Source organism: Pseudophryne corroboree, chromosome 2 (assembly GCF_028390025.1).
Source record: "Pseudophryne corroboree isolate aPseCor3 chromosome 2, aPseCor3.hap2, whole genome shotgun sequence".
NCBI classification, from domain to species: Eukaryota; Metazoa; Chordata; class Amphibia; order Anura; family Myobatrachidae; genus Pseudophryne; species Pseudophryne corroboree.
Window position 1 is genome coordinate 690,829,749 of NC_086445.1, and position 72,089 is coordinate 690,901,837.

The following is a 72,089-nucleotide window of genomic DNA, read 5'->3' on the forward strand; positions in this document are numbered from 1 at the left end:
TCATATTGTCCTGTGAAAAAACCTTTTCGCCTCTGTGTGCGGAATCTCCTCTCCTCTAACCTAAGTGGGTTTCCACATGTCTTCTGTGTTGATCATACCAAAAACAGATCCCCCGCAAGCTCTGAGTATTGTCCCCTTATATATTTATAAATGATGATCATGTCCCCTCTTAGTCTCCTCTTTTCCAATGTAAACATGTCAAGCCTTGCAAGTCTTTCCTGGTATTCCAGCGTCTCCATCCCCTTCATGAGTATGGTCGCCCACCTCTGAACCTTTTCTAGTTCCAGGATATCCTTTTTGTAGTATGGTGCCCAAAATTGTGCGCAGTATTCCAGATGGGGCCTCACTAGGAGCTACTATTCAAGCACAAAAGCATCGCTGCCATGCAATTTGTACTTGTACGGCGGAGTAGGGCCTGACATGCAGGGCGGACTAGCCCTGTGCTGGGCGTCCCCCCGCATGTCAGGGAAGCCGATTGTAGATGTGCTAAATTTAGCACATCTACGATCAGGTCTGAATTAGGCCCATAGTTTGGTGTCGTCTGCAAAAATTGACACCATGCTCTCTAGACCTTCTGCTGGCAAACCATCCATGTGACCCCAGCGTGTCTCTATATTCAAAGTATGCTACATGTTTGATTTACACTACAGCCACTCCTGTAACAATAGGTTCAGTACATTGTGTTGGCCTATTTATTATGCCATTGTCCATAAGGTATATATATATATATATATATATATATATATATGTTGGCAGCAAATTCTCTACAGTTATATCTATGCTTTCCTGATTATCAGATCCATTGTCTGATAGCCATTTGCATGTGAGCATTACCGACAGATTATTGCGTCCTTTAGTTTCCACAGCAATTGGAGTTGGGTAGTCAATTAATGTACTGGTAAGTTGTCACAATCTATGTAGATCATTGATATCCCCACTTAGTGATCGCCATACCTACACACCATGGAGGTGATGCTGCTATGGCTGATTAATAGTGACAGCCACACAGCAGGTTAGACCATCTCTCCATTTATGCATGTAACTAATAAATTATTTTTTTTATGGAAACATTTGTCTAACTTATAAAGGAAAGTACAACATACATTTTACAAATAGATAACAACTGAGTTGAATATCTGTGAAGTAGAAGTAGTATATATTATTGTACTAAACAATATTTATACCTCAAGCCAGGAGTGTTTTAAGAGAGGAGGAGGCCCGTGTGCAGCCTTCTGCATTAGGGGCCCCATCCTCTCTGACAATGCACAAGGATTTAATACTTACCTCCTCGGAGTTGCCCGGCGGTGCCATCCTTCTTCGCAGTGGCAATGGAGTCTGAGCACAGACTCTATTGTGCATGCGCAAACCTCCAGGAAATGGCGAGGTGGCCATTTTCCTGAAGATTTTCCTAATGTGCATGCACACAACTCCGGAAAAATGGCCGCTGCACCACGTTTCCGGAATTTTCAGCAAGCGCAATAGAGTTTGTACCACCTAGTGGTCAGACTCTGATGCGCTGCCAAGAAGGGATGGCTCCGACGGGGGACTCTAGAGAGGTAAGTATTAAACAAATGGGTGCAGTGTGTGCGGGGTGTGCCCCCCCCTGGACCTCGGGGCCCGTGTGCACTGCACACACTGTACCCATTATAGATACGCCAATGCCTCAAGCATAATATACGTGAACACATATGAAATGATATTACCTATTTCATGTAAAGTAATGTAAAGTAAAATAAGAATTTACTTACCGATAATTCTATTTCTCATAGTCCGTAGTGGATGCTGGGGACTCCGTAAGGACCATGGGGAATAGCGGCTCCGCAGGAGACTGGGCACATCTAAAGAAAGCTTTAGGACTATCTGGTGTGCACTGGCTCCTCCCCCTATGACCCTCCTCCAAGCCTCAGTTAGGATACTGTGCCCGGACGAGCTGACACAATAAGGAAGGATTTTGAATCCCGGGTAAGACTCATACCAGCCACACCAATCACACCGTATAACTTGTGATCTGAACCCAGTTAACAGCATGATAACAGAGGAGCCTCTGAAAGATGGCTCACAACAATAATAACCCGATTTTTGTAACAATAACTATGTACAAGTATTGCAGACAATCCGCACTTGGGATGGGCGCCCAGCATCCACTACGGACTATGAGAAATAGAATTATCGGTAAGTAAATTCTTATTTTCTCTAACGTCCTAAGTGGATGCTGGGGACTCCGTAAGGACCATGGGGATTATACCAAAGCTCCCAAACGGGCGGGTGAGTGCGGATGACTCTGCAGCACCGAATGAGAGAACTCCAGGTCCTCCTCAGCCAGGATATCAATTTTGTAGAATTTTACAAACGTATTTGCTCCTGACCAAGTAGCTGCTCGGCAAAGTTGTAAAGCCGAGACCCCTCGGGCAGCCGCCCAAGATGAGCCCACCTTCCTTGTGGAGTGGGCATTTACAGATTTTTGGCTGTGGCAGGCCTGCCACAGAATGTGCAAGCTGAATTGTACTACAAATCCAACGAGCAATAGTCTGCTTAGAAGCAGGAGCACCCAGCTTGTTGGGTGCATACAGGATAAACAGCGAGTCAGATTTTCTGACTCCAGCCGTCCTGGAAACATATATTTTCAGGGCACTGACAACGTCTAGCAACTTGGAGGCCTCCAAGTCCCTAGTAGCCGCAGGCACCACCAATAGGTTGGTTCAGGTGAAACGCTGAAACCACCTTGGGGAGAAACTGAGGACGAGTCCTCAATTCCGCCCTGTCCGAATGGAAAATCAGATAAGGGCTTTTTCAGGATAAAGCCGCCAATTCTGACACGCGCCTGGCCCAGGCCAGGGCCAACAGCATGACCACTTTCCATGTGAGATATTTTAACTCCACAGATTTAAGTGGTTCAAACCAATGTGACTTTTGGAACCCAAAACTACATTGAGATCCCAAAGTGCCACTGGAGGCACAAAAGGAGGCTGTATATGCAGTACCCCTTTTACAAACGTCTGAACTTCAGGGACTGAAGCTAGTTCTTTTTGGAAGAAATTTGACAGGGCCGAAATTTGAACCTTAATGGACCCCAATTTCAGGCCCATAGACACTCCTGTTTGCAGGAAATGTAGGAATCGACCCAGTTGAATTTCCTCCGTCGGGCCTTACTGGCCTCGCACCACGCAACATATTTTCGCCAATTGCGGTGATAATGTTTTTGCGGTTACATCCTTCCTGGCTTTGATCAGGATAGGGATGACTTCATCCGGAATGCCTTTTTTCCTTCAGGATTCGGCGTTCAACCGCCATGCCGTCAAACGCAGCCGCGGTAAGTCTTGGAACAGACAGGGTCCTTGCTGGAGCAGGTCCCTTCTTAGAGGTAGAGGCCACGGATCCTCCGTGAGCATCTCTTGAAGTTCCGGTTACCAAGTCCTTCTTGGCCAATCCGGAACCACGAATATAGTGCTTACTCCTCTCCATCTTATCAATCTCAGTACCTTGGGTATGAGAGGCAGAGGAGGGAACACATACCCTGACTGGTACACCCACAGTGTTACCAGAGCGTCTACAGCTTATTGCCTGAGGGTCCCTGGACCTGGCGCAATACCTGTCGAGTTTTTAATCATGTGGAAGACTTCTGGGTGAAGTCCCCACTCTCCCGGGTGGAGGTCGTGCTGAGGAAGTCTGCTTCCCAGTTGTCCACTCCCGGAATGAATACTGCTGACAGTGCTATCACATGATTTTCCGCCCAGCAAAGAATCCTTGCAGCTTCTGCCATTGCCCTCCTGCTTCTTGTGCCACCCTGTCTGTTTACGTGGGTGACTGCCGTGATATTGTCCGACTGGATCAACACCGGCTGACCTTGAAGCAGAGGTCTTGCTAAGCTTAGGGCATTGTAAATGTCCCTTAGCTTCAGGATATTTATGTGAAGTGATGTCTCCAGGCTTGACCATAAGCCCTGGATATTCCTTCCCTGTGTGACTGCTCCCCAGCCTCGCAGGCTGGCATCCGTGGTCACCCGGACCCAGTCCTGAATGCCTAATCTGCGGCCCTCTAGAAGATGAGCACTCTGCAACCACCACAGGAGGGACACCCTTGTCCTTGGTGACAGGGTTATCCGCTGATGCATCTGAAGATGCGACCCGGACCATTTGTCCAGCAGGTCCCACTGGAAAGTTCTTGCGTGGAATCTGCCAAATGGGATTGCTTCGTAGGAAGCCACCATTTTACCCAGAACCCTTGTGCATTGATGCACTGAGACTTGGCTCGGTTTTAGGAGGTTCCTGACTAGCTCGGATAACTCCCTGGCTTTCTCCTCCGGGAGAAACACCTTTTTCTGGACTGTGTCCAGGATCATCCCTAGGAACAGAAGACACGTCGTCGGAACCAGGGGCGATTTTGGAATATTGAGAATCCAATCGTGCTGCCGCCACACTACCTGAGATAGTGCTACACCGACCTCCAACTGTTCCCTGGATCTTACCCTTATCAGGGAATTGTCCAAGTAAGGGATAACTAAAATTCACTTCCTTCGAAGGAATATCATCATTTCGGCCATACCTTGGTAAAGACCCGGGGTGCCGTGTACCATCCATACGGCAGCGTCTGAACTGATAGTGACAGTTCTGTACCATAAACCTGAGGTACCCTTGGTGAGAAGGGTAAATTTTGACATGAAGGTAAGCATCCTTGATGTCCCGAGACATCATGTAGTCCCCTTCTTCCAGGTTCGCAATCACTGCTCTGAGTGACTCAATCTTGAATTTGAACCTCTGTACGTAAGTGTTCAAAGATTTTAGATTTAGAATCGGTCTCACCGAGCCGTCCGGCTTCGGTACCACAACAGTGTGGAATAATACCCCGTTCCTTGCAGGAGGGGTATCTTGATTATCACCTGCTGGGAATACAGCTTGTGAATGGCTTCCAAAACTGTCTCCCTGTCAGAAGGAGACATCGGTAAAGCCGACTTTAGGAAACGGCGAGGGGGAGACGTCTCTAATTCTAATTTGTACCCCTGAGATATCACCTGAAGGATCCAGGGGTCTACTTGCGAGTGAGCCCACTGCGCGCTGAAATTCATTGAGACGGGCCCCCCACCGTGCCTGATTCTGCTTGTAAAGCCCCAGCGTATACTGAGGGCTTGGCAGAGGCGGGAGAGGGTTTCTGTTCCTGGGAACTGGCTGATTTCTGCAGCCTTTTTCCTCTCCCTCTGTCACGGGGCAGAAATGAGGAACCTTTTGCCCGCTTGTCCACGAAAAGACTGCACCTGATAATACGGCGTCTTCTCATGTTGAGAGGCGACCTGGGGTACAAACGTGGAATTCCCAGCTGTTGCCGTGGCCACCAGGTCTGAAAGACCGACCCCAAATAACTCCTCCCTTAATAAAGCAATACTTCCAAATGCCGTTTGGAATACGCATCACCTGACCACTGACGTGTCCATAACCCTCTACTGGTAGAAATGGACAACGCGCTTAGACTTGATGCCAGTCGGCAAATATTCCGCTGTGCATCACGCATATATAGAAATGCATCTTTTAAATGCTCTATAGGCAAAAATATACTGTCCCTATCTAGGGTATCAATATTTTCAGTCAGGGAATCCGACCACGCCAACCCAGCACTGCACATCCAGGCTGAGGCGATTGCTGGTCGCAGTATAACACCAGTATGTGTGTAAATACCTTTAAGGATACCCTCCTGCTTTCTATCAGCAGGATCCTTAAGGGCGGCCATCTCAGGCGAAGGTAGAGCCCTTACAAGCGTGTGAGCACTTTATCCACCCTAGGGGGTGTTTCCCAACGCACCCTAACCTCTGGCGGGAAAGGATATAATGCCAATAACATTTTAGAAATTATCAGTTATCATCGGGGGAAACCCACGCATCATCACACACCTCATTTAATTTCTCAGATTCAGGAAAACTACTGGTAGTTTTTCCTCACCGAACATAATACCCCTTTTTTGGTGGTACTCGTATTATCAGAAATGTGTAAAACATTTTTCATTGCCTCAATCATGTAACGTGTGGCCCTACTGGAAGTCACATTCGTCTCTTCACCGTCGACACTGGAGTCAGTATCCGTGTCGGCGTCTATATCTGCCATCTGAGGTAACGGGCGCTTTAGAGCCCCTGACGGCCTATGAGACGTCTGGACAGGCACAAGCTGAGTAGCCGGCTGTCTCATGTCAACCACTGTCTTTTATACAGAGCTGACACTGTCACGTAATTCCTTCCAACAGTTCATCCACTCAGGTGTCGACCCCCTAGGGGGTGACATCACTATTACAGGCAATCTGCTCCGTCTCCACATCATTTTTCTCCTCATACATGTCGACACAAAAGTACCGACATACAGCACACACACTGGGAATGCTCTGATAGAGGACAGGACCCCACTAGCCCTTTGGGGAGACAGAGGGAGAGTTTGCCAGCACACACCAGAGCGCTATATAAATACAGGGATAACCTTATATAAGTGTTTTTCCCCTTATAGCTGCTGTATAGTTAATAATACTGCGCCTAATTAGTGCCCCCCTCTCTTTTTTAACCCTTTCTGTAGTGTAGTGACTGCAGGGGAGAGCCAGGGAGCTTCCCTCCAACGGAGCTGTGAGGGGAAATGGCGCCAGTGTGCTGAGGAGATAGGCTCCGCCCCTTTTTCGCTGACTTTTCTCCTGCTTTTTTATGGATTCTGGCAGGGGTTAAATGCATCCATATAGCCCAGGAGCTATATGTGATGCATTTTTTGCCATCCAAGGTGTTTTTATTGCGTCTCAGGGCGCCCCCCCCAGCGCCCTGCACCCTCAGTGACCGAAGTGTGAAGTGTGCTGAGAGCAATGGCGCACAGCTGCAGTGCTGTGCGCTACCTTGTTGAAGACAGGACGTCTTCTGCCGCCGATTTTCCGGACCTCTTCTGCCTTCTGGCTCTGTAAGGGGGCCGGCGGCGCGGCTCTGGGACCCATCCAAGCTGGGCCTGTGATCGTCCCTCTGGAGCTAATGTCCAGTAGCCTAAGAAGCCCAATCCACTCTGCACGCAGGTGAGTTCGCTTCTTCTCCCCTTAGTCCCTCGATGCAGTGAGCCTGTTGCCAGCAGGTCTCACTGAAAATAAAAAACCTAAACTAAAACTTTCACTAAGAAGCTCAGGAGAGCCCCTAGTGTGCACCCTTCTCGTTCGGGCACAGAGATCTAACTGAGGCTTGGAGGAGGGTCATAGGGGGAGGAGCCAGTGCACACCAGATAGTCCTAAAGCTTTCTTTAGATGTGCCCAGTCTCCTGCGGAGCCGCTATTCCCCATGGTCCTTACGGAGTCCCCAGCATCCACTTAGGACGTTAGAGAAAATTGTTTATTGCTTCATCACTTTTGAGCATGTATTGGACAGTGATGAGTGAATACGTCTCAGTAACCTTGACATAGCCACTCAGGGGGAGATGTATCAAACCTTGGAGAGTGATAAACTACCAACCAACCAGCTCCTAACTGTCAGTTTCCAAACACAGCCTGTAACATGGCACATAGGAGCTGATTGGTTCACACTTTATCTCTCTCTCTCTCCACGGTTTAATTCATAAGGCCCATACACACTAGGTGATTTTGAGCTCAAAGTAGCTCATTTTGAGCTCAAAACCTCCTAGTGTGTATGGCCAGGTGATGAGCGGTGATGCGCGTTCCCACATTATCGCTGGCCGCCGCCGTCCGTCGGCCTGTTTTACCGGCTGAGTGAACCACTTCCCAAAGTCTCCTACTGTGGAAAGTGGTTTACCCCCGTGAAAATCGCTGGGCCGGGTGAAAATCGCTCAGTGTGTATGCACTGTGCGATTTTCCTGATATCGATTTTCACATCACCACTCTGCAAACACACTGGGCAAAAACGCCTAGTGCACATGCACCTATAGACCCCAAAGTGGTTGGCACTTTATCTCTCTCCACAGTTTGATACATCTCCCATTGAGTCAAAACACGCTGGTTATTCCAGCCAGGTGTGTGTGAAATCTATGACAGTCCTATGGTGGCTTTATCAGAATTTAGGGTTGAACGTCTATATTTACAATGTGATTATACCACCTCTTGGTCGGTGAGAGATCCACATAACCCCAGGATGAAGAATATTTGTTAATATTTTAATAGATTACATGCATTGTATTTGAATACTGTATGGTTCTTCTAATAACTAAGAATATCAGTATGCATACACCTTTATCGGGTTCGGTATGTATTACCGGTGGATAGGATGCCGGCTGTCCATATTCCAACAGCGGCATCCCGCCCGCCAGAATGGCGGAAGCTGGGCGAGTGCTAAGAGTCCCCTTGAGGGCTCGCTGCGCTTGCCATGCTACGGGCTCAGTGGCTCGCTGCACTCACCACAGGTTCTATTCACATTCTATGGGTGAGAATAGTCCTGGTGCACCAGGATTCCGGCTGGTGGCATTGTCGGATGGCAGGATTTCGGTGTCAGTATCCTGAACCTCAGAATCCTGACTGCATCCCCTTTTAACATATCTTACTAACACCTATACAAGTTTCAGTGCTTGCAGCATCTGCATAATAATATGATACTATACCTGCAGAAATTCCTCTATCTTTAGTCTCCATTTTTGGTGGTATACAGAATGGCCTGTCATATAGAAAGGATTTCCAACAGTGGCTAGCTTTATATTATGTTTGGAGAACAACCCACTTGGAGATTGTATTGAAGGCATTTGACTTTATATATATCTATATTACCATATCAGTTATGGATCTTTCTTTCCTGTATGGTGAAATGGAAAGTGACAGAACATTGGGTGTTGAGGAACTGCATTATTTTGTGAAGGCTCTCTTACTATCTATTGTAAAAGGGAATAAAAGCTACATAGGGGCAAATGTACTAAGCCCTGGAGAGTGATAAAGCGGAGAGAGATAAACTACCAACCAATCAGCAGCTGTCTTTTTTCAAATACAACCTGTAACATGGCAGTTAGGAGCTGATTGGCTAGTACTTTATGTCTCTCCAAGGCTTAGTACATCTTCCCCCTTAGTGAGAAAAGGGAGAGATGGAAGGAGGGGAAAAACACAATCAAGAAAAACAAGACAATTGTGAGATATGCATGAACCTGACCAAATGCTACTTAACTACGAATAAGAGCAGAAATGTACAATGACAGTACAAATATATTGGTTTAAATCTGTGAGAAGGGAAGAGAAATTAAGGGAGAACATGGTGTGCCACCCACCCCTGGGACAAATAAAAGACCATAAGTGAAATGTAGTCCAGCCAAGATGACCAGGTCAGATAGCAGAGTCAAATTTAAGATAATACATGGGATGTGTTCCATCTTTTATGCACCATCCAGATGGCTTCTATGATGGAAGCCCTGCAGGGAGAGACCGGTTACTTCCAATGACAAGTTATATCACCCAGATTGCATTCGCTATGTGCCATATTAGCTTTTGTTTATGGTATATCAGATATAGGGCCTAATTCAGACCTGATCGCTGGTACAACAGCGATCGCAGCTTGAAGCCCTTTCTGGAGTGTGAAAGCATCTCACTGGTGCGATCGCCTGTGCCTGATTGACAGGCAGAGGCGGTTGAGGGGCGGGAGGGGGCGTGCCAACGGTGTTAGAACGCCATTGGTGGGGCGCAGTCCGGACAACGCAGGAGTGTCTGGATCGTTGCAGGGGCAGGCCACAGCGGCTGCGTGACATCACACACAGCTGCTGCGACCCAGAATGCTGCAGTTAGCCACCTGCCAGTGCAGCTAGGCTGCAAAGGTAGGTAGCTACTTGGCAGATGAAAAAGCATCGCTGCCGTGCAATGCTTTCACACGCGGGGGGACTAGCCTTGTGCCAGTGTCAGTAAATCTGATCGTAGATTTGCAAAATTTAGCACATCTACGATCAGCTCTGAGTCACCCCCATAGATCTGGGGATCAACTGTATGAAAGGAGTGATTAATGCTGTGCAATTTTACACTGTTTAAGTCTCAATTCTCATAGATACTTGGATATCATTTGAAGACTGTTCTACTGCAGGATTTTAGACTTGAGAGAAATGGGAAAACTGCCGATATTTCAGGGTATTTGAAAAGCTGTAGAGCAGGCATTCCCAACCACGGTCCTCAAGGCACACCAACAGTGCAGGTTTCTCTGACGTCCTAAGTGGATGCTGGGACTTCGTAAGGACCATGGGGAATAGCGGCTCCGCAGGAGACTGGGCACAACTAAAAGAAAGCTTTAGACTAACTGGTGTGCACTGGCTCCTCCCACTATGACCCTCCTCCAGACTTCAGTTAGAATCTTGTGCCCGGCTGAGCTGGATGCACACTAGGGACTCTCCTGAGCTCCTAGAAAGAAAGTATATTTTAGGTTTTTTATTTTACAGTGAGATCTGCTGGTAACAGACTCACTGCAGCGAGGGACTAAGGGGAGAAGAAGCGAACCTACCTGACTGGAGATAGTTTGGGCTTCTTAGGCTACTGGACACCATTAGCTCCAGAGGGATCGAACACAGGACCCGACCTCGATCGTTCGGTCCCGGAGCCGCGCCGCCGTCCCCCTTACAGAGCCAGAAGCAAGAAGTGGTCCGGAAAATCGGCGGCAGAAGACCTCGGTCTTCAACAAGGTAGCGCACAGCACTGCAGCTGTGCGCCATTGCTCCTCATGCACACCTCACACTCCGGTCACTGATGGGTGCAGGGCGCTGGGGCGGGGGGCGCCCTGAGCAGCAATATAAACACCTTGGCTGGCAAATCATCACAATATATAGTCCCAGGGCTATATATGTGATAAATTACCCCTGCCAGAATTCCTGAAAAAAGCTGGAGAAAAGTCAGCGAAAAAGGGGCGGGGCTAACTCCCTCAGCACACTGGCGCCATTTTTCCCTCACAGCTCCGCTGGAAGGATCGCTCCCTGGCTCTCCCCTGCAGTATCAAGCTACAAAGGGTAAAAAAGAGAGGGGGGGCACTAAATTTAGGCGCAGTATAACTATATAGCAGCTATAAGGAGAAATAATTCAGTTAATCCCTGTATTATTATAGCGCTCTGGTGTGTGCTGGCATACTCTCTCTCTGTCTCCCCAAAGGGCTTTGTGGGGTCCTGTCCTCTGTCAGAGCATTCCCGGTGTGTGTGCGGTGTGTCGGTACGGCTGTGTCGACATGTTTGATGAGGAGGCTTATGTGGAGGCGGAGCAGATGCCTATAAATGTGATGTCACCCCCTGCGGGGCCGACACCTGAGTGGATGGTTATGTGGAAGGAATTACGTGACAGTGTCGACTCCTTACATAAAAGGTTTGACGACATACCGAATATGGGACAGCCGGCTTCTCAGCCTGTGCCTGCCCAGGCGTCTCAAAAGCCATCAGGGGCTCTAAAACGCCCGCTACCTCAGATGGCAGACACAGATGTCGACACGGATACTGACTCCAGTGTCGACAACGATGAGACTAATGTAACTTCCAATAGGGCCACACGTTACATGATTGAGGCTATGAAAAATGTGTTGCACATTTCTGATGTTACCCCAGGTACCACAAAAAAGGGTATTATGTTTGGAGAGAAAAAACTACCAGTAGTTTTTCCTCCATCTGAGGAGTTAAATGAAGTGTGTGAAGAAGCGTGGGCTTCCCCCGATAAGAAACTAGTAATTTCTAAAAGGTTACTAATGACGTACCCTTTCCCGCCAGAGGATAGGTCACGTTGGGAAACATCCCCTAGGGTGGATAAAGCGCTCACACGCTTGTCAAAGAAGGTGGCACTACCGTCTCCGGATACGGCCGCCCTAAAGGAACCTGCTGATAGAAAGCAGGAGGCTATCCTGAAGTCTGTATATACACACACAGGTATTATACTGAGACCAGCTATTGCTTCAGCATGGATGTGCAGTGCTGCAGCTGCGTGGTCAGATTCCCTGTCGGAAAATATTGATACCCTAGACAGGGACACTATATTGCTAACCGTAGAGCATATTAAAGATGCAATCTTATACATGACAGATGCACAGAGGGATATTTGCCGGCTGGCATCTAAAATAAGTGCAATGTCCATTTCTGCCAGGAGAGGGTTATGGACTCGGCAGTGGACAGGTGATGCAGACTCTAAAAGGCACATGGAAGTTTTGCCTTATAAAGGTGAGGAGTTGTTCGGGGATGGTCTCTCGGACCTAGTTTCCACAGCAACAGCTGGGAAGTCTGCATTTTTACCCCATGTTCCCTCACAGCCAAAGAAAGCACCGTATTATCAGGTACAGTCCTTTCGGCCCCATAAGGGCAAGCGGGTTAGAGGCGCGTCCTTTCTGCCCAGAGGCGGAGGTAGAGGGAAAAAGCTGCAGCATACAGCCAGTTCCCAGGAGCAAAAGTCCTCCCCCGCTTCCTCTAAGTCCACCGCATGACGCTGGGGCTCCACAGGTGGAGCCAGGTACGGTGGGGGCCCGTCTCAAAAATTTCAGCGATCAGTGGGCTCGCTCACGGGTGGATCCCTGGATCTTTCAAGTAGTATCTCAGGGGTACAAGCTGGAATTCGAGATGTCTCCCCCCCGCCGTTTTCTCAAATCTGCCTTGCCAACAACTCCCTCAGGCAGGGAGGCAGTGATAGAGGCAATTCACAAGCTGTATTCCCAGCAGGTGATAGTAAAGGTGCCCCTACTTCAACAAGGACGGGGTTACTATTCCACAATGTTTGTGGTACCGAAACCGGACGGTTCGGTGAGACCCATTTTAAATTTGAAATCCTTGAACACATATATAAAAAAATTCAAGTTCAAGATGGAATCGCTCAGGGCGGTTATTGCAAGCCTGGACAAGGGGGATTACATGGTATCACTGGACATCAAGGATGCTTACCTGCATGTCCCCATTTACCATCCTCACCAGGAGTACCTCAGATTTGTGGTACAGGATTGTCATTACCAATTCCAGACGTTGCCGTTCGGTCTCTCCACGGCTCGGAGGGTCTTTACCAAGGTAATGGTCGAAATGATGATACTCCTTCGAAAGAAGGGAGTTTTAATTATCCCGTACTTGGACGATCTCCTGATAAAGGCGAGGTCCAGGGAGCAGTTGTTGGTCGGGGTAGCACTATCTCGGGAGGTGCTACAACAGCACGGATGGATTCTAAATATTTCAAAGTCACAGCTGGTCCCTACGACACGTCTACTGTTCCTGGGGATGGTTCTGGACACAGAACAGAAAAAAAGTGTTTCTCCCGGAGGAGAAGGCCAAGGAGCTGTCATCTCTAGTCAGAGGCCTCCTAAAACCAAAGCAGGTGTCGGTGCATCACTGCACGCGGATCCTGGGAAAGATGGTAGCTTCCTACGAAGCAATTCCATTCGGCAGGTTCCATGCAAGAACCTTTCAGTGGGACCTGTTGGACAGTGGTCCGGATCGCATCTTCAGATGCATCGGCTGATAACCCTGTCTCCAAGGACCAGGGTGTCTCTGCTGTGGTGGCTGCAAAGTGCTCATCTTCAAGAGGGCCGCAGATTCGGCATACAGGACTGGGTCCTGGTGACCACGGATGCCAGCCTTCGAGGCTGGGGGGCAGTCACACAGGGAAGAAACTTCCAAGGACTATGGTCAAGTCAGGAGACTTCCCTACACATAAATATTCTGGAACTGAGGGCCATTTACAATGCCCTAAGTCAGGCAAAACCCCTGCTTCAAAACCAGCCGGTACTGATCCAGTCAGACAACATCACGGCGGTCGCCCATGTAAACCGACAGGGCGGCACGAGAAGCAGGACGGCGATGGCAGAAGCCACAAGGATTCTCCGATGGGCAGAAAATCACGTGTTAGCACTGTCAGCAGTGTTCATTCTGGGAGTGGACAACTGGGAAGCAGACTTCCTCAGCAGGCACGACCTCCACCCGGAAGAGTGGGGACTTCATCCAGAAGTCTTCCAACTGATTGTAAACCGTTGGGAAAGGCCACAGGTGGACATGATGGCGTCCCGCCTAAACAAAAAGCTAGAAAGATATTGCGCCAGGTCAAGAGACCCGCAGGCGATAGCTGTGGACGCTCTAGTGACACCGTGGGTGTACCGGACTGTTTATGTGTTCCCTCCTCTTCCTCTCATACCAAAGGTACTGAGGATAATAAGGAGAAGAGGAGTAAGAACTATACTCATTGTTCCGGATTGGCCAAGAAGAGCTTGGTACCCGGAACTTCAAGAAATGATCTCAGAGGACCCATGGCCTCTGCCGCTCAGACAGGACCTGCTGCAGCAGGGGCCCTGTCTGTTCCAAGACTTACCGCGGCTGCGTTTGACGGTATGGCGGTTGAACACCGGATCCTGAAGGAAAAGGGCATTCCGGAGGAAGTCATTCCTACGCTGATTAAAGCTAGGAAAGAAGTAACCGCAAACCATTATCACCGCATATGGCGAAAATATGTTGCGTGGTGTGAGGCCAGGAAGGCCCCAACGGAGGAATTTCAGCTGGGCCGTTTCCTGCACTTCCTACAGTCAGGGGTGACTATGGGCCTAAAATTGGGTTCCATTAAGGTCCAGATTTCGGCTCTATCGATTTTCTTCCAGAGAGAACTGGCTTCACTACCTGAAGTTCAGACTTTTGTTAAGGGAGTGCTGCATATTCAGCCCCCTTTTGTGCCTCCAGTGGCACCTTGGGATCTCAACGTGGTGTTGGATTTCCTAAAGTCACATTGGTTTGAGCCACTTAAAACCGTGGAATTGAAATATCTCACGTGGAAAGTGGTCATGTTGTTGGCCTTGGCTTCGGCCAGGCGTGTATCAGAATTGGCGGCTTTGTCATGTAAAAGCCCTTATCTGATTTTCCATATGGATAGGGCAGAATTGAGGACTCGTCCCCAATTTCTCCCTAAGGTGGTATCAGCCTTTCATCTGAACCAACCTATCGTGGTGCCTGCGGCTACTAAAGACTTGGAGGCTTCCAAGTTGTTGGACGTAGTCAGGGCCCTGAAAATGTATGTTTCCAGGACAGCTGGAGTCAGAAAGACTGACTCGCTATTTATCCTGTATGCGCCCAACAAGTTGGGTGCACCTGCTTCAAAGCAGACTATTGCTCGCTGGATCTGTAGTACGATTCAGCTTGCACATTCTGCGGCTGGACTGCCGCATCCTAAATCAGTGAAAGCCCATTCCACGAGGAAGGTGGGCTCTTCTTGGGCGGCTGCCCGAGGGGTCTCGGCTCTACAACTTTGCCGAGCAGCTACTTGGTCGGGGTCAAACACATTTGCTAAATTCTACAAGTTTGACACCCTGGCTGAGGAGGACCTAGAGTTTGCCCATTCGGTGCTGCAGAGTCATCCGCACTCTCCCGCCCGTTTGGGAGCTTTGGTATAATCCCCATGGTCCTTACGGAGTCCCAGCATCCACTTAGGACGTCAGAGAAAATAAGAATTTACTCACAGGTAATTCTATTTCTCGTAGTCCGTAGTGGATGCTGGGCGCCCATCCCAAGTGCGGATTGTCTGCAATACGTGTATATAGTTATTGTTTAACTAAAGGGTTATTGTTGAGCCATCTGTTGAGAGGCTCAGTTGTTATCATACTGTTAACTGGGTATTGTATCACGAGTTATACGGTGTGATTGGTGTGGCTGGTATGAGTCTTACCCGGGATTCAAAATCCTTCCTTATTGTATCAGCTCTTCCGGGCACAGTATCCTAACTGAAGTCTGGAGGAGGGTCATAGTGGGAGGAGCCAGTGCACACCAGTTAGTCTAAAGCTTTCTTTTAGTTGTGCCCAGTCTCCTGCGGAGCCGCTATTCCCCATGGTCCTTACGGAGTCCCAGCATCCACTACGGACTACGAGAAATAGAATTACCGGTGAGTAAATTCTTATTTTTAGTGATATCCAGGCTTCAGCACAGGTGACTTAATTAGTAGCTCAGTTATTTTGATTTAACCATGTGTGCTGCAGCCTGGATATCACTAAAACCTGCACTGAGGACCTGCCTTGAGGACCGTGGTTGGGAATGCCTGCTGTAGAGTATCAGATTATACTGTCAATATAGGGGGTCGATCTATATCTAGTAACTTAGATTGTGATGCGCTGATTACTCCTACATATGGATTTTGTTAGAATATTGCATTAGAAGGCAGGTGACCTTCTTGTTCTTGCCTCATCTGCACCACCGTTGTGTGCTTGGTATTGATTCTTGTTTATATTGAAAGGACCTGTTCGAGATCATATGGTCGACATTCAAAAGCCCGACAGGCACAAAAGTCTGACAGTCAAAAGGTTGACAGGGTCAAAATGTTGACACAAATTATTATTATTTTTGTGTGTTATTTTGTGTTTTCAAACATTTTTTCTCCAAATTTGTTGAAATTCAGCCGATCGCCAAGCTTCAGGCTTGGTGGCTTGCTCTGACCGCTTCCCACAAGGTTACTAAAGGTACAGTACTATTTTGTGACATGGATTGTAAATGAAAAAAAAAACCTAAAAACCATGTGTCGACATTTTGGCCCTGTCAGACTTTTGACTGTCGACCATATGGTGTCGACCTAATGACTGTCTATCTTTTAACTGTGTATCAACCGCCTCCCCCTGTTGATCTAACCTCTGCATAAAGCCTCCACAAAGTGACTGTATATGCCTAACCACCATACTTCAGAGAAAGTGGACATTCTTTTATTTAATAAATAGCACCAGAGGCGGTAACAACTTTGAGATGTTGTAACAACTTTGGAAAATAGAAGAGTGGAAAAAAACACAATGCAGTGGATGTTTTGATGGTGTTAGATGATACGGGGCCAGCATCAGGATGCAGAGCAGTAATATGTAAGTACAAGACAGAGCCTGATGGGAAGAGGATGGGAAGTCCACTCTCCCGAACTAGTAGAGTCACTGGCAGAGAAAGAGTTGCTGATCCAGAAAGGAAATAGGGAGGGATCACTGAAGGTCTTCAGCCTCTCCACGCTCAGCAGACTCCTCTTTGTTGGTTGCTTGCTTGTTCCATGCTGTCTCCTTGAACACAAACCACACATTGGCCGCCCAGATGAAGAAATTCAGAAACCCAAAGAGCTGGTGGTGGAAGTAAAGAGAAGTGAGAGTAGATGCAAATAGACAGAAGAAAAAGACTCAGCTGTGCAGTTACTGAAGTGGCAATGTCACTGTGAATTAACATTCCTGATTCACAGGTTCACACCAAAAGATTTTGAGGGGGATGTAAGGCCGGGGCGGGATGCCGGCCGAACTCATGCATGGTTTAGTCTTGTACATGATTGCCCCTTTAAAAAAACATCTGATTTCGGCCGGCATCCCGCACAGCCGCAGAACTCGAACTTCCTTACATCCCGGCCTTTGTATTTGTTCTAGTCCCTTAGGAAATTTTTGGTATTGCCCAATTAAGCATGTGCAGACGAGAGGGAGTATAACAGTAGGACTCTAGGGGCCTGAAGCACCTATTTGTGTAGTGTTAAATACACAAATGTGCACTGTGCATGATCACCAACACATTAGTTCAACAAGTGCCAAGGTACCCTAGAAGTTTAGGGCTTGCTGGGACCTTTAGTGCACCAAATATAAAATGCTGATCTACTCATCTGAAGTTTCCGATATATACCAGCCACCTCAGTGTGTTTGGAAAGAGCTATACTCCTTTCCACATGGGACTGTTTTCTTCTGGGGCGACACATTCTTTTAGCAGGCCAAATCTTAGGAAAATCTGACCTGTATTGAATATACAAGGACCTGGTAATATTATGATAAGCAGACCCCACTCTGCGGGTTTCCATGGTATCATGTCACCAGACCAGTCTGTTATAGCCTAGTACTGGCATTTTTCAAGATGGATCCCAGATCCCAGGCTGAATGTCTCCTCTGATTTTATTGCGGCCAGTCTAGGCTGGAAGCGCTAGTCCTGGGATCAATGAGTTAATATAAAATGACCCCAATCTTTGCCTACACCACCTTTGAATTCCTCTTCTACTTTTAGTAGTTCTGCTCACAGTGGTTGTACAAGAAATAACTTGGACTGATATTGTCACTGAACTGCAGCCATTATTTACTAGCAAATATTTTTGTTTTTCAGGTTCCCAGGTAAAACTTCCTATACTTGTATAACAATTTATTTTTACACACAGTCAACTGTATAAATCGTAATTGCATGTTTTAAAGACAATACTATACATTTGCCAGGGTATATCAGCATGCACAAGGATTTGTGAATTAATGTAGTGTTCTACTTGAATGGTCATTCTTACCACAGATATGTTGGCAAGCCCAAAATATGGAGTAATGCTGGCACTGCAGGTTGCTGTCGTACTCTGGCACACTGGCATTGATGAAAGGAGGCTAGAAGGATGAGTGGCTAGTTTTACATCCATGAGACCTTTCCCCCATGCTGAGGCAGCCACGAGCCACAGGAAGGCAAAGCCACCTGTTACGCACAAATCCTACAGAAACACAATAATATAACAACTGTATTAAAGAGTCTTAATGAGCATTTGTAACCTGATTCTGAGTTGCAAGTTGCAGAGTTGCAGAGATAAATATCCTGGATATCTTGTGAAATCCATTTGTAGTCTGTAGTTGACTACACATAGGACAGTGCTGCTGTTCTGTCCAATTTGGACATGTGGTTGGCAACACTGAAAGAGATGCATTCATTTGCACAGGCTGGCAGTATTTCTCGTCTACATTGCATTCATCATTATTGTATACTGCGCTTGGGGGGTGATTCGGACTTGATCGTAGCTGTGCTAAATTTAGCACAGCTATGATCAGGAACACAGACATACGAGGGGACACCCAGCACAGGGCTAGCCCGCCCCACATGTCAGTCCCTGCCCAGTCACTGAAGTACAAAAGCATCGCACAGCGGCAATGCTTTTGCACATCAGGAGTAGCTCCCGGCCAGCGCAGCTTTTGCGTGCAGGACGGGAGCTACTTTTCGCTGCCCGGCTCGCAGCCGCTGCGTGTGATGTCACGCAGCTGCTGCGGCCCGCCCCCACACGATCCAGCCAAGCCTGCGTTGGCTGGACCGCACCCACAAAACGGTGGTCAAATGCCGCCGTGCCGCCCCCTCCCGCCCAACGGCCGCCTCTGCCTGACAATCAGGCAAAGGCGATCACTAAACAACGACAGCCGTCGGCTTGCGCACTTCTGACCTGATCGCTGCGAAGAACTGCAGTGAGTGATCAGGTCAAAATTAACCCCTTAGTTTGAGAGCATCAGGCCACTTAAATTGTGCACTTATTTGAGCTAGGTCACCTTTATTTTCTGTTTGAGAGTATTCAATTAGGGCCATTTTGCAGTTTTCTGTATTTTTTAGGGCAAATGGGGATTCGCCCTATTCAATAGCAGGGACGTTTTTCCGCCTAGGCAAAAAATTCAGCAGGAGCTAAAAACATCAACGTGTTTTAGCACCTGTTTCAGTGAAAACGCGGGCCGTTTGAGGCATTTTTCACCGAAGCCTTTTCATTACAAAAAGGAAGTGAAAAGGCATTAGCAAAATTGCCTTAAAAACGGGCGAAATGGCTCACCATTGAATATGCAGGGGGGTGAATTTGATATCTCCGAAATTGTCAGAGCTAATTGAATACCTCCTATGTATTATAAACTGGTTAGTATCGATATCCCAGTGCACAGGATCCTGAATCAGAATGCCGACAGTAGTATCCCAATGTTCATAGTCCCGCTGGATTTTGGGTAAATATTTTAACTCTAACCGTCCCCTCCAACAGCTAACCCTAACAGTCTTCTCCCACAGCCTAAAAGGCTCTACACACTTGCGATCCGCCGCCAAGCTGCCCGACGGCGGAAACGGCCGACGGGCAACCCGGCGGTGGGGGGCAGTGACGGGGGAGTGAAGTTTCTTCACTCCCCCATCACCCGGCTCCATAGCAGTACAGGCAAATATGGAGAGATCGACCATATTGGCCTGCATGCACAAGCGACGGGGCACCAGCGATGAACGAGTGCGGGGCCGTGCATCGTTCATCGCTGGTGCCTCGACACTGAAAGCTATGAACGGTATCTCGTTCATTTATGAACGAGATAGTTCATATCTTTCAGTTTTATCGCCCAGTGTGTAGGGCGCATAACCCTAACCATCCCCTCCCACAGCCTAATCCTAACCATCCCCCTAATGCCTATGCCCAGTACTTACCGTCAGGATCCGTCTGGATTCTGGCCGTCGGGATCCTGCACGCTGGGATATAAACTAAATCTCATCAAAATCAATCTCCTGAATGTACAGTGGTGCGTAACAGATTGCTGCTTTATAAATAAAGAGTAAAAATAATTCTCCAAGATAATTTGGCTATAGTGCAGGGCTGTATTACTGCTGTATATGTATGATATTTCATTACCTTGATAAAACAAGCAACACGTCAAACTGCATTGATTGTCTGTATTAGTAAAAAAAGCAGTGTATTGTTTGGCCTTAAGTGCATACTCAAATGTATATGAAAGTAACAAACATCAGTGTGCTAAAAAAACTAGATACCTACAGTAGTGTTACCATTTTTGGATTATTTTGAAAACTTCTTCGCTGCTTTATGGATTTATGGGCCTAATTCAGCATGGATCGCTATTCAGAGAAATCGCAACATTGAGGGATTATCGAATGACAGCGTATGCGTAGCGTTTGCATTGTGCACGCGTGAGGGGTAATAGTGACAGAAATTGCGTATAGATCATAATCACAATATAGCCACTGTTTGACTGACAGAGAACTAGCATTTCGGGGCAGAATTCTGCCCAGGCGTTTTTGTGGAGGGTCTGTGACGTCAGCGTAGACCACTTCCAGGCCGTCTCAGTCGCAGATTAGTGGCAGCCTCAGACTTACTTACATTTGCTCAGATGGCAAAGAGTCTTTGATGTTCCGGGAATTGTGTATGCATCTGCGAGTGGATAGCGAACTGCGATGCATTCACAATTTTGCACGGGGCATTCTTTCTTCCTGTCGGAGCGACGTCTTTCTTTCTACTCGCAGACAATTGCAATTTCTCTGTATAGCGTTCCATTCTGAATTAGGACCTTATTCCCAAACTTGCTCATCTCCTGCCTGAGTTCTGTTATTTGGCCTGTTTATCACTTCTTCTCTTTATTCTCACAGAAGTCACTTACCACAATTGGCACTCTTCGGATGTGAGTGTATCGCTCATGGAAAACCAAGTAAATGACCAGTGCTACCATGGAATACAGGAACGCAAAGACTGACAGCGTGACAAAGAATTCAGCTGGTGCAGAAAAATCCCCTGAGAGGTGCAAAACACGGCGCTCAATATCAGCACAGGCTGGCATCTCATAGCGTTGCCGGTATAGTCTAAAAGGAGAGATACACACAATACAATAGACATCTTGTCAGAGCCGTAAAATAACAACATTTTTAGCTACAGTATGTGCCAGATTTTATTAAAGAACTGCATTGAAAAAAAAAAGAATAATAAACTTGAATGCTGATGTGAGATTCTATGGTATACAGTAACTAACATCAAGGGCCGGATGTAATGGCGCTCGAGTTCGGCGGCTGTGCAAGATGTCTGCCGAACTTGGACGTTTTTTAAAAGGGCAATCACTTATAACGGCATTCTTTTGTCTTGTAAGTGGGTGCCCCTTTAAGAAATTTCCGAGATTGACCGGCATCCCGCACGGCCGCCAAACTCGGGCGTCATTACATCCAGCTCCAGGTTTTAGAATGAAGTCAATATTTTAGTTACAGGTAAACTTGTAGGATGACCAGTCTAAACATCAATTCACATTTTGACAATTACACTTGAGTGTAGCAATCAAAGGTCGTCATCGAGGGGACACTAGTGCACGTAATTTTAAAGTAGGGGCAAAAATGGTTGGGCTAATTATGAGTTGGATGCAGATGCATCCAAACAATAAAACCCCTCTAAAAAACACATTTTCCATCCATGTGCTGAGCAAGATGTGTCCAGAGTCTGTTCCAGTAGCTTATATCAGACGTGGACCAGATTCACTTACACCCAACCAGACCATAAGCAAGGAAAGGGTTAGGGTCTTGATAGCAAGAAACATATTTGCTATTTGGGTTAATTAAACTAGGAAATCAAACTCATGATTAATAGAGATGAGCGGGTTCGGTTCCTCGGAATCCGAACCCCCCCAAACTTCACCCATTTTACACGGGTCCGAGGCATACTCGGATTCTCCCGTATGGCTCGGTTAACCCGAGCGCGCCCGAACGTCATCATCCCGCTGTCGGATTCTCGCGAGATTCAAATTCTATATAAGGAGCCGCACGTCGCCGCCATTTTTCACTCGTGCATTGGAAATGATAGTGAGAGGACGTGGCTGGCGTCCTCTCACTTTGTTTCAGGGGGCTGCATATCTTTATTCTGGGGACCAGCAGTATTATAGGAGGAGTACAGTGCAGAGTTTTGCTGACCAGTGACCACCAGTATAATACGTTGTCTTCCTGAAAAACGCTCCATATCTGTGCTCAGTGTGCTGCATATATCTGTGCTCACACTGCTTTATTGTGGGGACTGGGGTCCAGCAGTATTATATAGGAGGAGTACAGTGCAGAGTTTTGCTGACCACTGACCACCAGTATACGTTGTCTGCCTGAGAAAAGCTCCATATCTGTGCTCAGTGTGCTGCATATATCTGTGCTCACACTGCTTTATTGTGGGGACTGGGGACCAGCAGTATTATATTTCCCCCCGGGAATTTGCCTCAATTGTCCTTGTGGGAGTGTACATCCCCCCCCTCGCCTGCGCGAACGAAGCCCTGCACCACCTGGCCATATGTATATCCGACATAGAACAAAAACACCCAGACTCTCTGCTTATAGTACTGGGTGACTTCAACAGAACTAACCTGAGCAAGGAGCTACCTAAGTACAAACAACAAGTCACGTGTCCCACTAGGGAAGGGCGCACCCTTGATCACTGCTACACTACCCTCAAGTCTGCCTTCCGGTCTATCCCGCGTGCTGCACTCGGCCTATCTGACCACTGCCTCGTCCACCTACTCCCTACCTATACACAGAAGCTGAGAGCAGTTAAGCCTGTCGTTAAGACTGTCAAGAAATGGACCAATGAGGCCAAGATGAAGCTCCAGGCCTGCTTTGACTGCACGGAATGGGGGGTCTTTGAAGCCTCGGCAACCGACCTGAATGACTTGACAGACACTGTCACATCCTACATCAGCTACTGTGAGGACATGTGTGTACCTACCAAGACTTACCGCATTTACAACAACAACAAGCCCTGGTTCAATGCCCAGCTCAGGCAACTTCGTCGAGCCAAAGAGGAGGCCTATAGCAGCGGTGACAGAGCACTATACAACCGTACTAGGAACTCTCTGACTAAAGGAATTAGGCTAGCAAAAAAGCGGTTCTCGGACAAGCTGACAAACGATCTCTCCACCAATGACCCCGTATCTGTATGGAAAGGAATGCAATCCATAACCAACTATAGGAAAACATCAAAGTCCACCGCCATGCACCAAGACCTTGCAGATGAACTGAACCACTTTTATTGCAGGTTCGCAAAAGAAGTCCCCTGCAACCCAAACAATCACCTCTACGATGCCCCGAACACCGACGGCCAACCCCAGGCACTGCAAGTCACCCAAGAAGAGGTGGAGGCATTGTTCAAAAGGACCAAAACCAGGAAAGCTCCGGGTCCTGACGGAGTGTCACCATCTGCCCTAAGAGCATGTGCGGGTCAGCTCGCCCCCATATTCACCAAGATCTTCAATAAATCGCTGGAGCTACAGAAAGTCCCTTCCTGCCTCAAAAGGTCTACTATAGTCCCGGTCCCCAAGAAACCCACTATCACGAACCTGAACGACTACAGGCCGATAGCACTGACGTCTGTGGTCATGAAAACGTTCGAGCGTCTGGTTTTGAATCACCTGAAAACTGTGACTGGCCCCAACTGGACCCCCTGCAGTTCGCCTATCGCTCGAATCGGTGTGTCGAGGATGCAGTCAACCTGGGCCTGCACTACATTCTACAGCACCTAGACATTCCCGGTACCTACGCGAGGGTCCTGTTTGTCGATTTCAGCTCGGCCTTCAATACAATCGTCCCCAGCATCCTCCACCCCAAATTACTTCGCCTAGGGGTCCCAGAAGCTACCTGTTCCTGGATAATAGACTTCCTGACAGATAGGACACAGGTGGTGAAAGCGGGGGAATTCACCTCTCAAGCGCAGTCCATCAGTACAGGGGCCCCTCAGGGCTGTGTCCTCTCACCCCTGCTCTTCTCCCTGTACACAAATGACTGTACCTCAGAGGCGCAATCAGTAAGGATCATCAAATTCGCCGATGACACCACCGTCATCGGCCTCATCAAGGATGGGGACGAATCGGCCTATAGACGGGAAGTAGACCGGCTGGCCCAGTGGTGCATCCACAACAACCTTGACCTCAACCCCCTCAAAACTGTCGAGATGATAGTGGACTTCAGGAAGAAGTCATCTAGTGCACCTCCGCTAACGATTGCTGACAGTGTGGTATCGCTAGTGGACTCCTTCAAGTTTCTAGGGACCACAATCTCCAGGGACCTTAAATGGGGGTCCAACACTGACGCCACTGTTGGGAAAGCGCAGCAGAGGTTGTTCTTCCTCAGGCAACTAAGGAAGTTCAACATCCCACAGAAGCTCCTCTTCTACACCGCGATTGTGGAGTCGGTACTGTGCTCCTCGATACTCGTATGGTACAGCTCCGCCAGCGCGAGGGACATATGCAGGCTCCAAAAGGTGGTCAGAACCGCAGAGAAGATCATCGGGGCCGACCTTCCCTCAGTCCAGGACCTGTACTTGTCCAGAGCTAAAAAGCGGGCAATGAAGATAGTAAAAGACCAGCTACACCCCGGCCACAGCATGTTTAACTTGCTTCCTTCAGGCAGGCGTTACAGGGCTGTCCCCGCCAGATCCACCAGAAGCCTCAAAAGTTTCTTTCCCCAAGCTGTCCGCCTGCTGAACTCCTGAACATTGACTGACTAGACGTACATGTAACTCACTTGTGTCCCTACGGTATACCTATCTGTGTAACTTTACTTGCCCCCCCCCCCCCACACACACACACACACACACACACACACACACACACACACACACACACCTGCTTACCTGTTACCTACTTGGCTGTTGTATAGCAAACCGAAGACAAATTCCTAGTATACGTAAGTATACCTGGCCAATAAAGCTGATTCTGATTCTGATATAGGAGGAGTACAGTGCAGAGTTTTGCTGACCAGTGACCACCAGTATACGTTGTCTGCCTGAAAAACGCTCCATATCTGTGCTCAGTGTGCTGCATATATCTGTGCTCACACTGCTTTATTGTGGGGACTGGGGACCAGCAGTATTATATAGGAGGAGTACAGTGCAGAGTTTTGCTGACCAGTGACCACCAGTATACGTTGTCTGCCTGAAAAACGCTCCATATCTGTGCTCAGTGTGCTGCATATATCTGTGCTCACACTGCTTTGTTGTGGGGACTGGGGACCAGCAGTATTATATAGGAGGAGTACAGTGCAGAGTTTTGCTGACCACCAGTATATAATATATAGCAGTACGGTAAAGTAGGCCACTGCTCTACCTACCTCTGTGTCGTCAAGTATACTATCCATCCATACCTGTGGTGCATTTCAGTTTTGCACAGTTTGCTGACCACCAATATATAATATTTAGCAGTACGGTACAGAAGGCCACTGCTCTACCTACCTCTGTGTCGTCAAGTATACTATCCATCCATACATGTGGTGCATTTCAGTTTTGCACAGTTTGCTGACCACCAGTATATAATATATAGCAGTACGGTACAGTAGGCCACTGCTCTACCTACCTCTGTGTCGTCAAGTATACTATCCATCCATACCTGTGGTGCATTTAAGTTTTGCACAGTTTGCTGACCACCAGTATATAATATATAGCAGTACGGTACAGTAGGCCACTGCTCTACCTTCCTCTGTGTCGTCAAGTATACTATCCATCCATACCTGTGGTGCATTTAAGTTTTGCACAGTTTGCTGACCACCAGTATATAATATATAGCAGTACGGTACAGTAGGCCACTGCTCTACCTACCTCTGTGTCGTCAAGTATACTATCCATCCATACCTGTGGTGCATTTAAGTTTTGCACAGTTTGCTGACCACCAGTATATAATATATAGCAGTACGGTACAGTAGGCCACTGCTCTACCTACCTCTGTGTCGTCAAGTATACTATCCATCCATACCTGTGGTGCATTTAAGTTTTGCACAGTTTGCTGACCACCAGTATATAATATATAGCATTACGGTACAGTAGGCCACTGTTCTACCTACCTCTGTGTCGTCAAGTATACTATCCAACCATACCTGTGGTGCATTTCAGTTGTGCGCAGTATATATAGTAGTAGGCCATTGCTATTGATACTGGCATATAATTCCACACATTAAAAAATGGAGAACAAAAATGTGGAGGGTAAAATAGGGAAAGATCAAGATCCACTTCCACCTCGTGCTGAAGCTGCTGCCACTAGTCATGGCCGAGACGATGAAATGCCATCAACGTCGTCTGCCAAGGCCGATGCCCAATGTCATAGTAGAGAGCATGTAAAATCCAAAAAACAAAAGTTCAGTAAAATGACCCAAAAATCAAAATTAAAAGCGTCTGAGGAGAAGCGTAAACTTGCCAATATGCCATTTACGACACGGAGTGGCAAGGAATGGCTGAGGCCCTGGCCTATGTTCATGGCTAGTGGTTCAGCTTCACATGAGGATGGAAGCACTCATCCTCTCGCTAGAAAAATGAAAAGACTTAAGCTGGCAAAAGCACAGCAAAGAACTTCTAAATCACAAATCCCCAAGGAGAGTCCAATTGTGTCGGCTGCGATGCCTGACCTTCCCAACACTGGACGGGAAGAGGTGGCGCCTTTCACCATTTGCACGCCCCCTGCAAGTGCTGGAAGGAGCACCCGCAGTCCAGTTCCTGATAGTCAAATTGAAGATGTCACTGTTGAAGTACACCAGGATGAGGATATGGGTGTTGCTGGCGCTGAGGAGGAAATTGACAAGGAGGATTCTGATGGTGAGGTGGTTTGTTTAAGTCAGGCACCCGGGGAGACACCTGTTGTCCATGGGACGAATATGGCCATTGACATGCCTGGTCAAATTACAAAAAAAAAATCACCTCTTCGGTGTGGAATTATTTTAACACAAATGCGGACAACAGGTGTCAAGCCGTGTGTTGCCTTTGTCAAGCTGTAATAAGTAGGGGTAAGGACGTTAACCACCTCGGAACATCCTCCCTTATACGTCACCTGCAGCGCATTCATCATAAGTCAGTGACAAGTTCAAAAACTTTGGATGACAGAGGAAGCAGTCCACTGACCACTAAATCCCTTCCTCTTGTAACCAAGCTCTTGCAAACCACACCACCAACTCCCTCAGTGTCAATTTCCTCCTTAGACAGGAAAGCCAATAGTCCTGCAGGCCATGTCACTGTCAAGTCTGACGAGTCCTCTCCTGCCTGGGATTCCTCCGATGCATCCTTGAGTGTAACGCCTACTGCTGCTGGTGCTGCTGTTGTTGCTGCTGGGAGTCGATCGTCATCCCAGAGGGGAAGTCGGAAGACCACTTGTACTACTTCCAGTAAGCAATTGACTGTCCAACAGTCCTTTGCGAGGAAGATGAAATATCACAGCAGTCATCCTGTTGCAAAGCGGATAACTCAGGCCTTGGCAGCCTGGGCGGTGAGAAACGTGTTTCCGGTATCCACCGTTAATTCACAGGCAACTACAGACTTGATTGAGATACTGTGTCCACGGTACCAAATACCATCTAGGTTCCATTTCTCTAGGCAGGCGATACCGAAAATGTACACAGACCTCAGAAAAAGAGTCACCAGTGTCCTAAAAAATGCAGTTGTACCCAATGTCCACTTAACCACGGACATGTGGACAAGTGGAGCAGGGCAGACTCAGGACTATATTACTGTGACAGCCCACTGGGTAGATGTATTGCCTCCCGCAGCAAGAACAGCAGCGGCGGCACCAGTAGCAGCATCTCGCAAACGCCAACTCGTTCCTAGGCAGGCTACGCTTTGTATCACCGCTTTCCAGAAGAGGCACACAGCTGACAACCTCTTACGGAAACTGAGGAACATCATCGCAGAATGGCTTACCCCAAATGGACTCTCCTGGGGATTTGTGACATCGGACAACGCCAGCAATATTGTGCGTGCATTACATCTGGGCAGATTCCAGCACGTCCCATGTTTTGCACATACATTGAATTTGGTGGTGCAGAATTATTTAAAAAACGACAGGGGCGTGCAAGAGATGCTGTCGGTGGCGCGAAGAATTGCGGGCCACTTTCGGCATTCAGCCACCGCGTGCCGAAGACTGGAGCACCAGCAAACACTCCTGAACCTGCCCTGCCGTCATCTGAAGCAAGAGGTGGTAACGAGGTGGAATTCAACCCTCTATATGCTTCAGAGGATGGAGGAGCATCAAAAGGCCATTCAAGCCTATACATCTGCCTACGATATAGGCAAAGGAGAGGGAATGCACCTGACTCAAGCGCAGTGGAGAATGATTTCTGCAACCCTTTGAACTTGCCACACGTGAAGTCAGTTCAGACACTGCCAGCCTGAGTCAGGTCATTCCCCTCATCAGGCTTTTGCAGAAGAAGCTGGAGACATTGAAGGAGGAGCTAAAACAGAGCGATTCCGCTAGGCATGTGGGACTTGTGGATGGAGCCCTTAATTCGCTTAACCAGGATTCACGGGTGGTCAATCTGTTGAAATCAGAGCACTACATTTTGGCCACCGTGCTCGATCCTAGATTTAAAACCTACATTGTATCTCTCTTTCCGGCAGACACAAGTGTGCAGAGGTTCAAAGACCTGCTGGTGAGAAAATTGTCAAGTCAAGCGGAACGTGACCCGTCAACAGCTCCTCCTTCACATTCTCCCGCAACTGGGGGTGCGAGGAAAAGGCTAAGAATTCCGAGCCCACCCGCTGGCGGTGATGCAGGGCAGTCTGGAGTGAGTGCTGACATCTGGTCCGGACTGAAGGACCTGCCAACGATTACGGACATGTCGTCTACTGTCACTGCATATGATTCTCTCACCATTGAAAGAATGGTGGAGGATTATATGAGTGACCGCATCCAAGTAGGCACGTCAGACAGTCCGTACGTATACTGGCAGGAAAAAGAGGCAATTTGGAGGCCCTTGCAGAAACTGGCTTTATTTTACCTAAGTTGCCCACCCTCCAGTGTGTACTCAGAAAGAGTGTTTAGTGCAGCCGCTCACCTTGTCGGCAATCGGCGTACGAGATTACTTCCAGAAAATGTGGAGAAGATGATGTTCATCAAAATGAATTATAATCAATTCCTCCGTGGAGACATTCACCAGCAATTGCCTCCAGAAAGTACACAGGGAGCATGTTATGGATTACAATCGATTCAAAATCATCATTACTGGTCTGTGACCGATGATGAATACTTTTGCCATCGATGGGGGAGAACCAGATGGTCCCCCCCCCCATAATTGGCACTAGGAAAGGGATTAAAGGGACGTGACCTTGTTGAAATGGGTGTGGCTTTGCATAAAGGGGCGTGGCATTGCAGGAATAGACTACCTTATACCCCAGTTTTGCAACCTGCACGCCCAGACGTTGGCCACCACAGGAAAAAAAAGAATCCTGATTCATGCCCCTTACATTATTTGTAATTTTTTCCTCCGCATAGTAATGCCCAGCATACATTATGCCACATACTGTAATGGCCCTTAGACATTATGCCACACACAATAATGACCATGACAGAATATGCCACACACCATAATGCCCCCGACACATTATGCCACAAACCGTAATGCCTGTGACACATTATGACAGGCATCGCAATGCCCGTTATTCATTATGCTACACACTGCAATGCCCCGGATACATTATAGCACATACAATGCCTGTGACACATTATGCCACATACTGCAATGTCCGTGATACATTATGCCACACACTGCAATGACCCTGAGACATTATACCACATACCACAATGCCCGCGATATAGTATACCACACACCATAATGCCTGTGACACATATCGCAATGCCCGTTATACCCTATGCCACACACTGCAATGCCCATTAAACATTATGCCACACACTGCAATGCCCCTGAGACATTATACCACAATGCCCGTGATTTAGTATATCACACACACCGTAATGCCTGTAACACATACCGCAATGCCCGTTATACCCTATGCCACACACTGCAATGCCCGTTATACATTATGCCACACACTACAATGTCCCTGAGACATTATACCACATACCACAATGCCCGTGATATAGTATGCCACACACCGTAATGCCTGTGACACATTATGACACACACCGCAATGTCCGTGATACATTATGCCACACACCGCAATGCCCATTACACATTAAGTCCTACAGTAAGGCTTCTAATTACTTTTAAATTACCTGCTCGTTGCCAGAGGTTTCATGCTTTTGGTTCCATGCACGGTGTCAGGGGTTTTCATGCTCAGGGTGTCATGCTCGTTGCCAGGGGTTTCATGCGGTAGGTGTTATGCTTGTTGCCAGAGGTATCATGTGCTGGGTTTCAAGCTTGTTGCCAGGTGGTAATATTCGTTGCCAGGGGCTTCATGCACTGGATGTCATGCTCTTTGCTAGGGGTTAATGCTTGTTTCCAGGAATTTCATGAGCTGGGTGTTGTGCTTGTAACCAGGGGGTAATGCTTGTTGCTAGGGCTGTGCTTCCAGTGCCACATATGCCCCCAGTGCCAGATATTCCCCCACAGTGCCAGGTACACATATGCCCCCAGTGCCAGATATGCCCCCCCCCCCAAGTGCCAAATATGCTCCCCCAGTGCCAAACATGCCCCACAAGTGCCAAATATGCTCCCCCAGTGCCAAATATGCTCCCCCAGTGCCAAACATGCCCCCCAAGTGCCAAACATGTTCCCCCAGTGCCAAATATGCCCCCCCAGTGCCAAATATGCTCCCCCAGTGCCAAATATGTTCCCCCAAGTGCCAAATATGCTCCCCCAGTGCCAAACATGCCCCCCCAGTGCCAAATATGCTCCCCCAGTGCCAAACATGCCCCCCCCAAGTGCCAAATATGTTCCCCCAGTGTCAGTGACAACTATGTTTGCCAGCAACTAGCTGTTATTTTGTAATAGGATCAGGTACTTGAAATGTATTGCAGTCAGTGCTGTTTCTAGCGGCGGGTCAGCCTTGCAATCGCATGGAGTGCCCGCCACGGCACTTTTCTGTGTCCAGTAAAGCTCCCAGCCTCCCCCCTCATCCATGTCATTAGTACTTCGTTTGGGGGTGGAGTTTCACAGAATGACATGTTTGCGTCGTGACATCATGATGCAAATGTATAATTTCGCGACACTCTGCTCCCCGAACGGAGAACTATGACAGGAGGCAGGGGAGAAGAGGAGCGGCTGGCTTCTCTGGCGGCCTATGGGGCGCTGTACACAGCCCAGGCCTGGCATTACACACCCTAGGACAACACACCCCTGGCCTGGCACTACACATCCCAGCCACCAATGGCATTACACAACCCTGGCATTACACACCCCTGGCACTACACACCCCTGGCACTACACACCCCTGGCACTGTGCATGACACCCGTCCCAGAGCATGAAACCCCTGGCAACAAGCATGACACCCAGCACGTGATACCCTTGGCAACGAGCAAGTAATTTTAAAGTAATTAGAAGCTTTACTGTAGGACATAATGTATCACGGGCATTGCAGTGTGTGGCATAATATGGTGTAAGGGGCATTACTGTGTGGGGCTTAATATAGTGGATTTTTTCCCCCCTCTGTGGTGGCCGAGGTTTGTTGGTGCAGGGTTAAAAACTGGGGTGTAAGGTATTTTCTTGTGAGGCTACGCCCATCTTGAACTAGACCACGCCCATTTTAGTGAGGCTACGTCCCCTCGTCGGGAGCGCAAAATTGTGTCTTATTTTTATATCTGTGTGGGGGGGGGGGTACATTTCTGATTGTTGATTGGGGGGTGGGGGGTGAAACAGCCCTGATTGCAGTCCTATAATATATTTTATTTCAAATAATTGAATGTAAAGCGAATTAAAATTTAACTAGTTACCAAAATGTATGCCATATACATTATGAGTGTCCATAAAAAAAACTATTTCACAAATGACATGTGTAAATAGAACTGCCTGGGTTGGATTGTCTCGCTAAATAAACACTTCTAAAACAATTTTTTATTGGAATTTTATCTCCAGTTTTAGTTTATTTTTCTCTGCCTAATACCTGTCCGACCGACATAAATTGTATCTGATGGCCTCACACCCATCAGCTATCAGATCTCATGGGCATAGACTCAGGGCCGTAGAGAGCATGGCCGGACCCAGGTAATGCAGGGCATGGCCTAATGTAAGGCGGTTACACCTCCTTACAAACAAAAGTAAAACAGAAATATAGTATTTGTGGCATTGCACATGCTTCATAGTTGGGCGCCGTTGTGCCCCTCAGCCAGGAGCAGATCAATGGTGCGGCACGATCAGGACCGGGCCCTGGTAATTAGTTCCCCACAGCCTTCCCCACGGTGTCACTGCATACACTGAGATATCTGCGTTCCTCCCCTTGGGAAGAGACATTTCCCCATTCATCTGCTGTGAAGGAACAGGGGAAATGTCCGTCAGGTGGAATCAATATGATTTACAGGTGGGCGGGATGCCGGCTGTCCATATCCCGACAGCGGTTTCCCGCCCACCAGGATGCTGGCAGCGGGGTGAGCGCAAAGAGTCCCCTTGCGGGCTCGCTGCGCTCGTCACCCTGCAGGCTCGGTGGCTCGCTTTGCTCGCCACAGGATCTATTCCAGCTCTGTGGGTGTCTTGGAAACCCACGTGTGGGAATCGTCCTGTTTTGCTGGTATTCTGGCTGGCGGTATTGTCGGCTGGTGGGATTATGACGTCGGTATCCTGACCGCCGGGATCCCAAGAGCAGGCAAATTGGACGCACCACCATCAATTGGCTGTGGCAGTGCATACACTGCCCAATGTGTCCGACTTGTAACTTCAACATATCACAGTGGACAGACATGCTGGATGATTGATATTATCGGATGAGTTGCGCGCATACATTGTACAATTATTTGGGTGATCTGACAATATCAGGCAGATCAGCCAGATAACTGTATAGTGTCTGCCCATCATAACCTTTAATGTATGTCACCAATCCCCCATATACTCCACTCTCTCCCACAAAAACACCCCATAAGCATATCAGAGCAGTGAAATTAATAATACTCCTTTCACACTGTTAACACAGATCCAAGCTGGGTTATTGAACATGGTTTCAATCATGTCACAGCTGCTGAATCCATGTTCATACTGTAGGCTCGACACGAGTGATTGCCTGGTCATCCCTTTCAGACTGCACCCGTGTCTCAATGCTGCCAGATCTGCCAGCACTTGGAGATGACATCATCTCCAAGCACATATGATCCTCCTCTCTGGTCCTTTTTGCATTGACCGTGGTTGCGATCAGGGTAGTGGACCCAGGATACACAACCCAGGTAGACCCTTTTACACCAAGACAGTATGGGTTTCCCTAGCAATGGGGGTCATTCTGACCCATTCGCATGCAGCGGTTCTTCGCTGCGGTGCGAACGGGTCTGGAATGCGTGACGTGCGCATTGCGCATGCGCGTCATTGCCCAGCGACCTCTGTCGCCGGGCAACGACGCTGACAGAGAAGAAAGCGGTCGCTGTGGCGACCGCAAGAAGATGGACAGCAAGAGGGCGTTCCGGGGCGTCAACTTACCGTTTGCTACCGTTTTCGGGGAGTGGCCAGTAAAATGCAGGCGTGTCCAGGCGAACGGAGAGCGGAGGTGTGACGTCAAAGCCGACCCCTTCATCGCTGGACCGGTCGCACAGGGTAAGTATGTCCAGGGCTAGTCTTGTTTTGAGTGAAACTTTTTAAGCATAGCAGGGCTGTACAAGCGTTCGCAGCCCGCTATGCTAAAATACACTCCCCCATAGGCGGAGATTAGTTGATTGCACCAGCAGCAAAAAATTGCTTGGTGCGATCAACTCGGAATGACCCCCAATATCCTAGGTCAGAATCTTGGTGTGAAAGGATTTTAACTAAAAATTAGCAACAGTAAGGGAGACGGGTTTGGGTAAAAGGCCACTAAGGTAAGGACTAATTTACCAAAAAAAACTGAGATCATACACAATAGAATGGCAATCTAAGTTTAACTTTGTTTTTTTTTTAAATGTAAAGAGCGAGCAGTGTAGAATAGGTGAAAATATGGAAAATAAGTACAATATATTACACTGCACGAAAACATTGCAAATGCATGCTTGGCAGCATTCCTGATTGCAAAAATGTGCATTATGTTACATCAGACCTCTCCACATGTCCCTTGTGTGCCATCAGATGTCTACAAATGCGCTTCATGTGCCATAAGACCCCTGCATATGGCCACTAATCTGTCATTAGACTCCTGCATCAGATCAGTACAGGAGACCATGCGAAAAATAAATAAATGGTGTTGACTATTTTTGTGTCGACCATTTCCAAGTCGAACTTTTGACCTTGTTATCCTTTTCTAATGTCTACCTAGTCCATGTCGACCTTTTGACCCTGTACACCTAATACATGTTGCCCATTAGTGGTCGACCTACTGACAGAAGACCTTTTTTGTGTAGATCTAATGATCCACCCAGCTGTGAATGCAACCAAATCTGCACATGGCAGGTGTCAGGGCCATCTTAATGTATAAGCACACCAGACAGCTGCCCCTGGCACCACGATTATAGGGGCCTTAGAGCAGGGGCAGACTGGGCCTGGTGCCTCCAGGACTTCTTGAAAGGCAGGTAGAGATGCTGCCCGGCTACTCGGATTGTGAATTACACACAATTAGAGCAGCCGAGTAGCATTCTCTCAGTGAATGGCTGTCAGCATGCGGACTGTTGAATTGCTGGAGCTATCCACCAATCAGAGTGCAGCATTCTCTATATGCTTCCCAGACTCCAGCCACAGTAAATGGCTGTTGACATGCTGACTGGTGGATGACTGGAGCTAGCCTCCAATTCGAATGCTGACAGCCATTCACTGTGTGGAAGAATGTGGAGAGATGGAGCAAGACAGCAGGAGGGGTAACTATATTTATATATTTTATATATAGACAGAGAGAGAGAGAGAGATTTATATATATATATATATATATATAGACAGAGAGAGAGAGAGAGAGGTTTTTTTTTTTATGAATTCCCATGAATGTGTGGGTAGGGGCCCGAGTGCAGTGCTTTGCCAAGGGCCTACAGTGCTGTCAAGATGGCCCTGGTAGGTGCAACACTTTTTTTGTGGACATGCACATTAGATATAGTTTGTGTATTTTATGCTATTCAAACGGAGGTATGTTCAACTCAGTATTAGCCCCAGAGTTCTTATTGTGCTTTAAGTTTAACACATAGTTAAAATGTAGATGAAAGGTCTAGGTGTTACCTGAACGGGTAAGAAAAGGCTACAGAGATAAGATCTGTGTCTGTCTGTGTGTCCGAAACTGCACACATCACGACTGCTGCTGTTTCTCCACTGTATGAACCACAAGTTCCGAAGGCAAAGATAGCAAAGAGCTGAGAGACAGAAGAAGAAGAAACAAGGTGGAGGGAAGGGGTAAACATAAAAGCAAAATACCTAAAAGCAGTATAGTAGGAATAGAATTATACAAGTAAGAATGTGCATGGGAAAACATTGGCCCTCATTCCGAGTTGTTCGCTCTGTAATTTTTTTCGCATCGCATCGATTTTCCGCTTAGTGCGCATGCGCAATGTCCGCAGTGCGACTGCGCCAAGTAAATTTGCTATGCAGTTAGGAATTTTACTCACGGTTTTTTCTTCGTTCTGGTGATCGTAATGTGATTGACAGGAAGTGGGTGTTTCTGGGCGGAAACTGGCCGTTTTATGGGTGTGTGTGAAAAAACGCTACCGTTTCTGGGAAAAACGCGGGAGTGGCTGGAGAAACGGAGGAGTGTCTGGGCGAACGCTGGGTGTGTTTGTGACGTCAAACCAGGAACGACAAGCACTGAACTGATCGCAGATGCCGAGTAAGTTTGAAGCTACTCAGAAACTGCTAAGAGGTGTGTAATCGCAATTTTGAGAATCTTTCGTTCGCAATTTTAAGAAGCTAAGATTCACTCCCAGTAGGCGGCGGCTTAGTGTGTGTAAAGCTGCTAAAAGCAGCTTGCGAGCGAACAACTCGGAATGAGGGCCATTGTACAGATGAGGCATCCCTCATCTTTGCCACTAGCCGCTGCAATTGCAAGTCGATTGCTGTGACTGGGGTGCCCGCAGCCGTGCTGGTGCACCACACAAGCAGCCGTGTTCCATAGGATTACATGGGTGCTTACGCTCCTGCGACAGAAGAGGAAGGACACATCTGTACTATTTAAATGATGGGTAATACCATCTCACATTTTCAAAACCACATGCCAGACAGAAAATTGCAGCCTTTAGTTTACAGGTCAACAAGAGATGCGGTCGGTCTCCCAGCCCCAACCCGTCAACACTAACCATAAATGGATCCTTCTGTATTGATTCAGTGGATATATCACATTCATTGTACTCAAGTGGGAACAGACTTAGATGATGGTAATAAACATGATATACATTGTGCAGACAGGAGTGTAAAGATGATGAGAGGAATGTAGATCATGTATTTCCATGTGGCTGGGGAGTAAAATAAAGTGTGTGTAATCCCATTGTATTCATATGATCTGAGATTACATTTACATAACATTGAGCTGTGCCTAGGACATTGTATATACCTGATGTCACAGAAGAGTAATAATTTGTCAGAGCACATATTTAAAGGGATTCAACCAGGTAAAGGGGGTTTAGATCTGAATCCACCCCCTATGGAGCATATTGAGGAGTCCTTTATCTTGATTACCTGAATCCAGTAACTCTATTGTTTTGTGAGCGCAAAGCATAGGAGGACTCAATCCATCAGTCATCTTCAGAAGAGTTGAATAGAAGCACCTCATTCACATTCTCTGAAGAAGACTGGACAGACTGATTCCTCCTCCAGTTGAAGAACACAGAGAGATATGGTGCTGATTGTCCAAAACTGAACCTATTGGAACATTGTAAAAACAGTTACAGCACATTAAGTGCTTTGTGCGATGTAATGCAATGCAATATAATAGCTTAGCACATACTGTAGCAGTAATCCAGGTGAACCCAAGTTGTCAGCAGGAGCTAAAATAAAATAAAATCAATTTCCAAAAAGCCCAGATTGGTTTGTGTACCCAAAGACTGCTTTAAATTACCCCTCTTCAGACCTCACCTCCTCCGCCTTACAGTAGGGCCAGGGCCATATTAATGGCCACATGGGCCTGGGGCTGATAATTATCAAGGACATATTTTGAGAAGCAGAGGAGGTGTGACCAGTGCTGAAAGGTTTTGGCCAGTTCCATGTGGGCAAGTACCCCCTACACTATCAGCCCAAATGTCTCGCTAAATATATTTAAGTAGAAAAGTTGCCTATTTTGTGAGTTAAATAGAAATAACATTTTGACCGTGTGGCCATTTGGGAGACTGGTCCTCATCACACTGTTATGATGATTGTCCTATTTTTATTAGGAGGCCTGAGACTGTTGTCCCATCTACATCTACCCCATTGTTACTCTTGGCCATGGGACTTCAACCTGTGGCCCTCCAGCTGCTGTGGAACTATACATCCCAGAATGCCCTGCCTCAGTTTTAGAATGTCTTAATAGCAAAACTGTGGCAGGGCATGCTGAGAGTGTAGTTCCACAGCAGCTGAAGGGCCACATGATGAAGACCCATGATCTGGGCCCTGTGCAGAGCTTCTTGACCCATCATGTCTCATCATAAAATAAGTAAATGCATTCTACCAATCAGGAGATCATCCAATTTTTAAAAACATTAATTTTTTTTGTGTGATATTTTTACCAGCAATTACTCGTGGGTCATGCTACATTTTTTAGAGGGTGTGTCTGTACAAAACAGTGGGTTTCATTTTATATGAGGTGTGCATATATTTATGTTTCAATATTCTTTTAAGAGATGTACAGGAAATTGCCATACCCCTACCTACAAATGACTCCTATTTCAATACCCACCTAATCACTGCATTCCCCTATGTACCAAAACACTGACATTTCCCTAGCCACCAAATGACTGTATTCCTCTATCCACCAAATGACTGTCATTCCCCTACATAATAAATTACTGCATTCCCCTATCCCCAAACGACTGCCATTCCCCTACCCTGCCAATGACTGCCATTCCCCTACCCAGCAAATGAATGCCATTCCCCTACCGAGTACACGACTGCCATTCCTCTACCCAGCAAATAAATGCCATTCCCCTACACAGTACATGACTACCATTCCTCTACTCAGTACATGACTACCATTCCTCTACCCAGCAAATGACTGCCATTCCTCTTCCCAGTAAATGACTGCCATTCCCCTACCCAGCCAATGACTTCCGTTCTCCTGTCCACAAAATGACTGCCATTCCCCTACCTGCCAAATTACTTTCGTTCTCCTGTCCACCAGATGACAGCCATTCCCCTACCCAGCAAATGACTGCAATTCCCCTACCCAGCAAATGACTGCAATTCCCCTACCCAGCAAATGACTGCCATTCCCCTTTTGCCAAGTGAACTTCATTCCCCTACCCATCAAATAACTGCCACTCTTCTGCCCAGCAAATGACTGCCATTCCCCTACTCACCAAATGTCTGCCATTCCCCTACTTATCAAATGACTGCCATTCCCCTACTTATCAAATGACTGCCATTCCCCTACTCACCAAATGACTGCCATTCCCCTACACAACAAATGACTGCCATTCCCTTACCGACTAGATGGCTGCTATTACTCTACCCCCCAAATGACTGCCATTCCCCTACTCACCAAATGACTGCCATTCCCCTACTCACCAAATGACTGTCATTCCCCTACTCACCAAATTACTGCCATTCCCCTATACAGCAAATGACTGCCATTCTCTTACCCACCAGATGGCTGCTATTATTCTACCCCCCAAATGACTGCCATACTCTACCCAACAAATAGCCATCATCATCATACCCAGCAAATAACCACTGTCATCATACCCAATGTCTCAACTAAATAATATGTGCAGAAGAAATATACAAAACTTACAGCAATGTGCTGCACAGATAAGTCCCCAATTCTGAGTCACACAATGCATAAAGGAATCCCACACATTCAGCAATATATTACAGAGAAAAATAACCATTGACAGCCAAAAATTACTGAGTTACTGTAAGCCCCAATGACCAACCATATATTGCACAGAAATAACTGCTTGCAAGTCACATATATTTCAGATTCCCAATAAAAATAACAATCAAATTTATGCAGCAGAAATATTTACTAATTACCAGAATATGTGTAACAGAAACCCCATTTCTAGGCATATAATGCATACAATACTAAGATATCACTGCCACCTGCTGCACACTGATCGTCTAATAGCAAATATGCCAGCCAGGTACCTATCACAATGCCTGCAGTTAACCTGCTTCAACCAACTAACTCAAACCAGGTCCTCTCCTACTGCCTACTCTTCATGCTGCTCTGTAGATGTGTGGGTCAGTTAAGTCTACAAGCAAGCTGTCTCTGGTCATCATTTGCAGGCCAGTAATATCCCTTTCGCACTGACATAGCCATGTCGCACCCGGGAATATGTACACGGGTGTTTCCCAGGTGCGACCCGGCTTGAGACTTGCGGCCCAACTCGGCATATTGCCGGGTTGGTGACGTCACCGCTGACGCTATTGGAGGTGGCGCTTAAAGATCATCACCTCCAAGTGCCGCCTCCTCCTATGCAGAGAACGGGTGCCGGGTCACCTTGACCCGGCTTACCCGTTCACACTGCACCGCATCCCGGGACGATTCCAGATTCAACCCAGGTCGAGACCTGGGATGAAATGCCGGGACGCTTCGACCCGGGATATTCTTTCATGATCCTTTCACACTGAGCAAATTCCCGGGTTGATGCGCGTTCATGTGCAATAACCAGGGAAATATTTGTCAGTGTGAAAGGGGTATTACGCGGTGGAGTTATTGTATCTCGTTTTTAGCACTGTTTGGTCTGGATTACCAATTTGCACCAGTGCTGCTTAATCTTGGGGTATTGTGCCCACATGAAAATTACAGTATGTTAAAGTTACATGTAATTGCAAATATTAAAAGAAGAGTGAAAGTAAACTGCTTGTGTGTCTGTATTTATTAAAAGTGTGTTTTTTCATGTTTAGAAGGATGACAGCTGGTTAAAATTTTTGGGGGGACTCAAATGCATTTCCCCCCAAGATTTTTCTATTTACATTTTTCTTTTTATTTATTAAGAGGCGGAGCTTGCTTCCTGGCGAGCTCCTGCTGTCCAGTCCTTTGAGTTCTGCTAGCAGTCAAAAAATTATCCGCTGAGTGTATGGGAAGAAACGATTTATGGCAAGAGACGTTTTGAGACAGGGCAGGTCTGATGAAAAAACAGGAGATTTATGGTAAAAGCTATCATTGGCAAATCTCTTTCTGCGAGGTACACTGGTTTCCACAGGGAATAACATCGGGGTGTAGAGTTGGAGCTTGATCCGAGGCACCAACAGGCTAAGGCTTTGACTGTTCCCAGGATGCACTGCACCACCTCCTCTATAGCCCCGCCTCCAGGCACTGGAGCTCAGTTTTGTTAACCAGTCCAATGCAGTAGCAGGTAAGAGAGACGGTAGATGTTAGTCACATAGACCCACATTCTCACGACAGGAGAAGGGACTAGCGGCTAATGCCATACAAACCCAAAGAAGCTAAGTGCGTCAGGGTGGGCGCCCTGTGGAAACCAGTGTACCTCGTAGAAAGATTTAACAATGGTAAGTCTTACCATAAATCTCCTTTTCTGCAGCGGGGTACACTGGTATTCCACAAGGAATAACATTGGTGATATCCTAAAGCAGTTCCTCGTGGGAGGGGACGCACTGTAGCGGGCACAAGAACCCGGCGTCCAAAGGAAGCATCCTGGGAGGCGGAAGTATCAAAGGCATAGAACCTGATGAACGTGTTCACTGAGGACCACGTAGACGCCTTGCACAATTGTTCAGCGGACGCGCCACGGTGGGCCGCCCAAGAAGGTCCAACAGACCGAGTAGAATGGGCCTTGATCTGGGAGTCCAGCCTGCGCATAAGTTTGTGCAATCACCATTCTAATCCATTTGGCCAAGGTCTGCTTATTCGTAGGCCAGCCACGTTTGTGAAAACCACAAAGTACAAAAAGAGAATCTGACCTCCTGATAGAGGCAGTCCTTTCTACATGTATACGGAGAGACCGTACCACATACAAAGACCGCTCTTTGGAGGACACACCAGGAGAGATAAAGGCCGGAACCACAATCTCTTCGTTAAGGTGGAAAGATGACACCACCTTAGGTAGATAACCAGGGCGAGTTCTAAGAACTGCCCGGTCACGGTGAAAAATCAGAAAGGGTGGACGACAGGACAAAGCGCCTAAGTCAGACACCCTCCTAGCAGAGTCAATAGCCAACAGAAAAATGACCTTAAGCGTTAGGCATTTAAGGTCCACAGACTCAAGAGGTTCAAACGGAGACTCTTGAAGGGCATTAAGGACAACAGACAGATCCCATGGAGCCACAGGAGGAACATAGGGAGGCTGAATCTGTAGTACGCCCTGAGTGAATGTATTAACATCAGGAATAGATACAGTTTTTAGCTGAAACCACACCGACAAGGCAGAAAGGCGAAGTCCTAAATCCAGGCCTTGTTGCAAAAAAGCCAGAAGTCTGCAAGTACTAAACTTGCATGCATCGTAATTCTTAGCAGCACACCAGGTGAAGTTAGAATTCCAGACCCTATAATAATTCTGTGCAGAAGCCGGTTTGCGGGCCTTCAACATAGTTTGAATAACCGCATCAGAAAATTCTTTGACCCTCAGGAGTGAAGCTTCAAGAGCCATGCCGTCAAAGCCAGTCTTGCCAGGTCCTGGTAAACATAAGGGCCCTGAACGAGGTCTGGGCGTTGAGGAAGTAGAAGAGGAAGCTCGATCGAGAGACCTTGCAGGTCTGAGAACCAATGCCGTCTGGGCCACGCTGGAGCAACTAGAAGCAGTATTCCTCCTTCTTGCTTGAACTTCTATAGCACCCTGGGCAGGAGTGACACTGGAGGAAACACGTATGGCAGCCGAAAGTTCCATGGAATTGCCAGTGCGTCCACGAACGCTGCTTGAGGGTCCCTTGTCCTTGCTCCGAAGACCGGAACCTTGTGATTGTGTTGAGATGCCATCAGGTCTACATCTGGTAGACCCCACTTGTCCACAAGGAGTTAGAAGACCTCCGGGTGAAGACTCCACTCCCCGGCATGTACGTCCTGACGACTGAGAAAGTCCGTTTCCCAGTTGAGGACCGCCGGAATGAACACTGCCAATATTGCTGGCAGATGGCGTTCCGCCCATCGAAGAATTTTTGACACTTCCATCATTGCCAAGCGGTTTCAAGTGCCGCCTTGATTATTTATGTACGCCACCATGGTGGCGTTGTCTGATTGTACTTGAACAGGCCTGTTCTGCACAAAAGGCAGAGCCAGTGTCAATGCATTGAACACTGCCCTCAATTCCAGAATGTTTAATGGGAGGAGAGATTCCTCCCTGGTCCATGATCCTGGAAAGAGTGTTGCGTGAACACCGTGCCCCAACCCCGCAGACTGGCATCTGTCATTAGGAGGACCCAGTTGGAGATCCAGAAGGGACGACCCCTGCTCAATTGTTGGTCCTGTAGCCACCAACTCAGTGACAGACGAATTTCCGGAGTCAAGGAGATCATTTTAGACATGATCCGGTGAGGCAGGCCATCCCACTTGGAAAGGATTAAGCTCTGCTGAGGGCGGGAATGAAATTGAGCGTACTCTACCATGTCAAAAGTCAACACCATGAGGCCTAGTACTTGCATCGCTGAGTGTATCGACACTCTTTGGCGAGAGAGGTAGCATCTGATTCTGTCCTGAAGTTTCAGGACCTTCTCTGGAGACAAGAACAAACGTTGGTTGTGTGTGTCCAGTAATGCCCCCAGGTACACCATACTCTGAGCAGGGACCAGTGCGGATTTCCCGTCATGCAGCAGGCTTGCCCGGTTTGGAAGCAGGCTGACGGGCGGCCCAAGAACATTTAGGTTTGGGCTTAGAGGACTTGGAAGTGCGAACCTGTCTCGGGTATGCCTGACCCCTTGCTTTACCTGGAGGTCGAAAGGAATGAAAAGTACTACTCTTAACCTCCGGAACCGAAGGATTAGTAATTGGGAGCAACGCAGTCTTGGCCGATGCCAAGTCGGTCACAATCTTGTTCAGATCATCTCCAAATAGTATTTCTCCCTTAAAAGGGAGTACCTCCAAGGTCTTCTTAGAATCCAGGTCCACCAACCAGACCGTAACCACGGAATCCAGCGAGCCAGGATAGACGTAGTAGATGCCTTGGCCGCCATAACACCTGCATCAGAGGCCGCCTCCTGAATATAGTGGGAGGCTGTGGTAATATAGGACAAATATTGTCTGGCAGTGTCAGAAAAATTCAGAGGTAGCTCTTCCTCAATCGCTTGAACCCATGCTTCAATGCCTTTTGCAGCCCAAGAGGCTACCATAGTGGGTCTATGTACAGCACCTGTAAGAGTGTAAATAGACTTCAAGCAACATCTCAACATGCTTATCCGTCGGTTCCTTCAAAGAGTGGTGACAGGCAGAGTAGATGACACCACAAGACGGGCTGTGAGTCCACTGGTGGCAGGGTTTCCCACTTGTTACTCAACTCTGCAGAGATAGGATAATGAGCTAGCATCTTTTTAGCCAGGGATAATTTCTTTCCTGGAGAAGACCAGGATTCCTGATGTATGTCAATTAAATGGTCAGAATGTGGTAAGACTAATTTAGTAACCTTCTGACGTTTGAACTTATCAGGTTTCTTAGACGTATCAGGAGGGTCAATCTCATCATCAATCTGAAGAATCAGCTTTATGCCTCCACTAGGTCAGGAACATCAACCTGTGTTGTAGAATCTTCATCAGAAGTGGTATCAGCATCTGATGGATCAGTATATTCCCCATCCGAAACGGAAGAATCATCTGAAATATTAGTGGATTGTGAGGATGAAATGGCCCGCTTAGATGACCCTTTGGTCCAAGTAGGGCGAGGGTTAGGTTTTTGTTTAACCAAGGACTGATTTAATTGCTGTAACTGGGTTGACAGAGTATCCACCTATGGTGGATTAACTACAGGGACAATATGTGGCTGTAATGGCACAGGAGGTCCCACAGGGGGCGTAAGTCTTGTTACAAGCTTAGTCAGCATATTTGAAAATGCAGCCCAAGGTGGATCTGCCACAAGTGCTGTGGGCTGACTAGGGGGTGCAGAACACTGAGTACCTGAACCCTCAGCAGAAATCATTTCCTCAGGTAAATCCATGGTGCCAGCACTGCATGATGCAGGAGCATCTGCGGATTTCCAGCCCTGTGTAGCAGACATTAGTGGGAATGTAGCCTTAGGGTGTATCAGTGCAATATAGCCAGACAAACACAATGCCTGACAAAAACCCCCTAAGATATGTGACCGCAATTGCTGAGCACAAAAAGAGGATTTAAGTGGTATGAGGTGACTGAAACACACAGTGAAAAATACAAAACAGTATATCCTGTGGAACACTATATGGTACAGTATATGAGACCCTGACGCACTTAGACTTCCAGGGCACAGAATATAGTGATAGCAATATGTGTGATACACAGAATAGAATCCACACAGCAGCTATAGGCACACACAGTCACAGGTACAATGCAGAAATTATTACATATAAAAAATAAAACTGCACTGGACTAGTAATACTACATATAGAAATGTATGTATACAGATACAGGTTGAGTAGCCCTTATCCAAAATGCTTGGGACCAGCAGTATTTTGGATATCGGATTTTTCCGTATTTTGGAATAATTGCACACCATAATTAGATATCATGGCGATGGGACCCAAGTCTAAGCACAGAATGCATTTATGTTTCACATACACCTTATATACACAGCCTGAAGGTCATTTTAGCCAATATTTTTAATAACTTTGTGCATTAAAGAAAGTGTGTGTACATTCACACAATTAATTTATGTTGCATATACACCTCATACACACAGGCTGAAGGTCATTTCATACAATATATTTAATAACTTTGTGTATTAAACAAAATTTGTGTACATTGAGCCATCAGAAAACAAAGGTTTCACTATCTCAGTCTCACTCCAAAAATTCCGTATTTCGGAATATTCTGTATTTTGGAGTATTTGGATATGGGATACTCAACCTGTATAACAATGCACAGTAAACACTGGATGTATATCACATAATACTTGTACTAAATATTCATATAGCCGTACACTTGTTCTTAACTAATGCTGTCTAAATGACATGTAGAATATTTAAGTGTCCTGTAAATGCACAGTGCTGATGAGACAGGCGGCTTTACAGAGGAAAAAAATTCTATGTACTCGCGCTGGCTGACAAATTGATGCAGAAATGGTTTGCTTCGTGTGTAAAATTATAAACAATTTATTAACATTTCATATATAAAACAATTAAAAAAGGAATATATTCCTAGTACCACTAATTAATAAAATTCATTCGTCTTATCTGGATAGACTCAATTGTGCAATATGCCACTTTCCTATGTGACCAAAGTCAAATCCTTAGGGCTAGGACAATCTCCCAAGATGTGTGCACTGTGTTTTGCAGATAATTACCGGATCCACAGAATGATGGGCATCAGCATTAGGACAAGTCCATTTATAGCTGCAGGTGTGGGCCAACCGGTTAAGTATGCTTTATCCAGTGATGGGAGAAAGAGTCCAATTTTTGCCAGGGGATGACAGCGGTCCTGTAGGTCTGTTTGGAAAGTGGAGTCCAGATAGATGTAGGAAAAGCTCAACGCGTTTCACTGGCACAAGTACAATCCAGCTTCCTCCTTTACAGAGGAGACAGTGCCCAGCAGTCCCAGGATCAGCGCAGCTCTGTGAAATGGCGCCAAAATGCTGACAGGGAGTGAGGGAGAGAAAGTGATGCAGCTCCAGGGCGGGAACACCTGCTGTAGATGGCGCCTGGAGCTGGGGGAGGGGCTTCAGGTCAGCGCCTTATCCCCTCTGCTGGACTTCACCACCGGGTACTATGAAGCCTATAATAAACAGATTTTAGTAAATCCGACCTGTGCTCCCTGCCCTGGTGGATATAGTGGGGTCCCTGCATGGCCACAGTGTCCATGCCAGCGTGTGCAGTCCGTTTCCAGGGACTGCGACCGGATCGCAATTTTGGCAGGTCTTACCTGGGGACCCTCTTACCTCCTCCCTGAAGTGCGGCCACGTAATCCAGGAGAGCAGCAGCGGTGATGTGTGCCTGATGACCGGAGATGCCTCCGCTACAAGTACCTGCCAACCAGGGTGCGGGAGTATGCAGCGCCGCTGGGGGAGGTGATGGAGCCACAGCACAGAATGTCAGCATGATATACACAGCATCTAGTGCCTGTGCTGCGGCCCTTGAAGTCTTCTTACTTCTTAAAAAGCTCTTATTAGGGATGCCTAGCGCAGCCCCACCTGTTAATGACCTGCACTGCAGGCACCAACTTACAAACTGAGCTCCAGTGCCTAGAGGCGTGGCTATAGAGGAGGCGGTGCAGTGCATCCTGGGAACAGTCGAAGCTTTAGCCTGTTGGTGCCTCGGATCAAGATCCAACTCTACACCCCAATGTTATTCCCTGTGGAATACCAGTGTACCCCGCTGCAGAAAACAGTAGTGTATAAAGCCAATGTCATGATCATTTTAGTTGGTCAGATAATCGTTCAGTTGGATGAAAAGTTGCTCAGTGTATGGCCAGCTTTATGTATAGTTTCCACTGCTCCTGACCTGATCTCTAACATTGTACAATATTTAAGTACTCCTTTAATTCAACTTACAATGTTCTCTTATAATATTTAGTGCACTACCACCTACTGAAACATTTTGTTAAAGTGCACCATCCCTTACCAGAGCTCCACGGGCTGCTATGTATATCCATTTTCCCCAGGGCTCCTCTGTCAAAAAGCCAGGGATAGCGTAGGTGGGTGACCAATAATAATCCACAATCACACATCCTGGTGCCATTTTAAAGTGGGTAATGGCATTGATGGGACAGTTCTGCATTACACAACCGGCAGATCCCCAGGAATAACAGCTGAATGGAGCAGGGCTTCGTTTAGGGGCCGGAATAAGTTAGCAGAGTTTTACAGCAAGTGGCAGTACAGTTTGACACCTGGAGCTAACAGATCATTGCTGTCATGTTGCAGATATTAAACATGGTAAATCACCAAGGTAAAAGTTATCAGTGGCCATGTCATTATGGATATGAACTAATTACAATCTGCATTGCTACATATTTTACCGTGCTGGCCTGCGATATGCATTTTTTTTAAAATAAAAACGACTGCAAATGTGTCCTGGATTTACTATGCCTTCCTGGTAATAATATCTGACATTTGCACAAGAAATAAAAAGTACAGTATTTTTGTTTACTTTTATGTGAAACAGCCGTGTAATGAGAGCACCCTTCAAGAAAAGCCTCAGGAAAAGAAATAATTATATGAAGAATGTAACCTGACCTTTTCAGAAATTCCCACCACAACCATGTCCAGAATATCCAGGACATGAAAGAACAGTAGTTGGCAGATATGACCAAAATGAGCTGGAGTAAAAGGAGTACATACTGACATTAAATAGAGCAGGTGTGATTTAAAGCTCCATTAATAATCTGGATATTACAAATCATGCATTGATAGTCTATAAACATGGAAATGATATGCGTCAGAATGGCACAAGACACAACTTACAAGGTGATATGACTTGAGGTCCATGGTACTATTAAGTTTGGTGCATTGCTTTAGTTGATATAACTAATAACATATTTAATGTTATGCACACCAGTGCCAGCAGGAAAGTACTGGTGTCAGAACTGTTATGCACTCCAGTGTCTGCAGGAATGTACTGGTGTTTGAACTGTTATGCAAAACAGATGGACTCACAGACAAACTGGGGGATATGACATAACGTACACAGAAGGTGATAGGGTAACAAAATACACACAAAGTGAACAGAGAAGCCCAGAGGCTAAGGAACTGGGTATCTCCCTTGTATTAGAACTGCTAAGATGGAAAAAGCAAGATGTTGTGTTTTAATACGTAGAGTACCCGAAATGCTGTTGCTAAGGGCAACAGCAAAACCCTAAAGGGTTACCAACGGGTGTGGCAGTAAACTCCTTGGTCAGAGATGGAATGATAGACACAAGGAGAATCTCCACAATCCAAATTCTCACTTGCAGTGCACAGGTTTTAGCTTACTGCCACTAAACTGACCCCTGACACCTAGCACAGTGAGACAGGATTAGACAGGCAAGTCTTAGAATACAGCCGCAAACTTGCTAAGTTCACAGAGTAGTAACAGAACCCCAGCAAGCTAAACGACTGACTCCAGTCTTACTGCTAGGTCTGGATTGGCAGAGTGTAATACCAAATTCCCAGGCCTATTTGCAGTAAGCAACAAACAAATACAAAGCTACACAGTACTGGCTAACGTTCATGAACTGACTAACCAACAAAGATTCAGCCGCATCTGCTTACCCTGAAAAGAGGCCTTATAAAGCAGGTGCTGTCCACGCCCCACTCAGACCTCACAGACTGTGAGCACAAAAACCAGCACCGGATCCCCTGCCGTGCACAGAGCCTATAACCACTGCACAGCAAAAGACCCGAACCGGAGTATCAGCTGCGCTCAGGTTACTCCACTAGCACTTGTCTCCCGGTTGCCATGACGACGTGGCAGCACAGGGCAGGAGACCCTAACAGTACCCCCCCTCTGACGAGGGGTCAAAGAACCCCTACCACCGGGTTTATCGGGGAACTGCGAGAAGAAAGAGCGTATCAGTCTGGGGGCATGAAGATCACAACTGCGCACCCACGACCGCTCCTCCGGGCCATACCCCTTCCAGTGCACCAAAAATGACAGCCGACCCCGAACCACCTTGGAGTCAAGAATCCTTTCAACAACAAACTCCCTCTGGCCACGTATCAGAAGAGGGGAAGGTCTTCCACTGGTAGAAGGATTACTAATCGCCCGTTTTAAAAGGGAACAATGAAATGTTTTATTGATACCCAAAGAACGGGGCAGATCTAACTGAAATGCCACCGGATTGATAACCCTGGTGATCTTATAAGGGCCGATGAACCGGGGCCCTAACTTATGAGATGGCTGTCTCAACTTCAAATTCTTGGTAGACAACCAGACGAAGTCTCCTAATTTGAAGCTGCAGGGTCTTTTCCGCTTATCAAAAACCCTTTTGGTCACTAATGACACAGACACAAGGGCTTTCTTCACTTTCCGCCAAATACCTCTAAGGACCGAAACCACAGAGGAACCACCAGGCGTGGAGTCCACGGGGTCAAAAGAATTGGCCTTAGGATAATGCCCATACACACAAAGGAAGGGAGAGATCCCTGTAGCAGAGTGAGCCGCGTTGTTATAGGCAAACTCCGCCATGGACAGATGAGCAACCCAGTCAGTCTGACACTTGGAGACATAACACCTGAGGAACTGCTCCAAGGACTGGTTCACCCTTTCAGTCTGCCCATTAGACTGCGGATGGTAGCCTGACGACAAGCTGACAGAAATCTGGAGATCGGAACAAAATGCCCTCCAGAATTTGGCCACAAACTGGGATCCGCGGTCAGAGACCACATCAAGTGGCAACCCGTGGAGACGCACAACATGCAGCATAAATAATTCAGACAGGCGTCTGGCTGATGGCAGCCCAACCAGTGGAACGAAGTGCGCCATCTTCGAAAACCTGTCAACGACAACCCAGATGGCTGTCATCCCCGAGGATTTGGGCAAGTCCACCACAAAATCCATTGAAATGTGGGTCCATGGCTTAGATGGGATAGAGAGTGGATGTAATGGGCCAACAGGAACCCCTCTAGGAGTCTTATTTCGGGCACAGATGTCACATGCCCGAACCCACTGATCCACATCCTTAGCCACCGAGGGCCACCACACCGCCCTAGATAGCAACTCCCGAGTTCTGGCAATACCCGGGTGACCTGCCGACTTCTTGGCATGGAATTCCAGGAACACTCGCTGTCTTAACCTAGGAGGCACAAACAAAAGACCTACCGGAAGGTCTGGAGGAGCCTGCTCCTGTGCTCTAAGGACTAATGATAAGAGGTCCTGGGTAATGCCCACTTTAATACATGATGGGGAAACAATGGGCAACGGCTCCTCGGTGGTCTCCTGGATTGGAGCAAAACTCCGCGAGAGCGCATCAGCCTTGATGTTTTTTGACCCAGGGCGATATGTTATCAAGAAATTAAAGCGAGCAAAAAACAAAGCCCATCGTGCCTGCCTGGCATTGAGACGCTTCGCTGACTCTAAATATGCCAGATTCTTATGGTCAGTGAGAATTGAGACCACAAACTTAGCCCCCTCAAGCCAGTGTCTCCACTCCTCGAGTGCATCCTTAATAGCCAACAATTCCCGGTTACCCACGTCATAATTCATCTCGGCAGGCGAAAATTTACGGGAAAAGTAAGCACAGGGATGAAGGCGATTATCAGACACTCCCATCTGAGAAAGCACTGCCCCAATACCCATCTCAGAGGCATCCACCTCCACCACAAAAGGACGCTCTGGATCTGGGTGTCGCAGCACCTTGGCCGAAACAAATGCCCTTTTGAGACGGGCAAAAGCCGCTTTAGCCTCACAAGACCAGTGAGCAACATCCGCCCCTTTCTTAGTGAGTGCCACCAAGGGCGCCACTATAGACGAAAATCCAGCGATAAATCGTCTATAAAAATTCGCAAAGCCCAGGAAACGCTGAAGCGCCTTCAAACTAGTGGGCTGCACCCAATCCAGGACTGCCTGTACCTTGGAACCCTCCATTCGGAAACCTTCTGGGGAGATAATATATCCTAGAAATGCGATTTGCTGAACTTCAAATTCGCACTTCTCCAGCTTTGCCCCAAGCCGGTGGTCTCTGAGTTTCTGGAGGACTAAGCGTACATGCTTCCGATGTTCCTCCAGGGAATGGGAGAAGATTAGGATGTCATCTAAGTATACAACTAAGAATCTATCCAAATATTCCCTGAGCACATCATTCATGAAATCCTGGAAGACTGCCGGGGCATTACAGAGCCCAAAAGGCATCACCAAATATTCATAATGCCCTGAGTGGGTATTAAAGGCAGTCTTCCATTCATCCCCCTCTCTTATTCGGATTAGATTGTACGCACCACGTAGGTCAATCTTAGAAAAAATGGTGGCAGTACGAAGCTGGTCAAACAAGACCGAAATGAGAGGCAGTGGGTATGAGTTTTTAATCGTGATACGGTTCAATTCCCTGAAGTCGATGCAGGGTCGCAACGAACCGTCCTTTTTACCCACGAAGAAGAACCCCGACCCAACTGGAGACTGTGAAGGTCTGATAAATCCCTTAGCCAAGTTCTCCTGAATGTACTCTGCCATAGCCTGAGTCTCAGGACGTGACAGGGAGTACAACCTGCTCTTGGGAAGCTTAGCATTTGGCAACAAATCAATGGCACAGTCATAGGGGCGATGGGGAGGTAGTACCTCTGCAACTTTTTTGGAGAACACGTCCGCAAAATCTGCATAACACCCTGGCAATCCTGGCAAACTTAGCTGCGAGAGCCTGACTGGAAGGCTCAAGCAACTCCTGAAACAATCAGTACCCCAACTAAGAATCTCCCCAGAGACCCAGTCAAATTGAGGATTGTGGGCCCTTAACCAGGGTAACCCCAACACCAATGGGGCAAAAGTACAGACAGTCACATAAAAGGACAATTTTTCAGAGTGTGTGGCTCCAATAAACAAAGAAATCTGGCTAGTGCAAGAGGTAATTTTACCTTGGGATAATGGTTCCCCGTTTAACCCACAAATCTCAATTTACGATGCCAAGGGTACTAAGGGAACAGAGTGTTTCAGGGCGAATTGGCGGTCCATAAAAACCCCGTCGGCCCCACTGTCCACAAAGGCCTCAGTCTTGACAGTTTGACCGAGGATCTTCAAGGTCACCGGAATGATAAAAGTCTTCTTGGGAAATTCTGACTTCTGGCCTGACAGGATATTTCCCATCACCCTCAGGCCCTGAAGTTTTCCGGCTTTTCTGGGCATGATACTACCACATGACCTTTATTCCCACAGTACAAACACAACCCCTGCTGTCTCCTCCGCGTCTTCTCACGCGAGGAGAGGCGGGTAGCCCCAATCTGCATAGGCTCCTCAGAAAATTCCTCAGAGTCTGAGGTTCCCTTGGGAAGGAAGGAAATCTCAGTCTCCCTTTCAAGCCTACGCTCTCTCAGCCGTCTATCCACCCGGATGGATAACTGCATGAGCTGATCCAAGCTATCAGGCAAGGGATATTGTACCAGTTGGTCCTTTATCTGGTTAGAAAGACCTCTTCGGTACTGGTGTCTCAGGGCTGGGTCATTCCACTGGGTATCATGGGCCAACCTCCGAAACTCCGTACAGTAAACCTCAACTGGCCTGCGCCCTTGCTTAAGGATCGAAATCTGAGCCTCGGCTGAGGCCGTCTTGTCAGGGTCATCATACAACATGCCCAGTGCCGTAAAAAAAGCATCAACACTTTTAAGCGACGGACAGTCAGGCTGCAACCCATATGCCCAGACCTGTGGGTCTCCTTGTAGCAAGGAAATCACTATGCCCACCCGCTGAATCTCCGACCCAGAAGACTGAGGCCTAAGCCGGAAGTATAGCTTGCAGCTCTCCTTGAAACAAAAGAACTGCGAGCGATCTCCAGAAAAACGATCCGGGAGATTTACTTTCGGCTCCTTAACCCCTGCAGGTGCTGCTGCTGCGGGAGCTCTGCCAGCAGCCTGGGAGGTGTGCATTTTAATGGACAAATCATTAAATTGTCGAGTCAGGACCTGCACCTGATCGACCACCTGTTGCAACGTATTTTGAGGGGTATGCTCCATATTCCCACAAAATTTCAACAGGAGTATTAGGCTGCTGAATATGTTATGCACACCAGTGCCAGCAGGAAAGTACTGGTGTCAGAACTGTTATGCACTCCAGTGTCTGCAGGAATGTACTGGTGTTTGAACTGTTATGCAAAACAGATGGACTCACAGACAAACTGGGGGATATGACATAACGTACACAGAAGGTGATAGGGTAACAAAATACACACAAAGTGAACAGAGAAGCCCAGAGGCTAAGGAACTGGGTATCTCCCTTGTATTAGAACTGCTAAGATGGAAAAAGCAAGATGTTGTGTTTTAATACGTAGAGTACCCGAAATGCTGTTGCTAAGGGCAACAGCAAAACCCTAAAGGGTTACCAACAGGTGTGGCAGTAAACTCCTTGGTCAGAGATGGAATGATAGACACAAGGAGAATCTCCACAATCCAAATTCTCACTTGCAGTGCACAGGTTTTAGCTTACTGCCACTAAACTGACCCCTGACACCTAGCACAGTGAGACAGGATTAGACAGGCAAGTCTTAGAATACAGCCGCAAACTTGCTAAGTTCACAGAGTAGTAACAGAACCCCAGCAAGCTAAACGACTGACTCCAGTCTTACTGCTAGGTCTGGATTGGCAGAGTGTAATACCAAATTCCCAGGCCTATTTGCAGTAAGCAACAAACAAATACAAAGCTACACAGTACTGGCTAACGTTCATGAACTGACTAACCAACAAAGATTCAGCAGCATCTGCTTACCCTGAAAAGAGGCCTTATAAAGCAGGTGCTGTCCACGCCCCACTCAGACCTCACAGACTGTGAGCACAAAAACCAGCACCGGATCCCCTGCCGTGCACAGAGCCTATAACCACTGCACAGCAAAAGACCCGAACCGGAGTATCAGCTGCGCTCAGGTTACTCCACTAGCACTTGTCTCCCGGTTGCCATGACGACGTGGCAGCACAGGGCAGGAGACCCTAACATTTAAATGTATATGGAGACATTTCAATGTATTAAGCCTTAAAAAGTAATAAAGTGGAGAGTGATAAAGCGTGATAAAGTACCAACAAATCAGCTCCTGTCATTTTTCAAACACATCCTGTAAAATGGCAGCTAAGAAGCTGATTGGCTGGAACTTTAACACTCTCCACTTAATCACTTTTTAAGGCTAAATACATTTGGGCCTTTAAAGATACTAAATAGAGGTGAAAATTACTTTTCATTTAAATGTTAATAAGACGGCCTAGTGTACTCATCTACACATAGAACGGTGACTGCATGTACAACATAATATGTATGTCTGAAACCTGAACACTCCTTGGCACAGGTTGTGTGCTGAATGATCCCAAGCATGTGGAGTATGAAGATGGTGGAAAGGTTACTGACTGGGAGAGATTCCTAAACTGAAGTGAAATGTGAGAGCAGCTATTTGTGAGGGACATCCAGAGCAATCCAAGTAGGGGGCAGGGGATACAGTATACAAAAGTTGTGGGATAGAAAAGTGATTTTAAAGACAACATAGAAAAGGATTATATTCATGGCCAATCGTGGCATTAAAATATGTAGGCATGCAACATATGTAGCCAACATCTCTGTAGTCATTGTAGCCATTAGAGTCTAGAAGGAGCCATCAGAGGACAGCAAACATGCATATCCTTTTGTGGGTTCATTAACATATATTTATCCGTACAGAGAGTAAAAAGGAAAAGTGCTGGAGGGTAATTAACTACACTTCATTAACAAGAATGGACATTAAATTAAAAAAAGTGATGACATTTTAAAATATACACCCCTGTGGTAATATTGTTATGTAAGTGATTACCAAGCTAGAGTTAAAATGAATGAAATGCTACTATGAGATATATATGTGAGGTATATAACAGCATAACTTCCATAACCTCCAATCAGGTTAGGTTAAATAAAAAACAAAACAAAACAAAAAAACATAAGCATACAATTCAAGACGGAAAAAAATTCAACACTGCTATGAGTACATTAATATATATTTACATAAAATCCCAGTTTTGTACTGTGAGTGACATTACTATACCCCTCATGAACTAAAAGGCAAAGTAATCATGTGAGCTTTGCTTACCCATTCCAGCAGTTTAATAAATCCTAATGGCTCCTCCAGTCGCTTCCAGCGTACACCTGTCAGTGGGTTCTAGTGAATGGGGGAGAGGTCAGTATTTACCTCCTTCACAGTGAATAAAAACCACACCTGCCATAATGTACACCCCTCGTGCTACCTTGAAGGCCCAGCCTGTGCGCCCCCCTTCTCTGTCCATCGTCGTAGAGGACACTGCTGTAGACATGCTCTTAAATCACGGTTTTGCAGGGTAGTCAAATGGAATCCAAGTATCCAAACAAAGTGATGCTAGTTCCCAAATGATTGTATGGTGCAGTTCCTCTTGATATTCAGTCTGTTGGTGCAGTATGGTTTCCTTATAGCCTTTTGGATGTATATTTATCCCTAATCCAGTCTAGCTAATGTTCTGTGCTCATGTATACTTTGCATTACGCATTTCTGCAAATCCCTGTAAATTTTGCCTTACCCTATTGTATTCTTCTTTCGCTTTCTTTATTGTATTATTTTGCACTGACACTTGTAGCATATACAGAGCTATTATTTTAGTACATATTATTTTAGTTATGTAAATACATTCCCTGTTGTCTCAGCTCTTATTTTATTTACGTGTGTACCTCTCACCAGCTACTTAATCCCTGTATAATTATTATTATTATGCTAAATGTAGACTCGTTCTTTTGTCCCTGTATTCCTGTCCCTGGCTCTTTGCCCTTGCTGTCTGCCTGTCTTTCCTTCTGCCCCCTCCCTACTCACTCTCTCTCTCTCTCTCTCCCACACTCACCTCTTCACTCCCTCTCTTTCCCTGTTCACTGACAAAAAAAAGCCTAATTCAGAGTTCAGCAGTGTGAATGCAAAGGACACCTGATCCCTACACACACCCCATCCCAAAACAGGACATGAACAGTCATCAGTTCAACTAGTGGGAGGTGATAGACAGGACTCTTCTACTGGGAACTAAGGGCAAAGGCAGGCTGCAAGATCTAAGGTTTTAATAGGTTTCATGATATTATTACATATCATATGAAATAGCTTTTCTTAAGAAAGTGAAATATAATGAAGTCTTATAGTAGTAAAGGTTACCTAGAGTTGCTATAGTAACGTAAAAAAGCCATCACAAGATTATAATCAATTAAATTACGTCATAGACTAAACTGCTTGCAGATTGATGGCCTAACTATGCATGATACCAGCACTATCAGACTTATAGCACATTTAGGCTATGTGCTAATTAGGCTGTTAATGTTATAATGACTGGCCAACTGTGTGATAAAAGTAGAAGTTGTAGTGGTATGAAGTGCTCCAACAGCAACAGGAACCAGCTGTTCCTTAGTTGTATTGTAAAGAACAGTACCTCATCCAGCAGCTGCTGAGCTTTATTAGATTGACACAGTTGGGCATATTTATAAAACCATTCAGAAAAACAATATACTTAAATTGCCACAAAATTAGACTAAATACGATACATGCAGGCAAAAAATGTCTCGCTGAGCAATAATTGCCTTCAGGGAATTGAAATACTGTCTTAAGACTGCAGAATTTCTATGTAGTATACTTGTCACAACTATGTTCTTGCTTGTGACATTAGTATTTCTATACCTGTTCCATGGATAGATCATGGAATATTAAAACTTTGCAAGGTATAGATACAAGCAATGGACCTTATTCAGGTTTGTTAGCAAACCACAAAAAGCACACTAATGAGCAAAACCATTTGCAGTGCAGGTGAGGCACATGTAACATGTGCAGAGCAGGCTTGCCTACCCTCCTGCATTCAGCGGGAGGCTCCCGATATTTAGATAAGCCTCCCGTTGCCACGGAATCCTTGACAGCCCTCCCGGTTTTTAAAGGCCCTTTTTAAATGTGGACTGCACATGCGCAAGTCCAGAGAGGCCGACGGGCAGGGCCAGCATGGGAAAATTCAAGCCTGGCTGGCCACCGCAGGGTTGTGTGTAGGAGTGGCCATCATACACACTGCAGCAGGGCGCTGCTTCTCTGTGGCTGGCTCCTCCCACCACACTCAGGGCAGCAGCATCTGTGGATCAGCCCAGCAGCAGCTTCCTCCTCTTGCTCCTCGCCTCTCACTGGGGGTCTCTGCACTGACTCCTACACTGTCCCGGGGTCAGCCATTACAGGAAGTATCAAGGTAACTTGGTGGTGTTGAGGGTAACGTGTGGGAATGGAGGCTGTGTGTAATATAATCTGATGTAACCAGTGGCGGAACTAGCGAGTGGTGGGCCCAGGTGCAACAAAATGCTTTGCCCCCCCCCCCCCCTCATCCCGTCCAAGTCCACCCCCTCACCCCTGGAGAGGATCTGGTGAGGGGGACCTGCTCAGGGCCAGGGAAATGGATACCTAGCAACAGTGCCGTAACTAGACATTTTAGTGCTATGTGCAAGAAATGGCATTGGCGCCCCCCCCCCCCTCAATGTAAAATAGGGGCAGTGCGCGCCGCAGGCGCACGCAAAAAATCTCGGGACGTGGCTTCATGGGGAAGGGGTGTGGCCACAAAATAATATCAATTCATATTACGGTGCACAGTAGTCTCCATTATTCAAATTACGCTGCACAGTAGCACCACTACATTACGGCGGACAGATTCCTCTTTTTACACATTACAGCAGACAGCGCCCCCTTTTTACACATTATGGCAGACAGCGTCCTCTTTTTACACATTACGACAGACAGCATCCCCTTTTTTACACATTACGGCAGACAGAGTCCCCTTTTTATACATTACTTCAGACAGCATCCCCTTTTTTACACATTACGGCAGACAGCGTCCCCTTTTCTCAAACGTCCTAGAGGATGCTTGGGACTCTGTAAGGACCATGGGGTATAGACGGGATCCGCAGGAGACATGGGCACACTATAAGACTTTGAATGGGTGTGAACTGGCTCCTCCCTCTATGCCCCTCCTCCAGACCTCAGTTAGACTCTGTACCCAGGAGTGACTGGACACACACTAGGGGAGCTCTACAGAGTTTCTCTAAAGACTTTATTGTTAGGTTTTTTATTTTCAGGGAGACCTGCTGGCTACAGGCTCCCTGCATCGTGGGACTGAGGGGAGAGAAGTCAGACCTACTTCTTCTTAGTTAAGGGCTTTGCTTCTTAGGCTACTGGACACCATTAGCTCCAGAGGGTTCGATCACTTGGTTCGCCTAGCTGCTTGTTCCCGGAGCCGCGCCGTCACCCCCCTCACAGAAGCCAGAAGACAGAAGCCGGGTGAGTATGTGAAGAACAGAAGACTTCAGTGACGGCAGAAGACTTCAGTAACGGAGGTACAGTGTGGCGGTCGCGCTGCGCTCCAAGCTCCCACACACCAACGGCACTCACAGGGTGCAGGGCGCTGGGGGGGAGCGCCCCGGGCAGCAAGTTACTGAGGGTCAAATCCGCTGGCAAAACATGCATATTCGGTGCCCGGGCACCGTGCACGAACCCCCACCAGTATAAGGCAGCGGCCGCGCTGCGCGCATTGCTCCCACACACCAATGGCTTTGCAAGGGTGCGCGGGGGGGGGGGGTGCGCCCTGGGCAGCAATATAAACCTCTGTGTGTGTGATAAAACATGTATACAGTGCGTCGGCACTGTATACGGACCCCCCCCAGCATAAAAAAGTATTTTAATAGAGGGGCTGAAGCGCGCCGAGAAGGGGCAGGGCTTTGCCCTCACACAAAGATTCAGCGCCATTTTCTCCATGTCCCCGTTAAAAGCATGTATATAGTACAGATGAGGGGAGGCACGGTGTTTTAGTGCTATATAGAAGGAAATATAGCACTATTTTGGATAATGGGCGTGTAATCATTATTGTTGTGCATATATCTCTGTGTGTTCCCTGTCAGATATACCCACTATAGCTTTTTAGTCAACATATGTCGACATGCGTGATTGCTCTGTCACAAACAGCTGTGGGGATCACTGTCGGCATCGCATGAGCGTCCGCATGTCAGTCTGCTCTCACTAACCCTCCGCTGCAGTAAGGAGGGACACGGAGGGCACAGCGCGCGCCTCTCCTGTGTCCCTCCTGGGTCTCCGGCGGGTCTAATAAAGGAAGTGCCGTTCGTGAGCTCTGATTGGCTCACGAACCGGCACTTCCTTTAACAGACCCGCCGGAGGCCCAGGAGGGACACAGGAGAGGCGCGCGCTGTGCCCTCCATCACAAAACAGCGGGGGAGCGCTGGGGGGGCATATGCGGCACAGGGGGAGGGGGCTTATGTGGCACTGAGGGGGCATATGTGGCACTGGGGGGGTATATGTGTACCTGGCACATGGGGGGGGCTATGTTTGGCACTGGGGCATGTGAGTACTTGGCACTGTGGGGGAGTATCTGGCACTGGGGGCATATGTGGCACTGGGGGGGGTATACGTGTACCTGGCACATGGGGGGGCTATATTTGGCACTGGGGGCATGTGAGTACTTGGCACTGTGGGGGAATATCTGGCACTGGGGGCATATGTGGTGCTGGGGGGTATATGTGTACCTGGCACATGGGGGGGGGCTATGTTTGGCACTGGGGCATGTGAGTACTTTGCACTGTGGAGGAGTATCTGGCACTGGGGGCATATGTGGCACTGGGGGGGTATACGTGTACCTGGCACATGGGGGGGCTATATTTGGCACTGGGGGCATGTGAGTACTTGGCACTGTGGGGGAATATCTGGCACTGGGGGCATATGTGGTGCTGGGGGGTATATGTGTACCTGGCACATGGGGGGGGGCTATATTTGGCACTGGGGCATGTGAGTACCTGGCACTGTGGGGGAATATCTGGCACTGGGGGCATATGTGGCACTGGGAGCACAGCCCTAGCAACAAGCACTACCCCCTAGCAACGAGCATGACACCCAGTGCATGAAACCCCTGGCAACGAGCATGACACCCTGAGCATGAAAACCCCTGGCACCGTGCATGGAACCAAGAGCATGAAACCTCTGGCAACGAGCAGGTAATTTAAAAGTATTTAGAAGACTTACTGTAGGACTTAATGTGTAATAGGCATTACGGTGTGGCATAATGTAGCACAGACATTGCGGTGTGTGTCATAATGTGTCACTGTTATGAGCCACGGCTGTGGCTCATTCCTGTTTTGCATTTTGGTTATGTATTTTATGTTATACTTCTGTTTCTCTTCCCCGTGGGTGTCATGGGGTGTTCGGAGCCCACCCTTAAGGAGAGGGTACTGTTATCAACCACAGGTAGTGGTTCATTCCTGTTTTCCGTTTATGTATTTTATGTTCTCTTGCAGGCCAGGATTTCCCTTTGCTCTGGTTTAGAAGACTCTGTTTGCTGCCGGTGGTGAGTCTGTGTAATTGCAGCCTGTTTCCATGTGTTTGGCCTCACCTGTCTGTTAATTGCATCTTGTCAGTTTGGAGTCGTGCAACAGGGCAGCTGCACAACATAATTAATTAGGGCTCTCTGTTATATTCTGGCTCAGTGCAATACACAGACGCCGGTGATAGTTCTGAGCTAGTTCCTGCCAGTTCCTGAGTTTCTGAGCTTCTGTCTAGCTGCTTCCAGTGTCCTGCCGTGAAGCGTTCCTGTCCAGAAGTCCTGTGGCTTCTTGGTGTCCACCGGTCTGTCGTTTGGGATTCTGCCTGTCCTCTGGTTCTGAGAGCCGGTGTCTGCTACATTGGGGGTTCCTGTCCGTTTGCCAGTATTTGTACCAGTTTTGCTTTGCCGCGTCCGTCGGCCTAGGCCGCTGTATTCTTTAGTTATATTTGTTACTGGTGTTTTGAAGAGGGTTCTGCATATGCTGTCACTGCCGGTACACAACAGTATTGTGTCGGCGTATGGACAGCATTTCCTTTGTTGTTTATCCTGGTGGCTGTGCCGCAAATACGTTTAGTTTTAGGTCTCTTTGTAGCCTCTAGCTCTCTGTTTGGTTTAGTTAGAGGTCCCCTTGTTATCATCCCGTTTCGGTTTACGCCTTGTCTCACATTAAGACCTGGGGGCATCGGAGTTGGGCAGAAATAATCCGCCCTTCAAACGCGGCTGCCGTGGGCCCAAGAAACCATAGTCTCGCAGGCGTAAACTGACCACGCGGGTGAAACAACGGAGGTAGGCTGCTAGGGGATATTATTACACCTTGCCATTATTTCAGCATCACGTTTGATAATGTCGATATTATCTTAAACCATAAAGCTATACCTTTAAACACACTTTTACCATTGAGCCGCTGCGGCCGCTAGACTTATTACACACGCTACGCACTTTGTACGTTATTTGCGTACAGAGTCCCATACGTTGTACGTACTTGGCGTACACACGCCGCGCTGGGTGTACAGAGTACGCACAGCGCGCGCACACACTTTTAATAAACTTTAAACCTTATTCGTAATACAATGCAATGTTATTCTTACACTCTAAACCATGTGCCGCAAAGCACTGTAATGATGTTACACCTTAAACCTTACGCAGCGCTGACGGTATAAAGTACCCGCTATGCGTACACACCTTATCAATACACTCTTAAACCTTATACAGTTAAATACACTTTAAACCCTAGCAGGGAAATGAGGACACAACACCGATTTGTAGTTAACCGCTGGGTTCTAACACCACAGTGGATTAATTGAAAGGGGATAACAGTATACAATATACAGTATACACTACAAGGCTAACAAGATAAATCTACAACAGAATAATGGCTACAGTCAATGTACATACGTGAGAATGTTCGCTTGCGCAACCTGGACCAGTCCTCCGCTCATCAGGTAGATAGCGTTCAGAGTCTCCCGACCGGCCAGGCAACAACAGGCTTTTTATACACAACTTCCATATACAATACAATGGTTACTGTAATCCCTTTGTCTATTGGACACAGAGATGCATCTTTACATTACAGGAGAGGTCATAGGTTGATTTGAAAAGGTGGGCGATGTCTTTCCCAACTGCTCTTGTGGGTGGTCTCCTCTGGATTCCCGCCGCATACATAATATACAGTAAATACAGTTTATATCTATATTCTACTTCTGCACATAACTATACGCAGGAACATGCAATCTTTCTATTGATAAAGCAGAATATTTATCTTATATAAAACCCTTTATGAGGTCTAAGAACACTGTACGCTATTTACGTAAGGAGTACCGTAAGGGTACGCACATTACGTAGCAATCGCTTAGCCGTAGTCGAGACGCTCAAGCGTCACGTTCGCTCACGGCCAAGAGATCACGGGCAGGCACGCTATTGGCTGCTGACTAACGTAATGATTCGCTATAGCCTAGCGGACGCTCGGGACCAAGAGGAGATCACCAGCGGCGCTGACGCTAACAATGTTAAACCTTTGTATCTAAACCATAAACAGTGTATTGTGCAGTAAAACCTTAGTGTAATGATAGAGTGTAAATGCAACACAGTATAACCTTATTAACTCAAAAGCTGTTTGAGCGTCACCGACGCTCTGAGAATACTAAACACTATGGGGTATATGCAATTGCGGTCGAATTCGCGGCAATTTTCGCCGTTTTTTAATTCGACTCAATTCGACAGGTGAATCCCGGAAGGTGGCTTCCGGAATTCACCATATTCAATGAAAAACGGATTCGCCAGAGTCGCGGGCGAAAATCGGCCGATTTGGCGGATTTTGCCGCGATTTTAAAAAACGGTAAAAAAACGTGAAAAACCCGAAAAAAAAATGGCGTGGGGTCCCCCCTCCAAAGCATAACCAGCCTCGGGCTCATCGAGCTGGTCCTGGTTCTAAAAATGCAGGGGAAAAATTGGCCAGGGATCCCCCGTATTTTTAAAACCAGCACCGGGCTCTGCGCCTGGTGCTGGTGCCAAAAATACGGGGGACAAAAAGAGTAGGGGTCCCCCGTATTTTTAACACCAGCATCGGGCTCCACTAGCTGGACAGATAATGCCACAGCCGGGGGTCACTTTTATGCCGTGCCCTGCGGCCATGGCATTAAATATCCAACTAGTCACCCCTGGCCGGGGTACCCTGGGGGAGTGGGGACCCCTTCAATCAAGGGGTCCCCCCCCCCAGCCACCCAAGGGCCAGGGGTGAAGCCCGAGGCTGTCCCCCCCCATCCAATGGGCTGCGGATGGGGGGGGCTGATAGCCTTTTGTGATAATAAAAAGATATTGTTTTTTCCAGTAGTACTACAAGTCCCAGCAAGCCTCCCCCGCAAGCTGGTACTTGGAGAACCACAAGTACCAGCATGCGGGAGAAAAACGGGTCCGCTGGTACCTGTAGTACTACTGGGAAAAAAATACCCAAATAAAAACAGGACACACACACCTTGATAGTAAAACTTTATTACACACTACCGACACACACATACTTACCTATGTTGACACGCCGACTGCCACGGTCTCCGACGATCCGAGGGTACCTGTGAAAAAATTATACTCACCTTCCAGCGTCCAGAGATAAATCCACGTCCAGAGAGTAAAATCCACGTACTTGTTTAAAAAAAAAAACACGCAAAAACCCGCTCCATACCGGACTAGAAAGGGGTCCAATGTTTTCACATCAGACCCCTTTCTCCCGAATGCCGGGACATCACGTGACTCCTGTCACTGACGTCCCTTCAGCCAATCAGGAAGCGCTACTTCCGTGGCGCTCACCTGATTGGCTGTGCGCTGTCTGTACTGTGACAGCACATCGCAAAGCCGCTCCATTACTTTCAATGGTGGGAACTTTGCGGGTAGCGGTGGGGTCACCCGCCGGTCAGCCGCTGACCGGCGGGTGACCTTACCGCTAGCCGCTAAGTTCCCACCATTGAAAGTAATGGAGCGGCTTTGCGATGTGCTGTCACAGTACAGACAGCGAACAGCCAATCAGGTGAGCGCAACGAAGTTGCGCTTCCTGATTGGCTTAGAGACCTTTCTGTGACAGCTGTCACTGACAGGTCTCATTCGTGGAAAGGTGTCCCATGTGTCAGCATGGGACCCCTTTCAGTCCGGCATGGAGCGGGTGTTCGGTTTGTTTTTTTGCCAAGTACGTGGATTTATCTCTGGACCATGGCTGAGGTGAGTATATTGATCTTTTCTTTTCAGGTATCCGTGGATTCCACATGGAGAAGAGGACCGATGTCGGCGTGTGAACATAGGTAAGTATGTGTGTGTCGACGTATGAAATAAAGTTTTACTGTCGACGGTGTGTGTGTCCTGTTTTTATTTGGGTATTTTTTTCCCAGTAGTACTACAGGTACCAGCGGGCCCGTTTTTCTCCCGCATGCTGGTACTTGTGGTTCTCCAAGTACCAGCTTGCGGGGGAGGCTTGCTGGGACTTGTAGTACTACTGGAAAAAACAATATCTTTTTATTATCACAAAAGGCTATCAGCCCCCCCATCCGCAGCCCATTGGATGGGGGGGGACAGCCTCGGGCTTCACCCCTGGCCCTTGGGTGGCTGGGGGGGGGGACCCCTTGATTGAAGGGGTCCCCACTCCCCCAGGGTACCCCGGCCAGGGGTGACTAGTTGGATATTTAATGCCACGGCCGCAGGGCACGGCATAAAAGTGACCCCCGGCTGTGGCATTATCTGTCCAGCTAGTGGAGCCCGATGCTGGTGTTAAAAATACGGGGGACCCCTACTCTTTTTGTCCCCCGTATTTTTGGCACCAGGCGCAGAGCCCGGTGCTGGTTTTAAAAATACGGGGGATCCCCTGTCAATTTTTCCCCCGCATTTTTAGAACCAGGACCAGCTCGAAGAGCCCGAGGCTGGTTATGCTTTGGAGGGGGGACCCCACGCCATTTTTTTTTATGATTTCACCGTTCCAGCATAAAAATAATAATAATATTTTAAAAAATATATAAATAATATTTGTGCCTCCAAAAAAAAAAAAAAAAGTACCTAATCCCTTCTAATATAAATAGATCTGCTATTCCCCCCCAAAAAAACACAAAAAAAAACATGTTTAAAATTTTTTTATTTGTTTTCACCCTCCAAAGTGTGGCGGATTGAAAATGACGAATTTGCTGTCTAAAAGCACTGCTGTCGAATTTCCAAACTTGAATTGAATATGCTTTGGTCGAATTGCAGCACTTGTATCATTGCAGAAAAGTCGAATTTGCAAAAAGTCGAATTTCAAAAAGTCGAATTTTGAAAGTCCGTTTTTTGGTCGGAAAGCACTGAATTGCATAGGCGATTTTTTTTTTTGGTCGAAAATGACCCGAAATTCGACAATTTCGGGAATTCGACCGCAATTGCATATACCCCTATAAGAAATACACAGATACCTGGGCTTAGGGTCCAACGCCTAATAAATATATATTATGAATGATATACTTGCAAAAGAATTAACACAATACAAGTCATACACTACAATATAACATAGACTACCTAACCAGATAACTACACAGGAAATACAATACAATACAATTATGTTTTAAGGGAAAATAAGAGAGAAAGAGGAGAAGAGAGAGAGAGAGAGAAATGGCCCACAATAACAGTAAGAACAATATGGTTGCGGAGAAACACCTACGCACAAGGGGAAACGATCGCATGCGCCTCTGGACATCCAGCTCCCGATTTTCAGCAATGATAACCGTTGAAGAGTGAGTGCTGGATGTGATCGGCTTGTCTATTTATGCCCCATACACAATACAATTCAATGGTCCCTACAATCTCATTGTCACAACTGAGGGCCTGAGCTGACGGGAGGCAGCCTCAGTTGTAGGGGCTGAGATGTACCGGAACCTGGGAGGTTGTATCAGACCCCTGGACATGTAAGTAACATGAATAATAACTGCCCGAAGGCGTGACCACGACAACTTAGATAAAAGTCAATGATGTTTATTATGACAACTCCGCATCACAGCAGCAATAAAAGAAAACGTAAAAGTCAGCAAAGAATAAATACAGTTCCTGAGTACTACAGCATGGCAGGAGCCACAGGGCACTGGTAGTGTGAGATAGTTCTTATGATCTTCTAGATGGAAAGTCCTTACCAGGCCCGGCTGTAGCAATGGAGATAACCCAGGATTATACCAGCTGGTGTTCCAGGAAGAGCTGGGTTGCTGAAGGTAAAACAGCTGCTGTGGATACTGGCTGGAACCAGACTGTTGTTAGCACGGAGTGGATACTGGCTGGAACCAGTTAAATAATAAATGAACTTTGGGAGCGATGAAATGTGAACTGAAATGTAGAACTTGAGAGCGGAGAAATAATAATTCCGGTGGAGAGTGGTAAAGTGTAGAAAGGACACCGGCCCTTTAAGGGAAGCTGTACTCTGCAGGAAGCTGAGGCTGGAAGCAGGTAGTGTTGTAGCTGGAAACAGATGAATCCACAATGGATTGGAGAGTCAGGCTACACCGCAGGTGGAATGCTGGTGCGGGTCTCTATGGTGGAAGTCTTGAGACAGGAGCTGGAACCTGGAAGACAATCATAGAAGAGAGACAAACAGGAACTAGGTTTGACAACCAAAGCACTGACGTCTTCCTTGCTCAGGTACAGCTTACTTATACCTGCAGCAAGGAAGGGGTTGGCTAGGCAATTATGCAAATCAACAACACAGACAGCAGATTGGTGGAAATGATCAGATGACAGAATCCAAGATGGCTGCGCCCATGCAGACACTTGGAGGGAAGTTTGGTTTGTAATCCATGTGGTCTGGGAAACAGTAATGGCGGCGCCGGCCACCGGAGACAGGAGACGCCAGGCTGATAGATGCACATTTAACCACGCGGGCACAGCGGAGGCCGCGGCTGATGAAAAGACCACTCTGTATGTGGAAACTCAGGAACAGCGGAATCCGGTCCTGGAACGCTGAGCCCGCCTTAGGAGGCATCTGAAGGGTAAGTAATGGCGTCCAGATACCCGGATCGTGACAGCACCCCCCTCTTTAGGAGTGGCCCCAGGACACTTCTTAGGCTTTAAAGGAAACTTTGCGTGGAAATTTCGGACCAAGGCAGGAGCATGGACGTCAGAGGCATTGGTCCAAGAGCGTTCTTCAGGACCATAGCCCTTCCAGTCAATGAGATACTGAAGTTGACCGTAACGGTGACGTGAGTCCAGGATCTTGGCCACTTCATACTCAACGCCTCGTTGAGTTTGGACTTTCGGAGTTGGTGGAAGTGAGGAATGAAACCGATTCAAGATTAGCGGTTTCAACAGGGAAACATGGAATGTCCTGGGTATTTTTAAGAAGGGAGGTAACTGGAGTCTGTAAGCAACAGGATTGATGACTTGATCAATTTTGAAAGGACCGATGTAGCGAGGTGCAAACTTCATACTGGGAACTCTTAACCTCAAATTCTTCGTGGATAACCATACCCGATCACCCACCTTGAGAGCAGGAACTGCTCGACGCTTCTTATCCGCAAACTTCTTGTACCTGAACGATGCCTTGAGCAGAGCTGATCGTACGCTCTTCCAGATATTGGCAAACTGATGCAAGGTGATATCCACTGCGGGAACAGAAGTTGCTGGAAGCGGTTGGAACTCAGGGACTTTAGGGTGGAATCCAAAGTTGGTGAAGAATGGTGTTGAAGAAGATGAAGAATGATACTGGTTGTTATGACAGAACTCGGCCCAGGGAAGTAATTGAACCCAGTCATCTTGAGAGGAGGACACATAGATGCGGAGGAAGGCCTCCAAGTCCTGATTCACCCTCTCAGTTTGACCATTGGTCTGAGGATGGTAAGCCGTGGAAAACTTTAACTTGACTTGGAGGACTTGACATAAACTTCGCCAGAATTTGGCTGTGAATTGAACTCCTCGATCTGAGATAATTTCTTCTGGAAGACCGTGGAGTCGGAAGATCTCTTGTATGAATACTTGAGCCAACTTGGAAGCTGACGGAAGACCGGTGAGAGGAATGAAGTGTGCCATCTTGGTGAACCGGTCAACTACCACCCAGATGGTATTGAACTTGTTGCACATGGGCAAATCTGTAATAAAATCCATCGACAAATGGGTCCATGGTCGACGGGGAACAGATAGTGGAACCAGTTGCCCCACAGGCGACTGGCGGGATACTTTATGTTGAGCACACTTTGGGCAAGATGCAATAAACTCCAAAACGTCCTTTTTCAGAGTTGGCCACCAATAGGACCTAGAGATAAACTCCAGGGTTTTTTGGATACCTGTATGTCCGGCAAAACGGGAAGCATGGGCCCAATGCATGAGCTTCTTCCTTAGTGTCGGCTTCACAAAACTTTTCCCTGATGGGGGCGTAGAGTCCATCCCTACCGTGGAGAATGCCAACGGATTTATAATAGGATGCTTGTCTGAAGACTCTGACTCATTTTCTTGCTCCCATGAGCGGGAAAGGGCATCGGCCTTGCGATTCTGAGAGCCCGGACAGAACTGGAGTTTAAAGTCGAACCTGGAAAAGAAAAGTGCCCATCTGGCCTGACGAGGGTTGAGACATTGTGCGCCTTTTAGATATAGAAGGTTCTTGTGGTCTGTAAGGATGGTGATTGAATGAGAAGCTCCCTCCAACAGATATCTCCACTCCTCTAGAGCGAGCTTGATGGCTAGCAACTCCTGGTCGCCAATGGCATAGTTGCGCTCCGCTGGGGAGAACTTCCGTGAGAAGAAACTGCAAGGATGTAAATGACCATCTTTAGCCCTCTGAGATAACACCGCTCCTACTCCAACGGAGGAGGCATCCACCTCTAAGATGAAAGGAGAGTCGATGTCAGGCTGTTTCAGGACAGGTGCAGAGATGAACCTCTGTTTTAAAAGATGAAAAGCTTGCATGGCTTCTTCAGACCACTTGGACGGGTTAGCACCCTTCTTGGTGAAAGCAGTAATAGGCGCCACAATGGTGGAAAAGTCTCGTATAAACTTTCGGTAATAATTGGCGAACCCTAAGAACCTCTGGACCCCTTTGAGGGTTAAGGGTACCGGCCAATTCTGGATTGCTTGTAGTTTCTCAGGATCCATCTCTAGTCCGGAACCGGACACAATGTACCCTAGAAACGGAATGGACTTGACTTCAAAGACGCATTTCTCTAATTTGCAGTAGAGATGATTGACACGGAGACGGGACAGAACCTCCTTTACCCAGAAACGATGTTCCTCTAAATCGTTGGCAAAAATGAGGATATCATCTAGATAGACCACGACATGACGGTATAGAATGTCTCTGAAGATCTCATTGACGAAATGCTGGAAGACAGCTGGAGCATTGCTCAATCCGAAGGGCATGACGAGGTACTCATAATGTCCGTCACGGGTGTTAAATGCGGTCTTCCACTCGTCACCCTCACGGATCCGGATGAGATTGTATGCACCTCTCAGGTCCAGCTTTGTAAAGATGGTAGCTCCGCTAACTCTGTCAAAGAGCTCAGTAATCAGGGGTAAAGGATAGCGGTTCTTGATGGTAATGTCGTTCAAACCTCTGTAGTCGATGCACGGCCGCAGACCACCATCTTTCTTCTTTACAAAAAAGAAGCCTGCGCCGGCTGGAGAAGAAGAAGGTCGAATGAACCCCTTTGCTAGGTTCTCTTTAATGTATTCCTCCATAGAATGTGTCTCGGGGAGAGACAACGGATAAGTTCGGCCTCGAGGTGGAACCTTCCCTGGAACGAGATCAATCGGGCAGTCCCATTCTCTATGAGGAGGAAGGATATCAGCAGAAGCTTTACTGAACACATCCGTGAAATCTTGATATGGAGGAGGTGGAACATCAGACGACCTGGGGGAGGAAGAACAGACAGGCAACACTTTAAACAAACATGTCTTAGTACAGGAGGAACCCCATGCCAGGATTTGCGTAGTCGTCCAATCAATTGTAGGATTGTGAAGACGGAGCCATGGAAGGCCCAGGACCACAGGATGTGTGGCTCTTGGAATCACTAAAAATGAAATAAGTTCGGAATGAAGAACTCCCACTCTCAGACGAACTGGTAGAGTCCTTAGAGAAATAACTGTATCAAAAATTTTACTGCCATCCACAGCAGTTAAGGAAAAGGACGAAGGAAGTCTCTCGGTGGGTAGGGACCACCGTTTAACATAGGCTTCAGTAATAAAGTTCCCAGCTGCTCCGGAATCCAGGAGGGCAATGACGTTCTGATAACGTTGAGCAACTTGAAGCGAGACTGGGAGGTTACAATCTTGAGGAGATGGAGAGGAGATCATTACTCCTAGCCGGCCCTCTCCTTGGCGAGCTAGGATTTGGAGTTTCCCGGACGTTTGGGACAGGCATTAATGGTGTGAGACGGAGCTGCACAATACAGACAGAGAAACTCGGAGAGACGTCTTCGGCGCTCAGCAGGAGTTAAACGGGAACGGCCAATTTGCATGGGTTCATCTGTAGTTGGTGACAGTTGGCGAGGAGGAGGAGTAGAAGATTTTGGAGCAGATGATCTTCCACGCTCAGTTGCTCTCTCTCTGAAACGCAAGTCAACTTTCGTACAAAGTGAGATTAGCTCATCTAACTTGGAGGGTAAGTCTCTGGTAGCTAACTCATCTTTAATACGCTCGGATAAACCATGCCAGAATGCAGCATACAGGGCCTCGTCGTTCCATGCCAGTTCAGATGCCAGGATCTGGAACTGTATAAGATATTGTCCTACAGTACGTGATTCCTGGCGTAAACGGAGAATCTCAGACGAAGCTGAAGTTACCCGGCCTGGCTCGTCGAAGATGCGCCTGAATGTTGACACAAATGCAGTGTAAGAAGATAGCAGGGTGTCGGACCTCTCCCATAACGGTGATGCCCAATCAAGGGCTGAGCCACTGAGAAGAGAAATAATGTAGGCAATTTTTGTACGGTCACTGGGAAAATTGCCAGGTTGTAGCTCAAACTGAATCTCACACTGGTTGAGAAATCCCCTGCAGAATCTTGGAGATCCGTCAAATTTTGCTGGCGTTGGAAGATGAAGACGTGGAGCAGAAATGGGTAAGGTGGGTGGGGTTATAGCTGGAGTCACTGTGGTTGACGCACCAGACGCGCCTGATCCACGGAGAGTTGTCTGAATCCCATCCAGCCGAGTAGAGAGATCCTGGAGACAGCGGATGATGTGGCCCTGTGCAGCCTCCTGATGTTCTAGTCGGGCTGCCAGTTCTTGCATCGGCCTGGCCGCTTGATCCTGGTCTCCGGCTGGATTCATTAGGTCAGTGCTTACTGTCACAACTGAGGGCCTGAGCTGACGGGAGGCAGCCTCAGTTGTAGGGGCTGAGATGTACCGGAACCTGGGAGGTTGTATCAGACCCCTGGACATGTAAGTAACATGAATAATAACTGCCCGAAGGCGTGACCACGACAACTTAGATAAAAGTCAATGATGTTTATTATGACAACTCCGCATCACAGCAGCAATAAAAGAAAACGTAAAAGTCAGCAAAGAATAAATACAGTTCCTGAGTACTACAGCATGGCAGGAGCCACAGGGCACTGGTAGTGTGAGATAGTTCTTATGATCTTCTAGATGGAAAGTCCTTACCAGGCCCGGCTGTAGCAATGGAGATAACCCAGGATTATACCAGCTGGTGTTCCAGGAAGAGCTGGGTTGCTGAAGGTAAAACAGCTGCTGTGGATACTGGCTGGAACCAGACTGTTGTTAGCACGGAGTGGATACTGGCTGGAACCAGTTAAATAATAAATGAACTTTGGGAGCGATGAAATGTGAACTGAAATGTAGAACTTGAGAGCGGAGAAATAATAATTCCGGTGGAGAGTGGTAAAGTGTAGAAAGGACACCGGCCCTTTAAGGGAAGCTGTACTCTGCAGGAAGCTGAGGCTGGAAGCAGGTAGTGTTGTAGCTGGAAACAGATGAATCCACAATGGATTGGAGAGTCAGGCTACACCGCAGGTGGAATGCTGGTGCGGGTCTCTATGGTGGAAGTCTTGAGACAGGAGCTGGAACCTGGAAGACAATCATAGAAGAGAGACAAACAGGAACTAGGTTTGACAACCAAAGCACTGACGTCTTCCTTGCTCAGGTACAGCTTACTTATACCTGCAGCAAGGAAGGGGTTGGCTAGGCAATTATGCAAATCAACAACACAGACAGCAGATTGGTGGAAATGATCAGATGACAGAATCCAAGATGGCTGCGCCCATGCAGACACTTGGAGGGAAGTTTGGTTTGTAATCCATGTGGTCTGGGAAACAGTAATGGCGGCG

General features: G+C 47.4%; 1 protein-coding gene across 1 annotated transcript; it reads right to left on the reverse strand.

The window, feature by feature from the left end:
* Nucleotides 1-16,554: 16,554 nt before the first annotated feature.
* On the reverse strand, nt 16,555-55,890 carry SYPL2 (synaptophysin like 2). The gene is made up of 6 exons (XM_063955206.1): nt 55,226-55,890; nt 55,072-55,140; nt 35,380-35,510; nt 21,014-21,212; nt 18,145-18,336; nt 16,555-16,963 (listed from the first exon to the last, which is right to left on the reverse strand). Exons 1-6 carry the CDS (start codon nt 55,289-55,291, stop codon nt 16,832-16,834), a joined length of 789 nt encoding a protein of 262 aa, XP_063811276.1. The 5' UTR covers nt 55,292-55,890; the 3' UTR covers nt 16,555-16,831.
* Nucleotides 55,891-72,089: the final 16,199 nt, after the last annotated feature.

Coding starts and splice junctions, on each gene's coding strand:
- SYPL2 (XM_063955206.1), bottom strand. CDS start 55,291: ATGTCTACAGCAGTGTCCTCTACGACGATGGACAGAGAAGGGGGGCGC. Junction 55,141..55,225: donor GCACAGGCTGGGCCTTCAAG/GTAGCACGAGGG, acceptor CCCATTCACTAG/AACCCACTGACAGGTGTACG. Junction 35,511..55,071: donor TTATTAAACTGCTGGAATGG/GTAAGCAAAGCT, acceptor TCTGTCTCTCAG/CTCTTTGCTATCTTTGCCTT.